Source organism: Zeus faber (assembly GCF_960531495.2).
Source record: "Zeus faber genome assembly, chromosome: 10".
Taxonomy (NCBI): domain Eukaryota; kingdom Metazoa; phylum Chordata; class Actinopteri; order Zeiformes; family Zeidae; genus Zeus; species Zeus faber.
This window is the reverse complement of record NC_137199.1, coordinates 11,182,919-11,255,007: the sequence shown is the minus strand read 5'-3', so window position 1 is coordinate 11,255,007 and position 72,089 is coordinate 11,182,919. Positions and strand designations below refer to the sequence as shown.

Here is a 72,089-nt window from a genome sequence, read left to right as displayed (position 1 = left end):
GTGTGATATGGTCACCAAAGTCGGTAAGTGGTCCTTTGGGCTGTGACAAATCTACAACAAAAAAAGTTCAACATAACGAACTTAAGAATCTATATTACAGTTTATACCCTTCTAGAGTGTCTGTGTTTAAAGAATAAAATAAAGAAAACTTGATTATTGCCTTGATCAAGCTACACCACATAAACACTGGGCTATCAGGATGATAATTATGGAGATGGCTCCTACACTTCGGGCTCTCTACTACAGCCCAATGTTTTTGCTGAAACAAATATATTTCTATAAAATATGGAACCACCTTTCCCCTGTATCTGAGACCTCATCCTGTCGGCACTATCCAAAGCTCATGACCATAGGTGAAGTTTGGAACGAAAATTGACCGGTAAATTGAAAGCCTCGACTCAGCTCTCTCCTCACCACGACAGTCCGGCGCAGTGCCTGCGTTGCTTTCGATGCTGCACCCATCCATCCGTCAACACTTTCTCTTTCTCACTCATAAGTACAACGAGTGAGGGTAAGATGGAGACAACCTAAATTTCACTTGAGTCAGCTGTTCTCTCCCCACCCAGATGGGACAAGTTACAGTTTTTTGGAGATCACAGTCTCATGAGGCGATGAAGACAACATCTGCAAAAAGAGATGCCACCCTCACACCACCAAACTGGATACACTCTGGCCCTCAGTTACGCCTCTGATATCCTGTCCATAAAAATCCTCAACAGTTAGGAGACAAGGCACACCCTTGCCGTAACTCAACACCCAGGGCCAATGGATTCGACTTAATGCAGAAGAAACGAATACAACTTTCACTTTGGTTGTATATGAGGACCGAATGGACCCATACTGCCGCAGTGCCTTCCATAGAACCCCCAAGGCACACGATCATAAGCTTTTTCCAAGTTCACAAAACACATGTAGACTATGGCAAATTCCCATGACCCCTCAAAAATGAGAGAGCAAATCTGGCAAATCTGGTCAATCTGGTACACTTATGAGCCTCCTTGCGTTTGGCAGTGTTGTTTGTTATGGACAGTCCATGGCCAGCCCAGAAATCAAATAACAAAGCACCGATCAAGTTCAGATCAGGCAGGCTGTTATGGACCGTCCATGGCCTAGCACAGAAATTCAATAGCAAAGCACCGCTCAAGTTCAGATCAAAATCAATGTCAGGGTGTTGAAGTCCCCCAGTAGAACTATAGACTTCACTGTTTCCAAGAAGGCAGCGTACCCTGATCTGCTGTTGAGTGCGTATGCACAGACGACAGTCAGAGTACTCCTCCCTACGACCCAAATTCACATTGAGGTAACCTCCCATACAAGCTCCAGCTCCTTCACCACCAGAGGGCTCATGTTCTATGTGCCGTACGCCAGTTTCCTTTGCCAGGATTAAGCATGACTTGGCCCACTCTGGCGCTGCCTGCCGCACACAGGGCACTGCACCAAATCATATGATTTGCCTCACAGGTGGTGGGACCAGAAGGCAGCTGTACAGTATATATAGTATGGCAAAAATTTGTTTGGCATACAGATCCGATGTTCAGTGTTTCTACAGAAATTGCTTTGAATAATTTGTTCACTCAAAGTCAAAATGTGTCAGGCCACGACTGCATTTTCTACCCCGAGCATAACAATTGTTTGGGCTCAATATTTAGCTTCAAAATGTTTAAATGATGGCCCTTTTTTGTATTTTATCTCCCTGTTGGCGTTTCCATTTCTCTGCAGGACCTCTGACCGAGCGCCAGAAGACACACTTTTACTACCCCCTGAGATTTCCCCGTGTCAGACTTCCTCCTGATGTAAAGTTTCCTTTGTGCCTCGAGAAGAAGTACGGAATTTCCGACAACCTACTGGCTGAACTGGTAGATGTATGTATGTTTGCAGTTGTACAGCTCTGTCTGCACAGCCTTTCAATAGGAAGTTAGTTTACAAAGACTGGGCTATGGATTTAAAGCAACAAATCTGAAAGGTGCAGTCAGTGGCATGGTTTGTATGGAGTCCACAAAGCTAATCAGGTAAACTGACAATGTAACAAAGAATTTACCAAGTGCGTCGAGTTTAAATCTAAGTGATGTACTGAAACAACCCAGAGATAGAACAGGACTACACTGCCAAACTGTTTACTAGGTCCAGTACTCACACTGTACATCTAAACATCTAGGTGAACTCAAGCCTCTCCAAGCAATTGGGTATAATTCTCAGCAGACTCTACCGCTTACAAGATTCAAGCTTCAACAAGGCTTCAATCAAAATTCCTGTACCACGGTCATCCTGTGGTCAAACAGGTTCAATAATGCAGAGGAAATGTTCTTCTTGTTCCAGTCCTGTCTCAAGATGGATCCTGATGACAGGTGGAGCTGCTCTGAGATACTCACGCTCCCCTACTTCACCAAAGACGGTTTCTCTGAGAGGTGAAACACCTTTGGATGGCAGAAATAGATAGAGACAGAAATGAGCGAGAGAGAGCATTGCGTATCTCTATTGAGTATCGTGTGCCGCTCCTGTATAGATTCACTGCAGAGATCCAAGAGATGGTGAAGAAGGACGGAATTCACAGGTCCAGGACGTTTCAACCTCCGGCCTTGGACCCTCAGCAGGCTTCTACATCAGTGAAGCTACAGGAGGATCAAAACAAAATCTCAGTAAGACAAGCCATGGCCAGATCTAAGTACTTGTTTCTCACTGAATCTGCACTTTCAGTAACGTGAAATGGAGCATTCTATTCCACAGGTTTTCGAGTGAAAAAGGAGCCATACTGTACTTAACTGACAATGGATTGGATCGAGCTTCTTTTTATAGTTTACTGTTTGAAAATACAATGGCAATGCTCACAAAATGAAAAGAAAACACATAGAGAACGGCAGTTAAATGCCTGGTTAGATAGTGACATATTTGTGCTAAGTTCCCTGCCAATATCTGTTTCCCCCAGAAACAGAAAGTCCGATCAAGCCAGACAGATGCAGCCAGTCAGAAGATTCTGCAGACCACCCACGCAGAAGCGCAGGCAGTCATGCCACTTAATGGAGACAACAACAATAAAAAGCGGAGAAAACTGTGAGAGACCTTAATGTGGCAGGAAGTAATGGATATATGGTGAGGGAAATAAATGAGCCCGAGAGCGCATCAGATCCTTGCTTATCTGCTGTTCCTATACACAGCAGCTCCACTGCGGTGGACCAAGACATGGTGAGGAAGGACGAAATCCACACGCCCAGGTTGCCTCAACCTCCGGCCTTTGATCCTCAGCAGGCTTCTACAACAGCAAAGATACAGGAGGCTAAAAACAAGAGCCCAGTAAGACAAGCCCTGACGAGATCCAAGTGCTTGTTTCAAGTGTTCACTAACTTTGCTGAGTGTTTAATATGATCATGCCTGTTCTTTTGGAGTGGGATCCTCGCAGTGTCTTCAGTCAATCATCAGCCAAAGCTGCTTTGAAATGCAAACCAAGTTTGTCTTCACAATATTTAACCCTTAGTGCTGCACAGATACAACCCCGGTAAGCTTGACTGGTCTCTAAAGCAATTTTTTTTTTTTTTAGATCGCCACACTCAAGCGGTGCTTTAAATACACCGTGAGGAAATCTGACACTTAGAAAAAATATATTTTCTGCTTTATCTATATTATCATTGGCGTTAAAGAGTCATTTTGATATCGGACTTGATAGCAGTTTGTGTGGTCACAAAACGGCTGCTTTCGAGGGTGTGACATCCAAAGCTGTTACTGCACGCGTACATCCTCGCTGAATGTGTGCGAATCCAATAAAATGAAGAATGAAAAATGGAGTTTTGTTTTCCACCGTTTTCAAGGAAAGAGGAACAAGACTTGACTGGCCTTGGATGAGGGAGTTTCATTTTATATTTCACCGTTTGAAAATCTGGCAGGATTCAAAATTTTGAAACAGAAATCCTCACAAAATGAAAATAATCCATTCTTTATGTGTTGTCAACGGTAAGGTCCCTGTTTCGGTTTGATCTTATCTTTTTGACAGAAACCAAAAGAACGCTCAATACAGACGGATGCAGCCAGTCAGAAGGTTCTGCAGACAGGCCACACAGAAACACAGGATGCGATACCACTGATGGGTGACACCAATAAAAAACGGAGAAAACTGTGAGACACCTTTGTTGGGGCAGAAACAGATACATGGAGAGATAAAGATACATGAGTCAGAGAGAGGGAGAGCACCAAATCCTCGCTTTCTCCGCTGTTCTTGTACAGCTCCACTGCTGAGGACCAAGAGACGGTGAAGAAGGATGAAACCCACACGCCCAGGTTGTCTCAACCTCCGGCCTCGGACCCTCAGAAGGCTCCTACAGCAGCCAAGCCACCGGAGGACCCTGAAAACAAGAGCTCAGTAATACAAGCCATGACTAGATCTAAATACACTTGCAAGGGTGATAAACAGTACATGTGGTTTTGGAGCGGTGTCCTTACAGGGTCTTTGTAAATCAGCCGTCAAGGTTTTCTGAGAAATGTCAGACCAAGCGTGTCTTCATAATACTTAGGCCCTGCTACTGCACGGATACAACCTTGATGTGCTTATCATGCCAATTCCTTTCCTTATTATTATTTTTTAATCAGAAACAGAAAGAGCGCTCAAAGCAGACAGACGCAGCCAGTCAGAAGGTTCCACAGACCAGCCACACAGAAGCACAGGCCGTGATGCCGCCGACTGGAGACGACAACGACAATAAAGTGTGAGACATCTTTGTTGTCGCAGAAACAAGGTATATTGTAGATAGAGATAGAAAGGAGCCAGGGGAGCATGACATCTTTGCTGTTCCCGCACAGCTTCGCTACGGAGGACCAAGAGGCGGCGAAGGACGAGATCCACACGTCCAGGTTGTCCCGGCCTCCGGCCTCAGATCCTCAGCAGGCTTCCACAACAGCAAACCTACAAGAGGCTCAAACCGAGAGCCCAGTAAGACAAGCCATGACCAGATCTAAGTGCTTGTTTCAATTGTTCACGGTAACTTGGATGAGTGTTTAATATGATCATATGTTCTTGTGGAGTGGGATCCTTTGGGGTCGTTTGTCAATCAGCAGTCAAAGCTTCTAAGAAATGCAAGACCAAGATTGTCTTCACAATATTTAACCCTTGCTGCTGCATAGATACAACCCTGGGGTGCTTGTCTGGTCCAAGTCTTTTTTTTTTTTACAAGTATTCCCATACTCAAGCAGTGCTTTCAGTGAAATAATAAAAATGAACGTTGTAGTCCACAGTTTTTGACACCAGATCAGATGGAACCTCTTTTCATAGTTTACTATTTAAAGAATATGGAAACTTTTGAGGAAATTGAAATTGAAATTGTAATGTTAAAGGGCAATGCTCACAAAACAAAAAGAATGACAATACATATAGAATAGCGATTGCGATATTGTAATATCACTCTGACCTTCTTTTTAGCAGAGACAGAAAGTCCGCACAAACCAGACGGATGCGGCCAATCAGAAGGTTCCACAGAGCAGCCACACAGCGGGACAGGCTGTGATGCCCCTGACTGGAGACGACAACGATAAAAAAACACCCTCGGTGGCCAGTGTCCGTAAGTACTCTTGATGTTTGGTAATTGTTCTTGTTTTGAGAGAAATGAAAAGTACTAGGGGTGTGACGGTACCCAACCCAACTCACGGTTTGGGGTCAAGCTTCAGTATGTTTTTGGTATGCCAGGAAAAAATACATGCAAAGTGCAATGCACTGCGGTACGAAGACGTGTATTGTTACACCCTAGGTACCGACAAATATATATGAAGGCGTATGAATATGTATACGTATAAATGTGATATTTATTTCCTGTCCAGGAAATTCAGAGGTGCCCATCAAGGCGGAAAAGAAATTAAATGCAATCCAAGAAGTGTTTGCGAGGAGTCGAAACATAAGGCGCTTCTTCGGCTGGTGTGTTAGCCCAGTGGAGTAGACGCAGGCTCCACACCTCACACACCCGACCACACCCCACACCCACCCGGCCTGCGTTCCGGATCAGTGAGGAGGACCTCTGCCGCCTCTTATGGAGACAAAAGACCAGGAGAGCTCCCAGGCCCAGATGGAGTCTCACCCTCCTCCCTGGAGGTCTGTGCTTCCCGTCCTCGCACAGACCTCCATCAGGTGTCTGGAGCTCTGTGAAGGTCCCTCCTCCTTCCAAAGCTCAGCTATCATACCCGCTGGCAACCCAGGGAAACTAGGTGATTCAAAATAGAGCGCCCGATGGGATGAACCAATTTTTGTTTTCATCGAGATTGAGAGAGAAAGGGGGAGGGGGTTGAGTGTCGCTCACAAACTTTTGACGCCGATGTGTGTTTTGTTTCAGCTGCCGCTGCAGACGGCCTTTGCTCTCGAAAACATGTTGAGGCGTGACGCCCTGGCTGCGAGACCTGGACGTTTCTGTTTGAGATTCATGAAGGTTTCTCATCCCAACAAGCATTCCTCCATACGTTCCTACTCCCGTTGCTGCTATTCTGGTTCCACATTTCACATTTTTTGCACAACAGTTGTGTTAATAATATTAATAATATTTATAACAAATATAGCTGCAAGCAGCAATACACCGGGTCCGGTTTAGTGGTGTGAGGAATGTTGCAGGTTTCCGAGGTTCCGTCGCACTGAGGAAAACCGCGATCCGCCGAGTCCACGCTGAAGTCGGGCGGAGGGACGCTGTTTTTGTTTACGTAGATTTAATGTTTTGGAAATAAATTGTGTATAAATAAAGACATGTTTACTTTAAATTAAGTATCTTTTTTCTGTCGGTTATTTTTTACGTTTTAAACATGTTTTCATGCATGTCGGCTTCATTGGCTCATGTGTCCGACCAATCACCGTGGACCAACGTCCCTGATGTCCCTCAACAACGGTGTTACAATGAAGACAATTACGGTCGTTCCTGGATCATGCAGTGCGGACAAAAAAAGAGTGACAGTTCCAAAGGCTCCTAAGGTTCTTAGAACTTACTGAGGTGCGAAAACGACGTCTCTGACCGATTATACTTTTCAAGGTTTCGTGAAACGATGCACGAATTACAGTTTTCAGAGTTTCCCTTGAACGCAGCATCGGCTCAGGCTGTCTGTCTACGCCAGTGGCATCAACCTTTCCCAACTCAGAAGCCACAAAAACAAGAATATTTTCGCGAGAGCCAAATTTTCGGAAACGTCCGTTCCATCCATCAAACCATCATGCCTTTTAAAATAAGGCTACAAATAATATCTTACTAGGAATGGAAAGCAGAAAAGCAGCATAAATGCAATAATTGCAATTTATTATTATTACCGTTACCATATTATAACCATGATTTTATTACCAGCTTTTTGCTAAGATTGTTTTCCCACTGTCACAAGGATTTTCTCGCACACTGCAAACAGCGCTAGAAATGGTAGAGCTCATATGGATTACGATAAACAGCAAACCGGAATTTACGTAAAGAAAGCGCTGAGCCGGTAGATGTCATGTTCTCTGGAATATCGCAATTAAGTTAAATGTCTGAAATAAAAACCACTGATTGATATAAAAGTTGTTTTTCTTTTTATCGATTACATGGAGGCTGTTGTGGTGCTTGTAGCCTGGAGGCCGATAGAGGATTTGGACACTGTGGTCTCACGTGACACGGTTAGTCCGGTCCGGTGATAAGTTGCGGTCCAGGTTATCACTTATATACGGTAATAATATAATTATATATGAATAATTATTAATAAAATTGCCAATGGAAACCAGTTGATCAGCCATTGATCACCCAGTTAACAGATCCTTGAACCCTACTGGGAAACAGATTCTATGCATTCGCTCTCTCGAAGACGTCATATGTGATGTGTCTCATGTAGGAAATTCAGTTTTGAATACTGCAGACGATGTCTCAGACAAAATTTATTGAAATACTATTGGAATTTTATTACAGTTTAAATAACACTAAAAAAGAGTCACAACTAGTCATGAAAGAGCTGCATTTGGCTCGTCAGCCGGGAATTGAGAATCACTGGTCTACACGTAACAAACACTATGCAGTCCACAGGGAACAAGGTGCTGGATGTGAATGACTTCCGAGAGACGAAGCTTGGACTTTGGATGATGATGTCGCAAAGCAGCCCGCTCCTCAAACTAATCAAGCCGCGCCAACGTTCTTATACTTGCTAAAGTTGCAACATTTTTTCACAAATTTCTGCCCCAAATGTACATCCAGTTTTCAGAGTTTCAAACTTGCACTACAAGACAGCTGAGACGTCCCGGTTCCAACGAGACCTCAACCATGTCTGTGGGTACTGTGGTTGCTGTGTCACAGATACTTTTAGCGTGAAAAATGCCAAGAAGATTATTAATAAAGATCCCAGCAATAACAATAGCGCCGCTGCGGGCTGGACCCCGAATGATAATAACATCTCATTTATAATGCGCCTTTCATTGGGACCAATTTCAAGGTGCTACAGGGGAAAAAAGCACAAGAAATAAAAACAATAAAATGAAAACAAGAATAAAAAAAAAAAACAATATACAAAAAAAGCAGAGTAGACAGCTACAAGGAGAAAGTTTACTCCAGGAAGGCTTTAGAAGAGGGTCTTTAGGCCAGTTTAAAAATGGCCCAGAGAGCCCTTAAGTGCTGTTTGTCTGATACTGTAACAGGCAGCTGTAACGTTTCCCTTTTTTTCTGCGTTTGACGGCAGATGGGAAACTACCCTCCACCTCCAAACACGTCAGGACTGAGCTTTGTAAATCCTGTGCTCTGATGTCCCTGCCGCCACCAACAGGAGGCAATTTAACTCCCAATATTCAAGATTCAAGAGGTTTATTCGTCACATACATATACATACTTTCATACTAACTGATTCCTAAAACGTAATACAGTAATCGAATACTTATAGAATAAAGTAAAAATTTATAGAATAAAATAAAATAAAATAAAATAAAATAAAATAAAATAAAATTAAATTAAATTAAATACAATACAATACAATTAAATTAAATTAAATTAAATTAAATTAAATTAAATTAAATTAAATTAAATTAAATTAAATTGATAAAGGGAATATGCACGGCTAAAATTGTGTTAGACGAGTCATTTTAAGGTTGTCTGTGTTTAGTTTGCCATACATATTTAATGTTCAGTGGTTCTACATAACTAGTGTGGTGTGTAATAATGGTGGGTTAGATTTAATTTATTGATTTCCTTAATTCCATCATCATCGATCACTTACAAGTCACAATAATAAACCTTTGACCCTGCCTTCGCAAAAAGAAGTTTATAGACAATAGACTTTATGACCGCGTCACCACCAACCTGCTCAATACCAATGGGCACATTCATACTTGTTTGCACACACACACACACACACACACACACACACACACATGAACAAAGCAAAAGCTACATGGCTTTCTTTCATAAGGAGACAATACAACCTGAAAGCTAAACTGGTTCCAGTCTTATTTATTTCCACCCTGGAAATAAGACTGGAACCAGCTTTAGTGTGGCTACAGGGTTTTTTGGAAGGGTAAACAAAGCTGCAACATAAATGTGTGCGTACGTTTGATTGTGTGGTGCTATGCTGGTATACGGCAACAGCTAAATGAAACAGACCCACAATCCATCTATACACTTCAGAATGACTGTTATGAAAAGGGCCCATTACCAAGATCTAGGCTTAACTTTCAGAAGAATAAAGGTTTTTGCTGTAAAAAAAAACATTGACATTTCTACTTAAGTAAAAGTATATTAGTTATATATATATTAAAAGTAAAAGTACTTAATGCACTCATATAACAGAGAGTACTACACAAACTGATTGGGTGAGTTGATTGCTTTTGAGTGAATGAACTGATAATGAAATACAAGGACTTCCAGTTTGACAAACGGCAGGGTGGGGTCTAACCCAAGGTGGGCTGACAATAAGGAAAGAAGCAACAATTGAGCCTGCGCTATCCAAATGCACATAAGAGGAATGTTACCCAACATATCAAATGAAAGGCCAAAGGGTTTCACCAGCAGCTCATCGAAGACGCAGTGGTCGAGAAGCGTGAATACGGCATACAGACGTGTGTTGTGCCTGAACACCTCCAGCACCTTGACCACGTTACCATGGTTACACTGCTGCTCAAAACACACAAACACACACACACACACACACATACACACACACACACACACACACATACACACACACACACACACACACACACACACACATACACTACAGTTCAAACTATGTCCTGATTTGTTGTTTATTTTGTCTTTAGTCAAAGACTCCTGATAACTCCTCTCAGACTCTTATATTCACAGGGGAAACCTGACAGCAGGGACTCTGTTCAGGTCAGATAGCGTTGCGTGCCGTGCTACTTGTGCAGTGGAGAGGCGCCATATACTGTACAGTAGCGACTGGCCCCTCGCCCTCAGCACCCGGGCCCCTGACGAGCCTCCGGCCCACCTCCGCTCGCCAGCGCCACGTGACCACAAATGTTCAATACCACGGTCTTCACCAGCGTGCTCCCTGAAGAGGATCCGACTCAGGGGTACTTCTCGTTACACAACGCAACGTCACAGATATTCCTGAAGATCCACTGAGGAAAAGGCAAATACCACACAAAGCTACTGAGGTCAGGACGGTGATTGTTGAGAGGGCCACAGACCGGAAAGCTCCTGACTGCACAGAACAAAACATCTCGACAACATGTGCGCTGGTTGCTGGAGCTAGAGATGTTGACTCAACGATGTTTGTGCAACCTGGCAAGGTTAGGGGCCCAGCTGAAAAACAGAGAGATAAGTGAAGAGACATTGGAATGGCGTGAGTGTGTGTGTGTGTGTGTGTGTGTGTGTGCGTGTGCGTGTATGCGAGTGTGTATGTGGTCTAGAGAGGAAAAGACAGATGTTATTGTTTCTGGTTATTTCGTTTCTATTGGTTTGTGGTTTAGGTTTGAATCGACAGAGGTGGCAGATATGATGCACGAGAGGGGATAAGAATGTCATTTCTATTTCTTTTTCTTCACGTATGATCTATTAATGTGCCCAGTAGGCACCGGTGGTCGACTGGAGCAGATTAGTAATTGTCTAAAACACTCACCTATGAAATCTGTGATGTGAGTCTAGCAGGTTAAGTGATTACGACTTATTGCCACACTGCACGTGAACAGTAGCGGAGGTGCGTGTGGCCTCTTAACACCGGCCAAAGGACTTTGCCCTTTTCTTCCTCCCCTCATCAAAATCCATGAGGAGGCCATTAAAGTGGCATTCTAGCATCCAATGAAAATATAAACCATGAAATATTAAAGGTCACCAAATGCAGTGTGTCCATGTGGGGGTGAAATTGAGTTTTACAACTGTGGCTTACATGACAGTGGTTCTCTCTGGGCTTTCTTACATTATTTAAAATGATACGTGTGTTCTGTACGCGCTTGCCTTTAATCGGTGCTGTGGGAGAAAAGGCTTCCTTGGTTCCACAAAAGGAATCCAACCAAACTCACATGGTTATCACATGAATATAAAGTTGTATTTTGTACAATGCAGTACTTTGTCACAAATTGGCAATGCTCTGCGTCCCTCAAAGGGTCAGGGTTCGGTTCTGGTGAACTTCACTAATGTCACGCTGTATGCAGTCTGCGGTGCTCGCCGATTTCTCTTTTCTTTTTCTTTTGTTTGTCCCTGGGTTTCATCACTGGAACGTAACAGCGTGCGTTCGAAAAGAAGGTCAGATTTACCGATGTCATAATGGGCAGAAAGAAGATGTGAAACCCCTTTGTTTCTGCTGAAACTGACCACTTTCCATAAAATGAAACGTCAGACCCATGTGTCTCAACTTCCTGTTAACTTTGAGGACCTGCGTCTCTATTTGAGGACTTCGGCGGTGGGACAGATTAGCAAGCGATGAGCTCAGAACTACCAATGGAAATCGTCTAAAAATATCTGATTATGTATATTGATGTTGTGTGGCAGCGTGAATCCCCTCACCCCACAGCGGAAAATAATGTCGCCCGCGCCCGAGCTTAAAACATGGAGGTGTTAACCACAGATGCGAGTCATTGCCATGACCACTCAGTAAGCCGCACACTCATTTATGAACTTATCAGAGTTAAGTCCCGGGGATTCCAATTCGAAATAAATGTATTAATATCCGATAGAGTTACGTGGGATTTTTTTTTTTTTTTTGTGGTGGTGGTGGTGGTGTGGTGCGGTGGTGGACAACACAGCAAAAACGCCTAGGAAACATATTCATACCTTCACCCTTGGCCTTCAATACAGCTGCAATCGCCTCCAGTTCTTTGATGCGTCAAGGAAAGTCGACTTTGTGTCCTTTCCGTAAAGGGAACCGAAATGATGTTAGGGTGGGCAGTTGACTGCATTCCTGGTCTTCTTCCATGGGTTTAGCAGTGTGTAATGGGGGGCGTTATCATCCCCGATTATGCGAACATCAAGAGGGAAGAAGGACGTTTTTAACCCCTGGAGTGCGCCTGGTCTTGTAAATTCTCACTGCCCGCTGACTCCCATCAGATGTCGGCCCAAATCAATAAAGATCCCCCACGCGGTGAACGGTTGGCCACCGTCGTGAATCGAAGACGACCCGTCCCGATACTAGTGATGAGTCAACATTTTCTCTTTTCCCGTTGCTCAAGGGTTCAAGTTTTGTGCTCTTTCTGCGTATCTGTGCCTTGGTTTGGGTTAGGATTCCAGCGGTGGTTATTTTTTGAGGATGTACCGTTGTGGCATTCCTCCACTATCCTGTAAAGTCCTCGTCCGAACTCTCTTAGTTGGTCAATTAGGTTACAATAAGCAATACTTTAAACCACTAAGTACGACTGTTTTATGTCTTTCTTTTATCTTCTTTTCAAACTTGTAATGTTGTTTTTATATATATATATAACTATAATATATATAGTAAACTATAATATATATATATATATATATATATATATATATATATATATATATATATATATATTTATTTATTTATTTATTTATTTATTTATTTATTTATTTATTTATTTATTTATTTATATAAATGTCATGCCTAATTGGAATTCATAAAAAATAAAATAAAGGATATGAAAAAAATAAAGAAAATCTAACATGTGAAGGGAGAGGAAAGGGTTAAAAAAAGAGTTGTATGGAGTTAAACTGTTGTAATACGAAATGGAGAAGTCATATTTCTGCGAGACTGAGTGGGCTTCGAGTGGGGGCATTAGTGTGGTCTCACACTTTCGGTTTCCGTCCTGCACAAAATTTCCCTTGAACTCCGGAAGGCTGGGGTACGGGTCTCAGAGATGGCTATAAAAAGAGACCTCTCTGTGTTCTGTCTCTTCACACATCTTTGCTCCGTCTTCTTTGGTGGAAGAGCAAAAAGAAAGCGACAATGTGCAGCATCACCAAAGTGCTCGTTCTCCTGGCGGTGTTGGCGTGCGTCTCCACTGCCCAGCGTGAGTCTGACACTCTGTTATGTACCTATCCTGAGCTGTTGATGCACATGTTTATTGTGTATTGCCAATTTTTTGTTTTTATTCTTTATTGTTAATTTGCTTTAGGTATATCCATCTCTCTCTCTCTCTATCTATCTATCTAACAATCTATCTATCTATCTATCTCTCTACCTACCTACCTAACACGTGTAATGAATCCTCTCTCCCCCCTCCAGGTCATCGAAGCGGTCGCCAGTGTATGTGTGGCGCCAATGTCAGAAGGACCATCCAGAGACCCATGTCGGACGTGCAAAACATCCAATTTTACAGACCAAGCCCTTTCTGTAATAAATTGGAGATTGTGTAAGACTTTTTGTTTAAATTTGATCCTAATCAATGTTATATATATATATATATATATATATATATATATATATATATATATATGAAAAGAAAACAGTTACCATTGTAATACACTTTTATCCTAATTTTTTTTAAATGTGTGCAAGACATTCACTGGTGGTACACAATACAATGCAGTAGTCTATATATAACATATACAGACTATATAGATATTACATTACATACATATTTATCTACTGTATATAAATAAGACGTACACACTGGAGTACATGAAGTAATGGTAATATGTTAACGAGACTATTTTCCCAACAGTGTCACCAGGAAAGACAGCCAGTGGTACTGTCTGGACGCCAAATTGGAAAAAATCAACTCAGTCCTGCGTCGACTGATGTGAGTCCCCCATCATCCGGCAGAACAACATGACAACAGTTCTCATATATAATATAAAATATCATATATATATACATATATATATATATATATAACGTCTCATCACAAGTAATCAATATTACGTGTTCTCATTTCATGTTGTGTGTTTACGTTGTGATGTGATGTGTGATCATTAACAGATAGTCTGTGAAGTGTTATATCAAGTTGCTATTTTAGTATAAATATATATTTGTTTTTCATATTTGTTCGTCAGTACACCATTTTGTAACACGTTGTTCTAGTTATTTCACCGAGCCCTAACCCTTTGTTTCGCAAAATGTGCTTTTGCATTGTCGCACATAGTTTATATTTTTGTATCCTTGAACATTGAAGAATAAAAGTGTTATTTTTTTAACTTTATTGTGGCTTATTTTACTGTTAGTGTTTGCTGCCATGTAATGTAAACAGACATGTTATGATCAGTGAAGGTAGACCATACCCCAGGCTCAGGTCGGGGGAGGGGGGTCGGTATTGCGGGGTCGGGTCTTGGCCCCGTGGTCGGCGGGTTGGCACGCCGCTGGGGTCGCCCGCACCGTGGGCGTGGTGATGGGGCTTGCGTCTCCTTCTGCGTCTCTGGGGACCTGAGCCGGGCCAGGTGTGCTCGTTGTGGGCTCCCTATGTGGTCTCCTTCGGTGGGGGGCGGACTCCCGTCGTCGCACCTAGCTGCCCAGGTAACTGTTCTCTGTAGCTCTCAGTGCGCGGGCCAGGTTGTGGGCGGGCACCATCCGAACTCAAACTCAGTACATACACCACACAATAGGCCTAGGGGTTCAAGTTCAAGTTCAAGTTCAAGAGATTATTTGTTACATACATATACATATGGTCATACATATATGCAGTGAAATGTCATGACACCCGGTGATTATGCACAATAATTGCGGTACTGGTGTGGCGCGAGCTATCTGGGTGGGGATGTGGCAGGCGGCTGCGATCTTGCCCATCACGCTCCTGCCCTGACACGCTTCTCGTCTGTTCTGCAATTTTAATACCGCTCGTCTTACCTCAGAACACATACTCTCGCACATAAATCTGACTCCGATCAACACTCCACCAGACCAGGGTATGCGGGACAGGAGGGGTGCAAGTTATTCTAGTGAGAAGGGCGTCAACGGCACTCTTGGCATGGCCGGAGGGATGACCAATTGGCAGTCAGGACATGCGGCGCACCACTTGCATATATATTCCCAAATGCCGGGCCAATAGTAGCAGGCCACTATCCGCTGTGGTGTTTCATCGTGTCCGAGGTGACCGGCCATCTGGTTATGGTGAGCCGCCTGGAAGAGCATTCCCTGGCGGCTCTTCAGGATCAACAAATGGGTTATTTCCTCTCCTGACTAAGTGTCACGGCTCACTCAGTATAACATCTCCATTCACCAAAAAATATGGCTGAGTGAGCGTGGCATCTGGGTGCATCAATATGCTACCGATTTTAACTACCCCCTCACAGGCTCCGGTGGAAAACCTTCCACAGGGAAGGTCAAGGGGACCAGGGAAGATCCCCCTTGGGATTCCCCCATTCTGACCCGTTGCGCCCGCTGAAGACCCATCGTCACGGCGTGCCATGCAACACTCACATCTCCCTACAGACGGTGAAGGCACTCCCCCAGCCTCTCTCATCAGGGGTCCGCTCCATCCTCCCGGGGTCTTACGCTGGTGAGGACGCGCTCCAACTGGCAGCGGAGGAAGTCCCGCCCGTCTTCCAGGTCTGCGAGGCGCTTCCACAGCGGATCTGCTCCGGGGCCCCTTACGTTCGGCCCTTGCCCCTCCAGAGTCTCTGTTCATGCGCTGCTTATGGGAGTATCTGCCCACAGTTGTGGGTTTAGGGAGGGAGACAGAGTCTTCCTGGAACGGCATTGTCGACATGGCGAGAGTTTTTATGATAATGATGAACAGAAAGGCTATTGTATGAATAATAAACAATAACGATCGGTTTGGGCACAGGAGGTATGACGCGCCACTCTGGCCCCCAGTCGGCTGACGAGGCCGTGCGCCAATTCCTCTGTGCAAAACAGTACAATTCAGTACTACATCGTTGACAGTTTTTTCACATGTTTTGAGCAACGACCTTCGAACATGCATAATTTGTTGAGAAACGAATCACCGAATTCACTTGACAGAGACTCTTGGACTTTCCTTTTGTTTTTACAAATTCAATTCAAAAGCCAATATAAAAGTAACAACAAGTTGTAGATAGAAAACAAAGACCAAAATGACACATAGTATCTTGAATAAGGCAGAGCAAAACTAACACCAACCAAATAATAATGATTAAGAAAGGCATTGAAAAAAAAATCACAAACATTTTAAATAATAAAAATAATAATAATAATAATAATAATAATAATAATAATAGTAATAACAAAACATACACACATACACACACATACATACATACATACATACATACATACATGCATACATCATTATATATAATAATAACGATAATGGAAAATAAAAAAGCCATCCAAAACCGCCAAAAGATAAACTTGAAAGCATGAATAAACCAAAGCTCCGGGGGGAATGCCCTACACACAGACACACACACACACACACGTAAAGTTGTTTAGAATACGAAAGTTATGTGCCTGCTGGCATGCAAGCACAATATCATTTGCGGAAAATGGTTAATACTCAAACACAAAAACGTTTTTTATTTGTTGAGGTGTATTTATTTTCTCCACACAAGATAAGGGGTAATTACATTGCATATCTTTTTTAAATCGATCAAAATGGCATAAATAATGTCAAGAGTAGAAAATCAGCGGCGGCTAGGTTGCGTGTTCCATTTACAATCACAATAAACGCCACAACGGGAAAAAAAAAGATATTCCCTTCAATTGAGTTTTGCTTCCACTTAAAATGATGCTCACATTCATTAAAACAATAAAAAATAAAAAAATAAAAAGTAGGTTTTCTCGATGTAATATTTTTTCTTAATTTAACCGTTTTAAGTTGTAGAAAACGACAACATTTGGTTTTACAAGCCGAACCAATGACTAATCTGTATGACCCCCCCCCAGCGGAGGATTGCGATAACCAACACTTTTCAATAGTAACTGAATTTGAAGAGCAACAGACAACTCGTTTGCTTTTTCTTATCATCGTAAAGTTCATGGGTGATTGCGCAGTGGTAACGAATCGGCGCTTAGATTGGTTCCCTACAAGCCTCCATATTCACTATGCGTTCGGGGGCGCCGCCCGGGTACGCGTCCCCGGGGGAAACGGTCGACCTACGGGCCACCGAGGAAGCGCGACAGCTCTTACTGGCTTTGGGTGGAGGAAACGGGGAACGGGGCGTGCGGTGGAGCAGAGGTCGGCGCCGCAAGCCAAGCGTTTGTTTTGTTTTTGTTTTTAACGAGAGGAGAGGGAGCGTGGGGAAGAACAGAAGACGCAGGAATCCCCGGAGAAACGCGGCAGGGTGGACGGCTCCCCGTTCACCCGTTTACCCGTCTCCCCGTTCACCCGTTCACCCGTCTCCCCGCTTCCTACGCAGAACTTGGCACGGAGGTAAACGTAAATCGATCCGGTTGACTTTGCGACAGCGGCGCAAACAACAATGCCGCTCGGAAACGCGGAAAGTTGTCTCTGGCCCCGTGAACATGGAATAAATTAAAAAGGAAAGGAAAAACTTTTATCTTCGGAGGCTTTTTCAACTTGTGTCAAAATGTCAAGAACTTCCACTTTCGGACCGCCTCCTCCGTCGAGGGCGCAGGGGGGGGGGGGGTGCGCTCCGAACGGCTCGACCCGTTTGTGAGATTCGGTTCTCGGCGAGTCGTTTGGTGAAGGGATTCGTTCCGAGTTTCCACCCCGTCGTGCCGCTGATTCAGTGGGTGTTGCGCACGGACGGGCGGGCGGAAGAGTCGGGCCGGCCCCGAGTCGTGAAGAAAGAATCATTCACTTCTGTTGAAATAAAAATTTTAGAATTAGTTGGACGAGTGCAAACCGGATCGTCGCACATATTTCTGATTCAAATCCTTTCAACAATATTTATGACGTGGATCACAAAATCACAAAAATCTACTCCTGCCAGAATGATTTACGTGCAACGCATAAATTAGTCACGTTCCATGCGAATGGTGCCAAATGCCTTTATTTTAGTCTCCACTTTGTTGTTTCCCGTGTGTGCGTCACAGATTTACTCGCCCCGCACTCCTGAGTCTTGTGAGACGGTTCGCTCGCGACGAACGGGTCGTTGACGTTTCTCGCGCGTCACCGTGTTTACTCGCGCCAAAGCCCCGCGGACGAGGCGGCCGGTTCCAAAGACCTGCTGTGTTTCCAACTGCGCCGAGCCGCGACCGTGGAACGACAAATAGTCAGCGTTCACCGGGAAGTGAGGTGAGTCTGACACAGCACGCGCCGTGCGGATGGATGAACTAACACCCGATTTAAAATCACTTATTGCCCATTCAAGATGGAAATCATTTCATGCATAGACCCAGCCATTATTGTGGTGGAACGTTTCTATCTGTCTGTTTCTATTTGTGGAGGGTAGACTTGTTTTTATTATCTGTCAACAGTGCGTGAGCCTGCAGTCGGTGTCCCAAGTGCATGCTGTGTATTTTGCATTTATTCATTTTGCAAGTCACTACAGTAGATGACGATATGTTCAACGTGCTCCCTGACGCGAACCGTTTGACAGCTGTCTGCGAATGTTGTACTTCATTGAGACTTATCTCAGTGGAAATACGTAATAAAGCACCCCCCCCCCCCCCCCCCCCCCAAAAAAAATATATATCATCTGTTAAATTCCTGACAGCATGAAAACACACAGAGGTTCCTTTCCTTAGTATCTTTTCAAGCGGGAGCCTCTTAATGATATTTCTAACCTTTAATATTTTGGCTCTATGAGCGTGACTGGCTGGTAAGGTGATCTCCCTCCTGGTAACAGGAGTGCGGTTTCTATTTGGAGTGGAACGGCGTTGGAAGCAGCCCACACCACTGGCCCATGCTTGTTTGACTGGATCCATGCTGAGTGGGAGACCTATGAGCCAAGCTGCAGCTTAATGTTGTGAAATGTCACGTGATACTGTGCAGGTCTGGAGTCCAAAAGCGGGAGAGAGCTCTGCATACACGACACCGCTCGGGCGTCCGTTCCACACCGAGACGAGGCCGTCTGACCTGCCTGCAACATGTCCTCCACACGGGGAGACATTCCAGGTAACGTCAGCACCCCTGATCTGTTTTGGTCTTCCCTGAGGATGAAGAGGCTGATGTAATGAAATGATAATGACCAGACAGAAAGGACACGGCTATAACGTGTTTGGGTCAGAGGGGGAGGAATTGAAAAGGGATACGATGATGATGATGGTGATGTTGGTGTAAAGTAGGAAGTGTATGAATAACTGGCAGATTATATAATAGTGGATATACACACATCAGCCACAACATTAAAACCTACCACTGATAACCACTAATATTGTGTCGCTCCCATCGTGCTGCCAAAACAGCTCTGACCCGTGGAGGCATGGACTCCACAAGACCTCTGAAGGTGTCCTGTGGTATCTGGCACCAGGACGTTAGCAGCAGATCCTTTAAGTCCTGGAAGTTGTGAGGTGGGGCCTCCATGGATCAGGCTTGCTGTTCCAGCACATCCAACAGATGCTCCATCGGGTTGGACCCTAACCCCGCCCACATGACGTAGAGGAAAACATGATTCAGACCAGACACCTTCTTCCATTGCTCCATGGTCCAGTTCTGATGCTCACGTGTCCATTGTAGGTGCTTTTGGTGGTGGACAGGGGTCAGCATGGACACTCTGAGTGGTCTGCAGCTACACAGCTCCATACGCAGCAAGCTGTGATGCACTGTGTGTTCTGACACCTTTCTATCATAGCAGCATTAACTTTTTTAGCGGTTTGTGCTACAGAAGCTCTTCTGTGTGAGCCTTGGGCGTTCATGACCCTGTTCACCGGTTGTCCCTCCTTGGACCCTTTCTTAAGTACTAACCACTGCATACCGGGAACACCCCACAAGACCTGCTGTTTTGGAGATGCTCTGACCCAGTCGTCTAGCCATCACAATTTGTTTTTTGGCAAAGTGGCTCAGATCCTTACGCTTGCCCGTTTTTCCTGCTTCCAACACATCAACTTCAAGAACTGACTGTTCACTTGCTGCCTAATATATCCCATCCCTTGACAGGGGCCATTGGAACGAGATGAGCAATATTACTCACTTCCCCTGTCAGTGGTTTTAATGTTGTGGCTGATCAGTGTATACTGTTATTGAAAGTAGAAAGAAGGAACACCAAATAAACTCCAAATGGAATGGAATAAACACCAAAGGAACTCCATATAAAAATAGCACCAGTGTATATTTCCTCTTTGTCACTTCTGCACTTTTTAATGAGAAAGCATTCGACAATATTGCTCACTACTACTTACTAGTGGTGTCATGATTCTCCAAATCCACAATTCAATTTGACTTTCGATTTAAAGTTCACGTTCGGATTTTCGATTTCAACACGTGTATTTTATTTTATTTAGCGCTGAGGGCTATGCCATTGTTAGACTATCGAGTCTTGATTTGTCAATTAGTAACTTTTATTTGAATAATAACAATTATAAAATAAAGCTGCAGGCAGCAATACACAGGGTCCAGTTTAGTAGATTTAGGTACGTATTTACGGGTTCTGTGAAATGCAGCACAAGTTAGAAAATGTACAAACACCTTGGACTTATGTCTGCCTGGCTGGACCCCTTATAATAATAAAAATATCAGAATATTAAAACAACACACCTAGTTAAGAGCTTCATCAAAACTAGACTTGAGAATAATAACTAACTTACTACACTACTTTTAAGTAACGCACCAAAATAAGCGCATAAAAATGGATGCTGTTTTTGCCAAAGGGGAACGCTGGTAGTAAAATGCAAATTACTACCTGTGACTTGTGTTGTACTTGTACTAAAATGTGATCGGTTCAGTAGTCAACTCTCACCTTATGCGTCTGCGTGTCCGCCATATTGGAGCCGTCGAGATCGGCTGGTGGGCAGGCGCAGTGGGCGGTTCGGCGGACCCCCCCCTGTGGAGCAGACCGCAGCTCGCCCAACTCCGAACCAAATTTCATGAAAGTCGGTTCAGAGCCGGGCGAGCCGCAGCCGACTCTGTGTGAGGGTCCGCACCGCCCAGCGCGCACTGCATTTGTATTCCGGCAGATCTTGACCGCCCCAATATGGCAACCATATTGGACAATGTCACCCGCCAAAATATGGGGAGAATGACAAACCCGCCTGTGATTTCGAAGTTTGAAATGAAAAAATCATTTCGATTGATTTTGGATTTTTCAAATCAGAATCCTGACACCCTACTCCTGACGGTAGATAAGGTTCGAGGAACGCACGAAAGCACCTGTATCACCCTGTATCGTGTACAATGAACAAAACCGGTGAACTCAAACAACTGTCCCACCGCTTAGCGCTGGAGTCCGGCTTGCCAACGGGGCTTTTCACCGGCCTGTCCTCCCCCATCGGAATTTCCCGTCGCGCCTTCAGCTATGACCAGAGCCTGGACGCCCCGCTGCACTCGCCGCCGCCGGACCTGAGCGTCAACATCTTATGGAAGGACCCCGTTATCCCCCATCACAGGTTCACGACCATTACCGAGGTACACACACGTTTAGCTCTAGCTCGACTGGTTCTGAAGACGCCCTTAGGCGCCATCGTCTCTTGTCTCTCGTGCACCTCGCCATGTCATCCCATCCACTTTTTTTCGCTCTGTTACGTGACTGGTTTATAAATAAATCCTGAGTGTGCGAACTTGTGTGAGCAGGAGGATGGGAGCGACGGTGCCCGGGTAGCTTTTGAGACAGCTGCTGTGCCCAAGTCCCCTGTGGTGAAAACCAGAGCCACCACCTTGATGAGCTCGCTCATGATCCGTAAGCAAAATATAGCAAACACACCTCGACCGCAAATGAGCTGCACCGGCTGGCAAATGTGAAAAGTGGTGAATTGTGGTTAAAAGTGGTTATTGCATAAATATTTTGATTATGACATGCCACCAGTTTGCTATAACGTGCAGCCGGCCGGTCGTCATCGCAAACGAACCCCCCGACTGGGTGATCAGATCCTGCATCAGACTGAAGAGGGTTAGTTTGCGATAATGACCGGCTGGCTACCCCTTATCCCGCTTATTACATGGCTACTTACTAAGTAAAAGAATTTTGATTTGAAATAATTTTCTTACTCGTACGCCCAGTTTACGAGCGTACGCAAAAAAAAATTACTCCACAACAATGTACTACTCACTACTGAACTACTCACCCTACAAAAAAGACTTGAAATGTGAAACTGGACATTTCCACGAGTCTTCCACCATTATTCAGAAATGACTGGCCGCTGATTGTCGCTATTGACCAATCATAATCGAGTATTCCACAGAGCCGCATAGTAATATGACATGTTATTACGTGGCATATTATTTTGGGGATGCTAAACTGTGTGCACCAGTACACTGTGTGCTGTCTATCAGGGGTCATGAATAGGGTACAGGACACTGAGGTGGGACTGCGCGGCTTTTTGTGGCCGCTAAACCTGCGCAAATAACACAACGAGAAAGCGTCTCATTCTCAAAGCACCCGCAAAGGGTGAAATGCACGGCTAACTGAACCGCCACACAAATAGCGTCTTGGTGCGTCGGTGCTATTGCCACGTATTTAAACTAGGTATTATTCATACATTTGGCGCAAAATTGGCTGCGTTCGGTGCAAATGAGCCTCGTCGTAAAAAACATCCAATTCACAAACACAACAACAATATGGAATGCCATTTGAGTCAATATTATTTAAATGAATTAATAAATATGATTATGAAATAAAAGTGCCATGAAATAAATAAATATGGCAATAAATATCTAAATATCTTTATAAATTTAAATATAGTTCAATACATACATAAATATTTTTTATTTTAAAAAGGACATTTTTCAAAAGACTATTTTTCTTTATTTTACAGGGCTTTTATTTCATCATTTCACATTTATTTATTTAAGGGGACATTTATTTCATAATGCCACTTTTATTTATTTCATGGCAGTTTTATTTCAGGATGCCATTTTTATTTATTTCATGGCACTATAATTCCACATTTTCAATCCTTAAATGCAAACGAATGGGGCGTGGTTAATGGGCCATGGTTCTGACAGAAGTGGGCCGACAACTCCCACTGCCGGGGAACAGACTTTGCACCCGGGACCCAGATGTGGGTATACTGTCCGAAAAGAAAGAAGGGGCTGGCCCTTGCACGTGCTGGAACATCTGTCAGACGTGGTGTACAGGGTGTGGTTGGTCAAGCGGAACCGGGTGTTGGCCCTCCACCGTGGCCCGCTCCCGCTTCCTACCGGCCGCTGGCTCCAAACAAGGTGGTATCGGGAGCTGAAGCCAACAGCAGCGCTGGTGTTCCCCGTGTCTGAATCTGTGAGATAACCTGCACCATTCATTTCAATTAGGGATTGGAAATGTGACATTATGAAATAAAAGTGCCATGAAATGAATAACAACGACCTTTCTAAAATAAAAAAAATGATTTATTTATTGAATTATATTTACTCATTTATATGTTTATATTTACATGCATTTATATATGTATTGCCTCATTTATTTATTTCAGGATATTTATCTATTTATTTATTTGTTTGTTTGTTTGTTTGTTTGTTTATCTATTTATTTATTTATTTATTTAATACTGACTGAAATGGTGTTCTATATACTAATAGCCACACGCAGTTAGAGTGAAATTATTATTACCGTCTGCTGAGAGCTTGTGGTAACTGCATGGAGACCAAAAAAAGGGGTCCTGTGCACGATCGTCTGCAGAGACCTGGTGCAATTGAAGCGCATTTATAAGGGTGGTCACGGCCAGACTTTCCAGTGATCTGTAAATAATATTTTGACATTATTATTATAATAGGTATAGCTGTCACAGCATCCAAAGGTAGCGATGCCTTGAACGGGCAGCAGTCCGTGGTCGTTTTTGAAATGCTCAAAAAGCAGCTTGTTGAAACTTTGAATAATTGATCGTACGAAACGGGCATTAGAAATGTTGACAAAAATGGTTCCATAATTCTGATTAAACTCAAGAGATATTAAAAAAAACACTTAAAAGTTATTGGGAATAGTGATAAAGTGTTTAAAACTGGCATTGAACCACAGATGGAATCGAACCTCATGGGACCATGGACAGTGGCCGGGAGCCGGGAGTGGGGCCCCTGCATCCAAAAGGCTGCGGCCCACTGAAAAAATTAACTTTGGGCTAGAGTAAAATATATCAAATTTACTGTTATAATTTCTACATTGTAATATCAAGATTCAGTGAGCACTAGAATTTCTTAAGTAAAACATTTAATATTTACACATTTTATTTATGTAATAAATGAACTGTGCAGGAAGAGAATGTTTTATTATAGATTTACTCATACTATTTAAATGTTTTATAGTCACTGCACATAAACCTAAAAATACTAAGTACATTTTAATCTAAAAGTATAGCTTGTTTGAATCCACGCATCCCGCAGATCCCAAATCAGACGCAAAACAAGGGCAAATTGCACTCAGCAGCAAAACTTTATGGCCGTGTTTGCGCCGTCATATCATTAGCGCAATATCTTTTGTGAATCGGACGTTGAGACGGTGCAGGTGATGCGGAATTCATGGTGCTATCAGCGGCCGCAGTCCATTCTTTGTGAATTCGCCCCTCAGCTTGGTTCGGGGCTCACTGTATTCCCCCTTCTCCCCCGGTCCCTCCTGCCACAGGGCAGAGTCAGGAGAGCCTGCAGAAGTTCGAGCACCAGACGGGTCTGACGGACACTGTATACTCTCCACACAAGGGTTTGTCTGCGGAGGGGACCCGCTACCACTGCCTGGCTGAGGGAACGCTGCCGGTGAGTACCACGGCACCCCTAAAGCGGCGGGCGCCGACGAGGTTAAATTCTACTGAAGGGCTACTGAGGTACAACTCGAACGTGTTTTTTGAGCTCTGAACTGAAATGACGTTGGACTGTATTCCAATGAAACCCATCAGTCCTCGTGCAAATGTGATCAGTTGGGCGTCACAGGTAATGAATGTCCCTCACCGCCATCTACTGGTTGTAATCAGCACAAAGCGTGCTGGGAGGGTGATGACAGATTCGTACTTTGAGTGGCTCTCTTGTCATGAAGGATAGAAAAAAAAAAGGTGTTTTTTTTCAGAGGGCAGGGGGCAAGAAAGTGGGTCCAATACCCACGGCGGTGGGTGTTTTCCAAAATTGTGCAGTGGGAGTGGAGTGAGGCTCGAACCAGAGGGTGATAATACTAACACACAAACAGGGTGAAGCCCTTTCGCCCTTTGCTCTCCAGCTACGTCAGCGCCAACATGTTCACCTTGTCGGTGGTGGTGAAATCAGAGAGACCCAGAGCTCAAAAATTTAGAATAATGCATTTCCCTCGAAAAAAACAAACAAACAAAAAAAAAACAACATAAAGCAATCAGAAAAAAAACAAAAACGTGTGCCAATGCCAATGCAGAGTCAAATGCAACTGCAGACGCAGATTGGGGAGAATAAACAATTGAAGGTCACTGAATGTTGGGATTTTGACGTACACTGCACATCTCATCAATGTGTGTTGTGTTTGTGATGTCAAACTGCCCCCCGCCCCCTATAACCCACCCCCTCAGAATCCAATGAGGCTGCGCTCACTCTCACCCAGTGCCCATTGAACTGGGCCACAGGGCCAACACCTTTGTTTTGTCGTGGCAAAAGTGAATGATATTCATTGAAATCAGTACAGTAAATAGAGCGTGATGGGTGGTTTAAGAGCTCCGTGCTGGGGAGTAATAAAGTTCAAGTACTTAATGATATTCGGTTTTGGAGACTTTGGACTTTCCCTCCGCTACATCCCAAAGCAAATATCAGAACTTTCTGTCACAGTGGGCTTACTTTAGTTTTTTTGTTTTTATCTTTTCTTTTTATATTTGTATATATGTGTAAATTGTAATGTAATCAGGGTATGCATGAGCACCCATCGGCAGGAAAATGTCACACCCAATACAACAATAAAATAAGTTGTGGAAATAGCACCGTAAACTATTTTTTTAATTTATAACCTGACATTTGTAGAGGCGGTGCTTTTAAAATTAGATGTTTTTTCAAGGGGAGCGGGTCCTTTGTTGTGTCTTATTTATGGATCAATGCTTTTCGGGGACAGCGTGGTAAACAAATTACGTAATTGTTGCGGCGTCGGTTCTAGATTGGAGCCGTGGCTTGCTACGCGTTGCTAGGCAACGCCCTTGGATGAGACGAGAGCCGTGGTTGGTCGAAACGGACCAATCCGGAAGCGTCTAACGTACGGGGGCCGCATCTCTGAGGCCCGCATTCGGTCTTGTTTGGAATCCGTGTTGTCGACAACTGTGCATTAAAATCAATAAAAACTGTCAGCGCGTCAAAAATGGGTAAAAGAATCATACGGACGGGACTGGGAAGTCAAATAACTCGCATTATTAAAAGGTAGGCCGTCGAATGCTCCGTGCTCAACCCTCACATTTGTGCTGCTTTTGTTTCGAGCCGTTTCCTCTCGGCGAGCTGGAAGTGCTAGCTGGCTAACCAGCGCTGTTTGTTTTTATGGCCTTTGGTCCGTTAGCTTCTTTATTAGCCCCTGAGCTAACGCCATCACTCGTGCTTTACACTATTGTCAACACAGCAGATGGTCAAACGTATTAGTTTCAATGACCCCCCCCCCCAACACTATAACGTCTGCATTGGTGTTAGCTGCGCTAGCGTTGTTTTGGAGGCCAGCGCAACGCCGCCGGTCGAGGTGATGCTGGAGTAGGCTTCTGTTTGCGGCCTAGTAAGTTTTCCTTTCGGTGTGGAACTTGGAGCTCGTTGTGGTCACGGAGGTGGTGGATCGGTGCAGCCCGAGTACAATGTTGTGGAGGTTCACGGCCCGTTCATCGTGTCCGGGGGAGATTAGTATGTATGTACATTTGTGTACACACACACACACAACAAAATTAAATTATTGTGTATGCTGTATATAGCTTTGTATTTTATTTTTTTTATTACTTTTACGCCTGTTTTTAATTTACTCTAATTTCCTTTTTTTTTACTATTTCTTTCCATTTGTTCTGTGCCCGGCACAGTCTCTGTAGTTTGCCCCAAAAAAAAAAAAAAAAGCATTTCACTGCATGTTGTATGTCGAGTGAAATATGCATGACGAATACATGTTTAGGATCTTTAAATCTTGAATAGAATTAGCAGTGGACCATACTGTTACCTCCGCTCCAACTGTGAAATGTTTTACTATTTTATTTTTCATATCCACTACTTATTTATAACCCAGTGTACATATAGTGCCCATACAGCATATCTCTATGCATACATGTACTATTTCCTGCCTTACATTTGTGATCATTGATAGAGGTTTATTCTTTATTTTTAGGTTGTCTGTTGGTATTTTGTTTTTCACTTGTACGTTTTCGTATCGGGCCGGCTGGTTTTATTTTTATGACTTTATTATGTTACTTTACTGTGCCTAGATTTGTTCTGACGTGGCTGCTGACACTGCAGTTTCCCTCCGTAGATGAATCAGGTTTTTTTTTTGCCAGGTACATTTACGGGGAATATCTTCTGGTGACATTTGGTTCACTCCAGTACAGATCTCTCTCTTGAGATCTGTACTGGATTCCCCCCCCCCCCCAAGGTATAAAGTAATGCACTGGGACTAAGCACTTTGATCGCTGCTCCAAGCACCATGCATGCCAGCCATGAAATGCCAGCTGAGATGTATGTATTTTAATGACAGAAATCAATAAGTACAATACCGTACATTTATTGGGTATTTAAACTACATCCCTCAGCTTGGACCAGATGCTATGACCTGTGATTCTGTAACCCCTCCCTCTCCTCTCACTCAACATCTGCTGATAGGCAGCACACTGAGCGCGGCGGTTCTTTATTATCCACAGAGGTGTAACACTGTATTGTTAGGTAAAATGGGAAGTGGGAGAGTTGTAATGAAGCACAAAAATGTGACCGTGATGTTAACATTATAAAACATGAGATGTACCGTTCGGTCGAATTGGGCCGGATTTAACCGGCCCATCACTGTCAGATAGATTTTTCCGATTCTGCGCCGGTCACATGCACGGCCAATACTGTGCTCATGTACAGTACTCTTCCTCATAAAAATGCTCTTATACTCAAACTCGATACCAACATATTGTAACGTAGTTGTGTAGTAGTTTGACGCTCAAAAGAGAGCGAAAGAAAGAACATCAGCCGTTAAGCTATACCTCAAGGTAAACAAAGAAGATTAGATAATGTATTTGTCGCCTGACAATATTCCATAATTGCGCTGACTGCATATATATCACTGTCATAGCAGCGGAGCTCCGCTCGTGATAAAGTTTTTGGCTGTTTTGTTTTTTTTCAAATTTTGAGACTCGTTTCGTGACAAGTGACTCAGTAAAACGAGTCATTCGATTTGATTCACTTGGTTTAACACGCGGTGAGTGAAGGAGGACTTCCAGTGAATGCATGTTATACTGAAATTTGGTGACAGTCCCATATTCTATTCTATTGAAACGCATGTTCTATTTTTGTTCCGTGGTGAATAATAAACAATACCAAACACAGTGTCAGAATCAGCAATCTCACTATTGTGGTAACTAAAAAAAATTGCCGGGTAGTCCGTATGTGCAGCTGTCCTATCATGTCAGCATGATTAGATCACGTGATGTATTCGTCATCAATGTACAGCGGATTGGAAATGGGAATCTGCAGGTCAGCTTTAAATAAAATAATTATAATCAGGAATCTGGCCAAGAAACTTGCAATCGTTGCACCTCTAGTTGGTCAATATGTTGGGTAACTTTACGAGATGATCTATTTCAATGGGTATATCAAATTATATTTATTTGTATACTGTTTGTAGTTAGCCGTAGTATCTCGGATACAACGTGATGAGCCTCTTTACGAGACGGCTATGATGTGAATAACTGATGGTCATTGAGCTGCAGTGACTCAAAAAGCCACGTAGACTCGTGGTTACACTGTTTTGGTACTCAAAATTTTCCCCAGTTGGCAGGTCTGCTTTCTAGTGACGTATGAGGAGCTGCAGTGGCCTTCAGGTGCCGGGGGGGCCAAGTCCGTTCCGTAGATTCTACACACTGCACCTTAAAGTAGTAACTTTGTATTGGTAGTCTTCGCTTAATGTGGGGAGGCGACCAAGAAACCTGCTTGGCTTAGTTATTTGTTTTGTTCAATGGCATACTTGCTGAACATGGTTGTTTAATCATCTATTTTTGCCACACAATGCCATAGAATAGACTTTGACCAAGGTCCATATGGTTTGTTTGGCACTAAGGGATGGAGGATCTGGCCCTTTTCTTTTTTTATGTACCTCTTGTCGGACAGCCCCCAACACACAAACATACATAAAGATGAATTATTTTTATTCTTACTTAAATGTTTTCTTTGGCTGCAGATTCCAAACACTGCTAGCCTTTGGATTGTTTGTTTTCATGCTTCCTTCCTTTTACTAACAAGACCACTATCAATCAGTCCAAATCATCTGGCTTTTGTTTGTCTTGCAAAGGAATCTCTTTCTATTCAAATCAGATGTCACTAGAACGGATACTCGGGTATCACTACTTTTGGTTTAAACAGCGCCATTGGTCTGTGGTCAACTCATATTTATCAATTCTAAATTACAGTCATTTCTGAAGCTAACTGTAGCTGCTTTCCAACTAATAGTCTGTCAACATGTCAGCAAATTTTCACTACTAGGTTGCACTTTTTTTTTTACCTAATGCCAGCACTGGTTAATATGGTTAGCCAAAGTTGCTTGAAGGTAATATGCATTTTATTTAATTAGGCCTCATATAACCACTCTAGTTTTTGTTCATATAAGGTTTTTTTGATGAATACTAAAATAATTTTTTATACACTTAATTGAGTGACAATCAATGGGATAGCCCTCGTATTTGTCTCAGCTACCAGATTTCTGCTGTTGTGGCATGCTTGGTATTATTGGTAATACATACGCTGTGGCTTGAATTTTGACCCTTGCATGCTCTGTTTTGTCTTTTGCTGTAGAAGTTGAGAATGCCAAGTGGGGACTTCAAGGAAGACAGGCTTACAACATCAGCTCAATCCACCCCTTGTGGCACCCCTTCAGTCACCCCCAGTGTCACCCCTTCAGTCACCCCCTGCGTCAGTCCCCACGCATCACCTTCAGTCAGTCGCAGGTGAGCATGTACTACTGCAAATAGCCGATGTTTCATTTCTGCAACTGCAGCGTGTTGAGACCGTCACATTGATTGAAGGTGCCGGTCTGTGTGTGTTTTCAGGTTCTTCATTCACTTAAATGACTCTTTGGAGTCACTTCATAGCAAATGATTGTAAATCGCTTTGGGCAGGACAAACATCTGCTAACTGATGTTATCTAACTGTATAATAGGGCTGTCAAACCATGGTTCAGTATTGCTATGCTCTTGTATTGCGGTAATGCTATTCGCATTGTAAAAATAAATTGTCTTTCAGCAGAATTTTAGTTTAATATAAGAATGTACGTACATACATCCACATTAGAGCTGAATGATTAATCTAATTCAAACCGACGTCGGAACATAATATGACAATTTTTAAATCAGTGCCATTTTAAAAATAAATAAGTAAATAAAAATATATATGTAACATCATCTAAAGCTGTGATGCTCAACCCACAGCCCGCGATCCACACGAGTCTCTTTTATGACTAGTTGCGTCGCTTAACACTGTTATTTAAAAGGGGGGGATTCTAAAGGAATATTTAAATTAATTTTGTCTGAGACACTGTCCGCAGCATTTGAAACTGAATTTCCCATAGACACATCAACCTGTGATGGCTTCGAGAGAGAAGACATCTATAGAATCTGTTTCCTGGTGCTGATCCATGATCTGTTTATTGAGTGATCAATGGCTGATTATCTGGTTTCCACTGGCAATCCAACCATGCCATGTGAGACCACCGTGTCCAAATCATCCATTGGCTGTCATGCGACAAGCTCCCTGCCATCAACAAATAGGGGAAAAAAACAACTCATTTCAATCCACGTTATTTTAATTTAAGCCATTTCGCTTATTTTAAGTGCGATATTCCAGGGAACACGGCATAAACCGCTGCAGGTACAGCAGACGTGTGCAGTAGAGCCGGCTCGTCACTTTGTCTACGTACCTTGCAGTTTGCTGTATACATTTGTACATAATTCTTGTATACTAATACATTATACATGTGGTTGCCATGGTAATAACATTGTTATAATATGGTAATTATAAATTGCAATTATTGCATACATCATGTTTTTCATTCCTTAATAAGATATTACGAGTAGCCTTATTTTAAAATGCATAATGGTTTGATGGAGGAAAGGGACATTTTAGAAATTGACTCTTGCAAAAATATTTAATGTGAATGTGGCTCCTGAGCTGGTCCACTGCTATAGAATGATTGTTTTTGTTTAGTGAATAATACAGAAGATAAGGAACTTAAAAAATACAGCATACTAAATTGTCTTGGGCAATTGTACAAAATTCCGATGGCTGGCGCTCATGCGTGGGGTTCACACGCGTATAGAACGTAATGTGGCAAATGCTGACTCCCCATTCCAGAAGTGCAGGATTTATTATTAACAAGTAAAGTATTTACACAAACATTAATATTACTAAATTTAAGTCCCAAAGTAGCGGGGAGATGTGCCTGAGCACCTGCCGCATGGACCCCACGGTGCCCTTCTTATCGTGTATTTTTTATTAATTTTTTAATGTTAATGGGTATCGAAGTAGCACATGCACCTGCCCCTCAAAGTCTCTGTACAAGACCGTAGCAGGGAAGTGAGACCTGATCACCAGTGGTTACTCGACTGCTCTGAGCAGAGAGGGCGAGAGCCTCCCCCGCCCCCTCCGCTCCAGTTTCAGAACACTGTAAACTACACTTACACCGTTTCAATGCTCAGATTTCTCCTACCACATTTATAAAAAATAAAAAAAATTGTCTCCCTCAATGTCAGTCGCGATCGATGGAGTTAATCTCCGATAAACTGAGTCGATAAACGACTAAATTGTAAGTCTGCTCAAGCCTAACACTAGATCACAATTGCAATATTGGTCCTAAAAAAAAAAAAAAAAAAATCGAAATTTGATTATTTTCCCAAGTTGTTCAGCCCTAGTCCACATACAGTACATCCTCTTTGTGCAAACAATTAAATGAGCTATGTCGTCATCTCTCTCCGGCGTCTCGGCACCACCCCTGCCCCCAACATGTGAATAAGTGGCATCACTGCATTTCACTGTCAACACCGAGGCCAAAGCAGGCATGAATGACCGCTTTAATTGCGAGGATTACCAGCTGCCCGCCAAGCGGCAATACATTGACTCGAGATGCACTAATTTATCGGCCGTACATCAGTATCGGCTGATACTCCCCTTGTTGACTGCCATCGGCAAATAAGATGACATCCACCGATGGCAGTGGCCGATGTTTATCTATTGTGTTGCATCGCAACATAGGCAGCCGCGTGGGGGGGGGGGTGAGATCTGGGCACAATTTGTGCACCTGTCTCCCCCTCCGCTGGTACTGAAGGTGCATACAGCACGGCGATGGGGCGCCCGTGCTCCAACAGCGTCAACCCAGGCGTGATCGGCGTGCCTAAACTAAAGTGTTTTACTGTTAGACGTTTAACCTCAGACGCTTATTTTGTTTTACTGTTTCCTTATGGAACGAAACAAGCACCGGGTGTAATGGACACTGGAACAGGATAATGGCACGGGGGACGCAAGGGGGAGGTACAATAACAAAACAAGCGTGGCAAGATGTTACTGTGGTGAAGAACGTTTGTCATGTGAAAGGTTGTTTCATACATTTGTATGATTGAATTTGTGCTCATTCACAGTCAGTGAGATGAAGAGCTGAAAGACTACAACAGTTCAGTTATTTTTTTTTTTTTAATCATGATTTGTTTTCCTGGCACAAAAGGGGAAATAAATTAAAAACAAAAAACAAACAAAAGCATCAACTACCATATTCTTATTTTAAAAATCCGTATCGGCCCAGAATTTCACAACCGGTGTATCCCTAACATTGACCCATTTTATCTGCAAAGAAATGCGGCCGATAACATCTCAACATTCAAGATTTTATCCGTTAGCTTGAGCCGAGGTACACGACCCCAGCTTACCCAACCATCACTGACGGAGTTGAAATGTCCGTTAGTTCAGCGGCTTTGCCCGGTGGTTGGGTGCATTTGCCGCTGGCCTGTGAGAACGCAGGCATGAATTAATTTTTTTGTTCGTCTTTCCCAGAAGGGATCTGCTCTGCAGTGGAGCAGCAGCAAGAAACGGAGTAAATTGAATCAAAACCCAATTTTTGTTTGCTTTGTTTGGAGAAAAGATCGGCGCTGCAGAGCTGTTCCGCAGCGGAATAGATATTCAAACCGATGTTTTTTCAGGAGGAAAATTAAAACGTTATTTATTTATTTTTTTGGCCAATGTTGACAGCCCTACCATATGACAGTATTATTTCCCCTACAGTTACAGTTCTCATTGTGGGGTTTAAGAGGTTCCTGGGGTCACCAGCAATGTCATACATATCATTAAACGTTTATCTTCTCCAAGAATGACAGTTTTTGTGACACAGACGCGAAATATATCAAAACGACCAGCTCGACCGCAAATTGCTATTACTTTATGGAAAGTTTTGGCTAATGGTTTATGAAGTAATATACATACACTTTTTAAAATGCTCTCATTAAATACGCTTTTTCTGCCGACGTCTATGCCGCACTCCTAAAACTGAGCACGAGGGAAACAGTCGTCATGGAAATGCATATGATGCTATTAGGGGAATTCCTCACATGGTCCTGCCCCGCAGGAGCTGCGAACAGGTGGGCACGTCTTGAGCCTTTGTGATGTCACAACTCTCCCGCTATAAAGATGAGCTAAAAACCCCCACATGAGTGTGTGCACATCTTCTTCAGCCTGCAGCATACCATCCATTAACGTCAAAAAAGAAAACATGCCGCTTTTACAATCTCACCAGGAATGATCTCGTTTAACATGTTGGCACCATTAGAGGTGTACAAAAAACTTTTGGTCATAGCTTCACTGCTATCTCTGTGGAATACGAGATTCTGATTGGTCAATAGCGGCAATCAGCAGTCTCACTTATTTCTAAATGTCTGTTAGTAATGGCAGTTGTCACAGGCAACCACTTCTCTGGCTGGATAACTCTGCCCACATGCTAATGCTAACACCAGCTAACTGCAATGTCTTGTGACGCTACATAGAAACTACAATAGGGGACTTGAAGAGATGACGCCGGATATGTCCATGTCCATGTTCACGTTAATAGCGTTAAATAGGTTTGTTATAAGTAGGTCCTAGTTGTTTTTATTGGGCGAATATGCGCTATGTTGATGTGGACTCTTTTTCATGGAGGAAGCGCTTAAACCCCTGAATCGATAAGAGTGCAGCAATGCAACATTACAGTTGGATGCGAGCTGCTGTCGAAGAAGGTAATGCATAACCTTCAGAGTCGTACAAGGATGTTCCTGATCACTCTGTCTGCGATTAGTGTGGATAACGACCAGCTGATTGCACATTATCCCTTGCATAGCACAGACAGGTATGGAAGTTTGGACTCAAGCATCATTAAAAATCAACTCAGATTTGGCTCTCGGAGACCAAATACTATCAAACGGTCTCGCCTGATGCGTATCAAAAAAAAGATTTACTGTAAATATTTTACTGCATATACAAAAAGCCTATCCCATATACATAACTCTATTCCCTTCTATTTTGTACCCCCACTTTGTAGTATGTTTGAGTCTTATTTTATTTATATTCTATTCACCTACTGCATTAAGTTTTAGGAATCAGTTAGTTAGTTAGGTAGGAATTAGGTTGCTATTATGTTCGGTTTAGTAACTATTGTGCATAATCGCCGGGTGTGTTGCAAAGACATTTCACTGCATATATGTATGAATATATGTATGTGACAAATAAACCTCCTGAATCTTGAGGTTGGGAATAGCTGCTCTAGTGTATTGGCTGCATCGTAACATGTTTCATATTGTGTTCTTCCCTCGCTGGGATGCAGGACCTGGTTCAACCTGAGTTCTACGTCCCATCTCGCCGCCCCCGAACTCAGCAGCCCCAACCCGAGCACAGACATGGGAGGAAACGAGGGACGAGGAGGAGACAGGTGGAGCTTCTTTGGAACACGGCCAGTCGTGCAGAAGTCCCCCACTGATCCAGGCTCTGACAGCAGCCCAGGTACCAGCTGCCAAACCCCCCTTGTTTGTTCACCGTCGACCTGCTGACAAAGGCTAATAACGAGTGAAACCACGTTCATTGGGTCCCTTCTCTCCCAACGCAGGCTTCACGCTGCAGTCCTACCTCGGCCTACAGAAGTCCACCACCATGGAAGGCATCAAGACCCAGGTCAAGGCGGAGGACCCTGCCAACTTCATGCCCCCAAAGATTGAGATCTCTGGCATCGAGGCCAAGCGGGCGGCGGCGGCGGCGCGTCCGCACAAACTGAAACCCCGGGACATGAATGTTCTGACACCTTCGGGCTTCTGATGCCGAGCCCTGACCGCGGAGCCCCTGCTCTGCCCCCAACCCCCCGTTCATTCCCACCCATCTGACGCCATCCCTCCTCCATCTCCTCTGCTTCACAGACACCTCGGAGGCAGGGGACATGGAGGCCCAGCTAGAGCGTTAACATCGTCATCATCATCATCATCCCCCCCGGACATATCATTACCCCCCCCCCCCCCCCCCCCCCCCCCCACACACACACACACACACACACACACACACACACACACACACACAGTCCCTCTTGCCATGCTGGCTCATTTTATTTAATTATTATTTTTTTGTGTGTGTGGCTCATGTCTTGTAATGGATGCTTTGGCACATGTTGCCTTGTTGTCCTTGTTCCATTGTCAATGGTGCCATGAGCTTGGAAGTGTCATGTATTCACTAAATCATCTCCCTCACACTGAGATCACCAGCCATTTCAAACAAAATTACCTTTTTTTTTACTTTTGTTGTATTTTTAGTGATGTAGTGCTTTTTTTTTTTTTGCTTCATTTTGTGAAAAGAAAGCGCTTTGTTATGACTGATATTGTGCCTAAGCTTGCAAAAGATTTGCTTTTGGCAATTTTTATGCTTTCATTTGACTTTTTTTTTTTTTTTTTTTTGTCCATATAATATTGATATTTGCCAGAGAATATTAATGTTTCATGATATTGACAGGAAATGGCTTTTGCCTACTTGAAGTGATTTTTCTTTCCAATCATTACCGTTCACATTAGGACAGTAATAGACATTAAACATTATTTTTCCTTTATAATATGTTGAGTGTCTTTCATTTCCATGCTGCGCCACTGTAATGTTTCCAGTTTATATATTGTAGAGACAGACAAATTCCATACTATTCACAAAATGTTGAATTCCCAAACTAAATTGCACAAGGGACTTTGTCTCCTAAATAAAATCTTGACAGTATCAAGCAAATATGGTTGCATGGTGAATTTGTTTTTGGAATCTTGCTTTAATTCAACCTCAACTACATATTAAAAGTTCCCAGAGTGTATTAACATCCACAATAATTACTTCCTATTTAAAGTACCCTCAAAGTCCGTATTTACACAACGCAATTTAGGCAACGTCACAGGGTATGAGTAAAATGTAAGGGTTTGTTTTATTATCATTTTTTTTATTCTTCTTCAATCTTAGAACCCTGACCGTTAGTGCAGGTGTACATTCATATACACATGCTCGTCCACTTCACTTGACTCGAGTGAGCTTCAGCCACCTCGGTCCATGAAATGGACGGCGATGCCAGTTGAGGAACTAGTGGTTGCAGTATTACAGATCTGGACACCAGTGACTTGATATCGTTCACGGGGCCGGCGACCTGCTTGTGCTGTAAATGCCACGGAGCTCGGATGGAGCGATCGGCTCGGTTCCGCTGACATGATTCTCACCGTCTCAACGCCAGAGGCTGCCCTTGTAAACATTGGATACGCATTGGGGGTTTTTCAGCCAGTGTTTTGCCGTGATTTAAGTTTCACCTTGCATCACATTCGGTTTTGGCGCTTTGGACGCTTGTGGTGTTTTTTGTTTTTTTTCCTGCCCAACAGAGGACAGCCAACTGAAAAATAAACATTTGGCCACAAGATGGCAGAGCAGGCTCAGTAAGTAGCAAGTCTGTCTGCCGTCAGCTTTTTCCCACATAACATTTGTTTATATCATGGATCAATCACATCATTTGTATGCTTCCCCAGTATTGTATTGTGAAAAGCCGTTTGACCGATTCTAGTCGATTATTATTTTGGTCCTGGCCCACTGTCATCAGGGTGGTCTCCAAGCCTGCCGTTGCCATAAGACCCCGCTGAACATTATTACCAGTCAAACCGTGTCTCAGATTTGTGTCTTAAGATGATATTGGCATCCGAGCTGTTAGACTGAAGAATTCTCTGCCTGGTTGAAAGGCCCAAATGCCCAAAGTCCCTCCCCCCCCCCCTTGGCCGAGACATGAGCAAGGAAAGCTTTACGGCCCAATAAAAGACGGGTTACTGTCAGCCGACCTACTTAGTGCTCAGTGCGTGCGTGTGTGTGTGTGCGTGCGTATCTGCATGTGTTTATTTGTGGTGAGAGAGGGTTTGCATTTTGGACATGGACATAGGCATCTGTGGGTTTGCTGGCATTGCATTTACGCAGGGTGTGACCCGCCCACGTGGCCAAGACAAACTAATGAAACAAAACTTTCCGAGCGTCTTCCACGTACCCGGCTGCCGGACCGGAATATTCAGTCGGCTCACCCCCCCCCCCCCCCAAAAAAAAAAATAAATCAGGCCAAACACTCGGGACACCTTCAAGCCTTTTAAGCGTTTGGCGGCCGTGTCTCGCGTAAACTTTCAACTTTGACGTATTATTTATGTGAGAAGGCCCGAGTGCACCCGTGGGAAAAGGGGGCGATCTACTCGACGACGGCCCCTAATTAAAGGCTGCGGGACCGTCCGAGGGGGGGGGGGTCTGGGTTCCAGGTGGTGCCAGAGAGGAACATCAAAACGAAGCGGCCCTACGGGGCCCCGAGGACGACGGCCCCCGCCTCAAGACCGAAAAGGAATGGACGGACGGAGGGTGGGGAAGGAGAGCGGGGAATGCGAGAATCCCCCCCCCCCCCAAAAAAAAGTAGGCCACGGTTAAACGGAGCCGGCGGTCGTCGCGGTTGTTGTGTGAGGAGCAGGGGGAGAGAAATGCCGCTCTCTGGCTCCGTGGTGACTTCTAACAATGGCCTCTCGCCTAAACCGCCAATGGATTTCCTGCGCCACATCCACACGCGGCCCCCGAGAAAAGGAGCAGAAGTTGGGGCCGGAGGTGTAACACGAAACCTGGAGCCGGTCGTGTGAAAGCAGCAGCAGCGAGGAGGGAGAGAGAGAGAGAGAGAGAGAGAGAGGGAGAGAGGGAGAAGGGCAGATGAGGAGAGGGTGGGAACAGGGAAATAAAAAAGGGGGGGGGGGGGGTTGGGGGGGACTAAGGGTGGAGTTCCATGGCAGCCATGATATAATACAGACACCTCAGTCTGCGTCCCCGCATGACGTGGTCCCAGACCCCCACCCCCACACCCCCGTCGCAAACACAAGAACGCTGAGCTCACTCCCAGATGTGGAGCAAGGCGGAGAGCACCACCCCGGACGACTCCCACGGCGAGGCCGCGAGGCCGACCGTCCGGCTTTCGCAACCTCCACCCGGTCGAGCGACCGAATCAGGCTTCATGCTCATGAATGCCGCTCCGTACTCCGACCGTCTCTCTGATGGCGTGCTGGACTTTGACGTGGTGTGCTTTTCGGGAATCATGGCCGGCATATCAGGAAATTGGCAGAAATTCAGAAATTGCAGAAATTCTTCACACGTGTGCGTGTGTGTGTTGGGTGTGTGTGGGTGTGTGTGTGTGTGTGTGTGTGAGTGGGAGAGAGAGAGACACCCTATATACAGTGCATACAAAAGAGAGAGAGAGATGGATCTTTACGTGTAATGAGGGTACGAGGGTGGGAAACAAAATGGTTATAACAATATAAATATATATAAGTATAATATAGATTCACGTATAAGCTCCAGTGAATACTGGAGAAAGTGGGTGTGGATTCAAGGATCTGAAAAAAATGATGAGCTATTACAGCGGAGGTTCATTTAAACGTCGTTGTAAATCAGGCGTCATGAAAGGGACCCGCCGCAACATGTCATTATGGTGTTTTAATTCCACGCTCTCACGACATTGCAGGCGACATCGGCCCCACGAAATCGCCAACCCCCGCTGTGTCACCCGAGGAACCGGTGACACAAGCTTTCGCGGCGAAGGGGTTTCTTGGGTTGAAGAAGTTCCGCGTGTGACTTCCTGCTGCGACCCGTATGACCGCATAGCCGCCCGCATCTGGCACTGATTCACGCTGAGCTGGCCCGGACGTGACCCCGCCCCTGCCGAGCGTCAGGTGCGGGGCCTTCCCTCCGGCCCCGCATTAGTCAGGCCTCCGACCTGGGTTTTAGGTTTCCGTGTTAGAACCGCTCCACGGCCACATCTAGGTCAGCGCGCAAACCAGAAAACCCGTCCGCGGGCGGAGTTACGTAACAACCCGGGCTCCCGAAAACATGGTTCTCTGCGGTTAACCCCCGAGTTTATGTCGCCTGTGTTTGCGGACGTTGTTTTTCTTTCGTCTACATCTGTGCACGTTCAGAGCACGAGTGGCCCGAGTAGCAAATACCCACGGTTTTCATGGATACGCAGATTAGGCCCTAATCCTCGACGAAATGACACTTTTAATCTGGACGAACTGAAATGGCCTTTCTCCGTCACGGTTTGAAATAGTCTCGGACTTGCCCTAGTCTTGGTTTAAAGAAATAAATAAATAAACAAGATTTCCAGGGGGAGGTTTGGAGTCAGTCCAGGTCGGAGTGAAGGCTTCAACTCGGAAGTGTTTGGATTTGATGGACGTGGACCTCCAGGTCGACCTTGACAACAGGGAAAATGGACGATCCGGACTAAGACCAAGACCAGACAGGGGGAGCTGACGAGTCCTTCACCACCTCCTAGTCCAGAACTAATTCATCTCAAATTGAACCCAGAAGGGCGTCCTCAAATTTAAGTGAGGATGAGCTTGGCCCTGATTCGGATGAAACCCCGTCCGCGAAACCGCGCGTTGAGCGCATTTGATGCGAGCGCTGAAGCCCTCTCTGCGTCCCGTCTGCAGGAACCCAAGTTTCTATTTTAGCGTGAATGCAGATTCCTCCTCTGTGGTCTTCACCAGGAATTCCGCTGCCGCCCCCCCACCGAGAGAGAGAGAGAGAGAGAGGGAGAGAGGGAGGGAGAGAGAGGCAGGCGGCAGGCCGGAGCCTCCCCGGGCCCTAACATGAAGCAGATGTTCGGATGGGAGATCCCCCCCCGCCCCGCTATCGTATGGGTGGGTGGGGGGGTGGGGGTTGGGTGGGGGCCTTAAGAGCCAGCAGCTCACTGGGGGTCCTCAACCTTCTGGAGCCACATCTGGAACTGGAACTGGAACCATGGGGTTAACGTGGCGGCTACTCGGAGTAGAGAGTTTGGGGATGAGTCCCGATAAATGGGAGTTTGACGAGACCTTTCTCCCCGTCCTCAGCTGTCCAGTCTATGGGATGGCAGGTCGACCGTGCGTCTTGGAGGCGGCGCTATTATCCATGGCTGGGAGCCAAAACAAACATCCCCCAATCGCATCTGTTTGTTTAAGTCACCACGAGCGCAGCATCGAGCTATCTCTCCGGGTTGAATTTTGACCGATATTTATTACAATTAAGACGGGAGGCAGAGGATCAGGGCTGCGATCGCTGTTTATGGTGACCGTAAACAAGGTGCAGAGTTCGATTCGGATGACCGGGTGACTCGGCCGCGGGTGCACCAGAAGCCCCGCCGACTGGGACGGGCGTCGGCGCCGGTGACGACGGGGGCGAGGGGAGAGCAGGGGCAGGGCAGGAACACGCTGCCCTGCCAAGCGTCCGGCTAAGCCTCCGGGCGTGGCCATCACCTCCTATCACTGTAGCCATCAAGGAAACCTTTGATCTCTGGGGCGCGGATATCATCGCTTAACAAGGCGTGGTGAACACATTATTAGCCCCCCCCCCCCCCGCCCTTTTTTTTTTTTTTGGGTTAATCCAGGGGAGGAATGCGGTTCTCTGGCGTTCGTTCACTCACACTCCAATGCACGAAGCGTAGTGTCTGTCTTTAAGTCTGTCTGTCTGTCCTTGGATCTACGTCACACTTGGTGGGTGTGTTGCTGGGGGCCCAAGGATGCGTAGCTTGGACACGCGGCACGTGTAATATTGACAAACAAATATGGCTGCTGCGGGCGCCGACACACCCCGGGGTCCAGCTCAGTCACGTTAGCTGCGTGTTCCACGTAAAAAAAACCCAAATCTCTTCGTTCTCGACACCGACTCCAAAATTCCCAATTTGTCGATTTGGAACGTTAGACCGGTTGAGCATATTTGAGCAGCGTTTTTTTCTTTGCAAAATAGAGCAGAGTGGTAATTACGGGTGTAACATGTCAGATGATTATTTTATTGAAAAGTTGGCCGGAACATCTGGACAAAAAAAACAAAACAAAACAACATTTCCCAGTATTTATGAAGATCACAGGACATCTTTGTCGTAGAAAAACAAGGCAATCTTCAGTAATTAAAAATAAAAATAAAAATTTACAACAAACAAAGTTGTCAAATAAAACAGTATATATAATCTGAAAAGATTACAGATCATCTTTAAAAATACTGTTTTGATGAATTATCAAAACGGGTCCAGTTCAGTCACGCTAGCTACGTATTGCACGTAAAAACACAAATCTCAAACGATGAATTATTGATTTATTACAGTACGAAAACAAGGCCATCTTCAGAAGGGTAAATGAATCAATAATTCATCATTTTTCAGGCTCATGCGTTCGATCACCGGGGACTCACGTGACTGAATGGCTCCTCTTGTGTTGTTAGGTTTGGATGTCCCCCAAGAGCGGCGCCTCGAATGACCTCCTTCCCGAGGGACGAAGCTGGGACTTACTGTATGTCATTGTGGATGATGACGTCACAAAGTGCCCTCAAACCAGTCTCCTCACGTCCACGTTCTTCTACTTCCGGGGAATTTGAAAGGGGTTTTTCGGGTCATTTCAACCACGTCAGTGCGTCCTGTGGTGAGATACTTTTGGCCTGAAAAACGGCGAGAGGATTAATGACACTAAAAATCCGAAATGGAACAGCGAGCCGCTCAGCTCTGTGCAGCCGCGGGGCGGGGCTATTCTGGCTCTGCGGCTGGGTCACTTAGGCCCGCGGTGCCGCCCGTTCCGAACAGGCATGTCTCGAAACAGGCGCGCGCTCGTGCAAAGCAATACAAATACAATCCCAATCAAAACAAATATGACAAATATCAGATGCAAAACTATGGTGACGTGGATAGATACCGAGTCTGCTGACGGTCAGACTGTGGACCATGGATCTGCGAACCTAGAAGATCCTCATCGCTTCCCCTGTTAACCGACTTGATTTGGACCAAGCACAGAAGGGGCATGTGACTCCCACACGCACGCACGCACGCACACACACACACACACACACACACACACACACACACACGTATGCACAAAACATTCCTCAGAATTGACCAGTCTCATTATCTTCTTCCCTCATGCTGGCCCCACGCTGTCCTCTTCGTTAATATAGCTCTCTCTTCATCTTTGACGCTATCTCCCCGGTCTCCGTCTCGGGCCAAGATTCCCTTGCTTGTTCTTTTCCGCCTTTTGTTAAATCCGCCATTTAATCCGCACGCATTTGATGTGAGCGGTAAAAGGCACGTCTGTCATCTCCCAGTGCATCCACAGCCCCCGTTGCCGCCGGCGGCGGGTCAAAAAGGGAAACCTGGCGGCGGGGTTTTTACCAGAGGTGAACCACCGGGTGTACGATGAGGTCCCAAACCCTGAGAAGTCCATCACTGTCCAGCCATCCTACCACCCAGGAAAAACAATAACGGGAATAACCGATGGAGGGGGGGACTGCTCAAGACGTGTCAAGGCGGCCACTTTGGAGCGTTTCCCCGACTCCGAGCTCACCTACCCAGGATATCTGGTTTATATCAGGAGTCTATGCACATGATAACTGAACTATATGCTATAATACTTTGTATTGTCCATCGCCAAATCTTTTTTCCATTTTTTCTGTCAATATTTCGATGAATGTTATTTATGTGTGTTATTGTTATTACTTTATTATTATTGCCTATTATCCATCTATTTATCTATCTCTCGTCTGTCTGTCCGTCCGTCTATCTATCTATCTATCTATCTATCTATCTATCTATCTATCTATCTATCTATCTATCTATCTATCTGTCTATCTGTCTATCTGTCTGTCTATCTGTCTATCTGTCTGTCTGTCTGTCTGTCTGTCTGTCTATCTATCTATCTATCTGTCTGTCTGTCTGTCTGTCTGTCTGTCTGTCTGTCTGTCTGTCTGTCTGTCTATCTATCTATCTATCTATCTATCTATCTATCTATCTATCTATCTATCTATCTATCTATCTATCTATCTATCCATCCATCCATCTATCTTAGTATTTTAATACCACATTATATCATATCACGTTTGTTTATTTTAAACCGGTATTGGCTTTACTTTAAACCAGAACCTTTACTATTTTGTTGTATATTGTAATCAGGATCTGCAGGATCACTCCACGCACATATCAAGGTACAATTTCATAGTATGGTGCATTGTAAGCTCTGTTATACCCAGTGCACCGGATGCAAGAGGTTCGTCTCGTCCTTTGAGTGCCTTGAGGAGGAATTACTTCCGTACGTTTCCAAAAGTGGAAAGGTCAGTGCGGCGCCCTCACGCTCACTCGAGACATTTAGTGTCCGGGTGTTTGCGCCAAAATGTCCCAGGACCCCTTCCCCTGCTGCTTTGTCGACGACAAAAGAAGGACAAGAACAAACAAGCCCCCCCCCCCCGAACCCCCAGCAGCGCCACGGGAGACCCCTGAAAAAAAGCCCTTTCTCTTCACCTGGGAAGCAGACAAGCGGCCCTTTGCTTTTTTTTCCTTTTTTTTTTTACCGCGCGGCAGACGCTGCAGCCGGATCGGGGCGGTGTCGGGAGGGTGGAGGAGGTGGGGCCGCCTCTCCCGGAAGCAGGTCTTTAAATCCACAGTGGGAGTGGACGCTCCTCGCAGTCTTCTCGGTATCCTGACGCGGGGACGTGCATCGGGGCTGGAAGCTTTACACGGCACGGGATCGCAGAGCAGCAGGGACCATGTGTGGTAAGAGTGCATTTCAGATCTCTGCCCGACCTCTGAACTTGGTTTTTTTTGTTTTTGGTTTTTTTTTTGTTGTTGGTGTTTTTCTTGTTGGTTTTTGTTTTGTTTTCTCGTTGACGCTTGGAGCTTTTCTGACGCGCACCGTCCGTTGCGTGGGCTCCTCCCGTCCACGACGGTGCGTGTCAGCGCCCTCGGCTGCGGTTTTTGATCGCGGGGAATGTTTCCAGTAATTGGGCGCGTTTGACTCAAAAACCGTCACCACCACAACAACAACAACAACAACAACATACAGATACATACAGAACAATACATAGAGATCAATACAGTTTGGTTATTGCCATGTCTTTTCTTTTGGGTTTTTTTTTTAAGTCTATTTTCCTTTTTTTGCAAAAGGTTTATTGTATATCGCCAAATCTTTCCCATGTTTTGTCATATTTGTACTTATCGTATACTGACATTTTTTTATTTTTTTATTTTTTTGAATCTTTAGTAAGTTTTACTGCATCTTGGCAATTTTTGTATTTTTGTTGTTATTACTTTATTATTATTGCCTATTGTTTTGATGTGAGTTGCTGTAAGTAACACCACAATATATCTATCTACCTTATCTGTCTGTCTGTCCGTCTGTCTGTCTGCCTGTCAGTCTGTCTGTCTGTCCGTCTATCCATCTGTCCGTCTGTCTGTCTGTCTGTCTGTCTGTCTCTCTGTCCATCAAAACATCCTCTTCAAGGGAAGACAAATCACACCGTCTTGCTTTCTGGCCCCCCTTCGGATCAGTGGTCCTCAACTTGTGGACCCCCCCCCCCAAACAATTAATTGTTTAACTTAGTCTGGTTTTTTTTCCATTTCCAAGACGTCAGCTCCGTCCAGAATGTTACAATAATGACTCTGGCTGGTTGACAGGTGTGGAGGTTTACACCGAATCATATAGAACGGTCAAAATCTCGGGGTCCGTGGACAAATTGAGGTTTTGGTTGATGTAGAAAAAAAAAAAAAAAAAAGAAACGTCGAGAACCACCGGCCCGGAGGGCTACGGCAGCACCGCCCCCTCCCTCCAGCGTACAGAAGAAGCCACCTGAACACAGCAGGCAATGTGCGCCTGTCAATGGGCACCTATGTTGCACAGCAACCCTGCTGTGCTGACCTGGAACATTCCTCCACAGCAGGCAGCAGGTTCTCTCTCTCTCTCTCTCTCTCTCTCTCTCTCTCTCTCTCTACCTCCCTCTCTCTCTACCCCCTTCCCTCTCTACCTCCCTCTCTCTCTTTCTTACACACTGATAACTTGCTTACTGCAATGGAAACGTAATGCCCCAAGTGCCGACCTGACCTCATCCTCTAACAACGGATCCATTCTCTTGTTATTTCTCTCTTAGGGAGGCTAACACGAATGGTCATTCTATTTGGGGTATTTGCTTCTTTCCGTTGCTCAGTTTGAGTTCGAAATAGACCGAAGTTTGACTCTTACGTGTTTATCTTAACGCCTCAAGGCAGCGGAAGGTCCCGCCGTTCATTCATAAGTCAACCGCTCTCTCACTTGCTCTCTCTCTCTCTCTCTCTCTCTCTCTCTCTCTCTCTCTCTCTCTCTCTCCCTCTCTCGCTCGCTCCCTCTCTCGCAGGGATCTTTGCCTACCTGAATTACCAAGTGCCCCGCACCAGAAGGCAGATATTTGAGACTCTGGTGAAAGGACTACAGAGGCTGGAGTACAGAGGGTATGATTCAGCAGGTATAAAACGCTCGGCTACACACGCACGCACGCACACGCACGCACCCACGAAAAAGCCCAGAACATTTTAATCCGGCACATTTCCTATATCAAACTTCTGCCATACTGGAAATACAGGACACCACTCCCATCAACCTGGACTATGACCGAATTTTGTGACCCAGCTTAGATCATTTGTGTTGATTGACCAAACAGCGGGAGGCAGGGGGGGGGCAGGTAGGCCTGCAGGAATAGGTTTGAGACTCGGCCGGAAGGCTGGAAAGGCAGGAAAGCTGTCTTTTACCGCTTTGTGCTCAACTAATTTGAGCAGAAATGTCCGAATGCTACGGATTACATGTTAAATTAATTATAAGATTCAATTATGATCATAAATATAGCGGCAGAGAGCAATACACGGGGTCCAGTTTAATTGCATTGTGTGCGTTTCATAGTTTCCCGGGTTTTCTGAAACACAACACGATTGTGACTGACCTTGATGACTGGATATTTGGACCACGGCTCTTTACTTTCTGAGATTTACGGCTATTTTAGTACAATGTACAATAAGAAAATTCAGTTGAATAGAGTACATTTATGTAACTTTAATATTCATTTGTAATTACAATTATTGTGGAATAATTTGTCTGTATCAAAAACACTTTCTGCCTTTTCTTTAAAGTTTGCTTAGTTTAGGTGTAGGAAATTGTTTATACAGGACGTTTATTCCAAAAAAATATTAAATTTTTTATTCTCAATTATAACTCGCTACCTTTCCGCATTGAAGTCCATCCGGAGTCTCAGTGACGGTAGATGGCGTTGTGTTTCGTACACATCAATTATGACGTATTCCTGTCGATTTACGATAACAGCCGAGTTCACGTAATTTATTTATAAAGTTTTTTATCTTACATTTTCGGTAAATTACGTTTCCACTAAATAGGAAAAACGTTGTGGTATTTCTGAGAGTAACGACTGTTGCACGGCTTCTATTTTTCCGACGCATTGCTGGATCTTGAACGCACCACTCAGTCCCACATTCCATTGGTTTTCAAGGACTACTTTTATTGTATTTTTCATTAATCCAGCAAAGTAATGTGGACCAAGGATTGAAAATATAAATTGAACAGGTCTACTGACATCTACCAGGTAAGAAGGAATATAAATACATTACATTACATTACATTTCGTCATTTAGCAGATGCTTTTATCCAAAGCGACTTACAATTATTCAAACACCGACGGACGCAGCCATCAGGAGCAATTAGGGGTTAAGTGTCTTGCTCAAGGACACTACAGCATGCTAGCAGGAGGAGCCTGGGATCGAACCAGCAACCATTAGATTACTAGACGACCAGCTCTACCTCCTGAGCTACCGTCCCCACACGTAAATCGATAGTTTGGTAACATCGAAACACTACAGAGTGCCCGAGTCTACGTTGCACACTGGACGTGATCCAACTCGACATTAGTATGATAGTATGATGATGTCATAAAGCGCCTTACTGTATATCTCATCTCATTCATTTGAGAACGACTCCTGTTGACGCGTCAGTTAAACAAGAGCGGCTGAATATTTCGGGTCAAAGTTGTTCGGTTTCTCACTAATATATTCTCTGTATGTGGATCGATTTGGATGCCATTTAAACCACAAAGATCCTTGTGAAATGCCGGTTTAAACGACACCGCAACCATGTTCGTAGGTTCTGGCGAAGTACGTCTTCCAGATAGTTTCAGCCGGGGTTGGACATGTTTCGGCGTGAAATGCATTTTTACGCATTTCTCCGTAATATCCATCTAAATTTGGTTTGGTTTTTCGCTAATATCTGCTGCGTATGTAGATCGATTTGGATGAAACTTCAACCACGAGATGTTTGTGACAGCACGGTTCAAACAAGGCGTGACCGCGTTTGCGTGTTATGGCGAAGTTGCTGTTCCAGATGGTTTCATTTTCAATAACAATAGGGCTGGACCCCTAATAATAACAAGTAATAAAAATAATAATAAAAATTAATAATAGTAATAATAATAATAATAATAGTCGAGGTTAAACGTCAAAATTTCGATTTAGTCATTTCAAAAGGCATTGTCACCACTATGACCAATATTCTTAACCTTGCAATATCTAATAATGTCGTCGGGAGGTCTCAAAGAGAGTGCAGGATGGCTGAGCGTAAATGGCAGAAGAACAATCTTCAATTTCTTTATGACATTTATAAGCAGCAATTGCTGCTACAATAGAACCGTGAAACTATCCAGATAGTCTTATTTTTCAAAGATAACAAATGTGAACAAGAACAATGCACCTACTCCTTTTTTCAACAATTGAATTCCTCATGAATTTTCATCTGACCCGAAATGCGATGAATTTGGTTCATTCTTCAGTGATAAAATTTCAAAAATTGGGCTAGTTATCATGGGGTCGTCCACCTACGATAGTCCTCAGTCCCCCCTCCTCCATACCTGGGACCTTTTGCACCACACTTTAAACTGTGGTTATAAAATCTCTGCTGAAAAAAAAAAATCAATCTTGACCCCGTTGTAATTAACAAATATAGCTGCAGGCAGCAATATGCGGGGTCCAGGGTAGTGGGCCCCTTCGTTAAAGCTCAATGGACCAGTGTGCTTTGGCTCTCTATTGTGTGTTGGGGCTGCAGAAGTCCATGACTGTGTAATTCTATGATCGGGTGGTGTTTGCGCCTGTGGCTGGGTTTCTACGCCGCAAATAACGACGGTTATCATTCTGAAGTGGGGCTGCACGATTATGGCTAAAATGATCATCGCGGCTGATTCAGTCAATATTGTGGTCACGATTATTTATCACGAATATTCATCCATTTTGGGGAACACAATTATTTTTAATGCACTTTCTAAATCAACAGAAAACTGCCTTCACAATTATAATGTATTTTGCAAACCTATAAATAAATAAACTCAAATGTACATGTCTATGAATCAAAATAGGACTCTGGTTGTGATTGTTGATCACAAACCCCTCCCACAGTACTGAACCGCCAATCTGGATGAAACTCAAACGACGCCATGTTGGAACTGCCCCGAATATGTATTTTATTTATGTTGTCTGTGGGTTCGTCAGATCTATGACATCGAAAAAGTTCTGATATCAGTTACATCTGCACGTGCCGCCATCTTGGTAAGGTCCCGATTATTGATCAATCACTAGACTGCAATGCTTTCATGTGACCTGGGCGTGCCGTCATTTGCGCATGCACGTTGCGGCGATGATAAAAAATTGTTTTTTTACAAAATGATTCCACAATAATATACTGATCTTGATCAAACTTGGACGACGGCATGTCGGAACCGCCCCAAATACACATTTTATTCATCTTGTCTGTGAGTGCGGCTGATCTATAGCATCCACCCCCCGCTAACGACAGTTTTTCATTAACAAAAACAATCGGGCTCCCGCCCCTTCAGGGCTGCACACCGAATTATAGGCCAAGCTCCAATCTCTGCGTCCTCATTACGATGATAGGAAAAAATTGTTTGCAAGCAACTTAATGACCATCTCACGGCTCACAAAATACAAGACATTTTTCAGTCTGGTTTTCAAGCCAATCACAGCACTGAAACAGCTCTGGTCAGGGTCTTAAATGATCTCAGAGTCAACACTGACACTGGTAGGATCTCCGTTCTTGTTCTTTTGGACCTATCTGCAGCTTTTGATACTATCGATCAATCCATATTACCTGACGACTCAGGGATTGGGTTGGTCTAAGCAGCCCTGTTCTAAACTGGTTCATATGCTACTTAACTGGTCGAAACTACTCTGTTTCCATTGTTGATTTTAACTCAAGGCAATTGAACGTACACCATGTCGTCAATACTTCAAGGCTCTGTGTCAGGGCGACTAAACAGTAGCAAGACCAAGAGGTATTGGTCCTGGGAAACAACGCTCGGAGACTGGAAATTTCTACACGTCTGGACTGTCGGGAACCTCGGTGTCATTACAGATTCAGATTTAAAACTCTCGATCACCTCGATCAGCAGATCAGCATTTTATCATTTATAACACGCGAATAACGTCTGCGGACTCCTGTCACAATCGGATGCAGGAAAAGTAGCCCACGCCTTCATAACAAGACGCCTTGATGACTGTAACGCTGTCTTCTCCACTCTTCGCGGAAAAAAAAGCCGCCGGCCGCCTTCGGCTCATCCACAATTCCGCTGCGGGAGTTCGACCAAGAACTAGGAAAAAGGATCCGATCACCCCCCGTCCTCAGATCAATTCGCCGACTTCCACTTAAAGTACAATGTTGACTTCAAGACTTAAGACTCTGAGACTTGACTCGGCTCCTCCTTGTTTACAATGCGCTCAATGGTTTTGCCACCAGGCATCAGGGAAGAGAATAGAGTGTGTTTTAGGAATAGACTCGGGATGACCTGAGGAGGGAAACCAGTTTGAACGCTTTCGAAAAACATTTCTGTTTTGTCTTGTATTTGAGTAGATCACCTGTTTTCAATGTGTGTACGTTTCCATTTGCAATATTGTTTATAAGGTCGTATTGATGCGAAAAGCACATTGAGTCGCTCCGTCCGTGAAACGTGCGCCGCAGATAAACGTTGATCGATTGAAATGTGATTTTTTTATGACGTGGCCGACGTCAGGATAGAGACCGACGCATCAAGTCTCGATATTTCGTATCAAAAGCTTTTCCCCCGGGGACAGAAAGACCCTCTTTGAAAAGTCCCACAGGCGACGTGCGTGAGAGGCGCACTCTCACACGTTCACACAGGGCACAGGGTGGTTTTTTTTTTTTTGGTTTTTTTTTAAACGCCCCTCGCCGAAAAACGAAGCCAAATCACTAAATAGCCCCTTTCATGGGCAACGAAACACTGTCCCACACACACGGACGCTACAAAATGTCAAATCTCCAAACCATGAATCGGCTCGTTCACCCGCCCTCCGACTCAACTCCCCGAGCCTCTTCCTCGTGTCCTCAGGAGTCCTTGACCCTTTTTTTTTTTTTTTTAGTTTTTGCGTGTTGGATCGGATGGTCAACGCGAGTTTCGCCCTCCCGCCGTAAAGTCGGCCTTTCCTGATGATTTCCTTCATTTCCCTCCCTCCGCTCGCCAGGTATCGCGGTGGACGGCCCCGGCAAGACGCCCGGCAGCAGCAGCAATGAAATCTGTCTGATCAAGAAGAGGGGGAAGGTCAAGGCGTTGGACGAGGAGCTCTACAGTAAGTTCACAGGGCCGATCAGATGTTTGGTGTTCATAGGTTGGCGTCAAAACGAAACTAAAGGCGTTGTCTTCAATGTTGGGTTTTGGGCGACAGCTTTAAAGAGGAAGCAAGTGGCTTTTTCAAGTCAGCATTCCATTTGTTTGACTCTTTACAGCGGTGCTCATCTGTTATTGTTGTGGCACCAGAAGCGATTATAATTTATGCACGAAACATATTTTGAAGTCTCCACTTCCTTCGGTGTTTTGCCCTCATCCCTTCCTCATCGTACAGTAGATATTCAGATCTCTCGGCGCTTGTGTGTTTTTGTCCATCAGAGAAGGACTCTCTGTACCTGGACGAAGAAATGTGTTCGCACTTTGGCATCGCTCACACCCGCTGGGCAACGCACGGAGAGCCCAGCGCCGTCAACAGCCACCCCCACCGCTCCGACAAGAACAACGGTAGCTTTAATTTTTTTTTTAATCTAATAAAAAAAAACTGAATTCATTTATTTATTATTATTATTATTATTATTATTATTATTATTATTATTATTATTATTATTATTGTTATTGTTATTGTTATTATATTTTAATAATAATGTTATAATAATATATTAGTATATTTTTATATTTGTATATATAAAACATAAACATAAACATATATATATACAAACACATGCACAAAAAATAACCAAATAATACATTAAACAGCAGGAAAGCAAGCCTTGCCTAAGAGAAATTGAACTTGAGTCTAGGGTTTGGCAGATTTTCTTTATTTGGGCACCGTAAAAAATGTGAAAATGTGAAAGTCATTCTCAGTCCTTCTTCAATATTTTCCACTGATGCATTTTTTTCCCACAAATTCATTTTGGTTGTCATGAGTACCTCATTTCAAAGATCTTATCTTTGAAATGAATTCAAACCGTTTCATCTCGACTTAACTGTGTATTGCAAAGCGTGACTCCGATAAATATAATTATAAACATCTCTATTGTTGGCGGAGGACACGTCACAACGTGTCACGATCTGCGTGTTGTGTATATCCTGGAGAGCTGCGCGTAGTTCTCTTGGCACCGGACCGCCTCGCTACACCTCTGATTCCTTTTTGTGTTTGACCTTTGAAGTAAACATACACCCATCGTTGTGGAGCGCTCAGCAGAGTCACTCATTCACTTTTATCTTGACAGCTCAAATAATGGAACACAGCACGCGCACACACACACACACACACACACACGCTGTCCTGGGAGTTCTACTACGTCGTGACGTTACTCTACTCGACTTAAGGTCTCACTCGATTATGACGCCGCTCTGTGGAATACTCGATTCTGATTGGTCAATAGCGGCAGTCAGCGGTCGGCTATTTACTGGATAACAACCGATCTGTTAATAATGACCGTTGTCAGGCGAAACCACTTTCTCCACCCTGTTTTTCGTTGCGGCTTGTTGTGACGCTACATCGAAAGTAGAACAGAAGACTTGAAGACTTGAATGCGGATATGTCCGATTTCACATAAATAACAGTGAATAGATTGGTCAAATGTCGGGCAAAGTTTTTTTGTTTTTGGAGAGTGAATAGTTGGCTGGTTGTGGACTATTTGTCTTAGCAGATGCTCTTAAACTAGGCGTTGTAGTAATGAAATTATTTATAATCCAATATTCCGTCTTAATGTATTTTTTATTTTTTTATTTTGTGAGTCGCAGTTCCAGGAACGCCAGGAATTATAATCCCAAAATGGCTAGGACCCAACTGGGTGGCCTCCCCGGTTGAGTCATTTATGGCGAAGTGAGGCATAATTCCCGGGTAGTCCTGGCGTCCCTCGCGTCATCTGGACTACGTTCAGCATTGAAACGTTTAAAACAAGGCCCCAGATAACAGCGTCAGCATACTTTCCACACGCTGACAACAGGATGTGTTGCGTTCGACTCTTGAGGTTGTCTGCCAGCCGCCCCAGGCACGTCCAGTGGCCTTTTTTTAGACGATCCCCACCCTGTTTTCTGACCCTAAGCCCCTCATTATCTTATCTTTTTGCCTTTTTACTCTCGCTTTTTCCACAGAGTTTGTTGTCATCCACAACGGTATCATCACCAACTACAAAGAGTTGAGGAAGTACCTGGTGAGTACGGACCAAGCGCCTATCCCGATAGAGCGCCTTTTGTCTCTAAACATCGCGGAGCCAGGATGGATTGGCTGGTCCCGCCCTGAAGCGTCAAAACCCTGCGGTGTTTCCCAACACCCCAGTCTAATCACCCTTCACAGCCTTTGTCGGTGTGGGTCCTTAGTGTTTGTGTACGGTGTGTAGCGAGTGTCGCTGTTGAAGTACAGAAACACACTCCCACTATACAAATGCTGCGAGTCCCATTTGTGACATTTAAATTGCTGAGTTATTTCAAATAATTTTCAAATAATCTATGGCAACAGCATGTTTGCTTCTTTCAAACCAAATGCGTCATAATATTGGTTAGACTCATATACGTATAATATAGACTGACAATCAAGGCGTTTGCTACACGGCCAGAAAGCCATAAAGCCAACAATCAATTCATCCGTTGTTGGTAATTCCATCAAGTTCTAACAATTGAATAAGCATGTTAAGAAACTGATAAATGCTGTTCACAATTTCACCTCAATGCATCTCATTGTCATTGTGAAAGGAAAATGTATGCTTTAAACTGCTGTATACACACATTAAGAACTTGTAGTCTTGCTGAACATGTAACCCCAGTTCATAACTTTTAATGTTATTTTACCATAATTCCATGGTTATAATTAATTGCATATTATATATATATATACTGTATATAGGTTAATTTGATATTGCATCCAGTGGCTTGTTAAAGTGAACCTATTATGCTCCTTTTCAACAAGTTAATATGGGTCTCTGCGGTCCCCAAATCATGTTTTTGAAGGTTTTTTTTGCTGAAAAGATTACGCATTCGAGCCATTGTGACATGCCTTTAAACCCGAACTTTTCCAAAAGGAGCTGTTTCAGTGTGTGCAGCTTTACTTGTAAATGAGCCCCTAGTTCTGAGCCAATGGGGTTTGAGGACAAGTTCCAGGTTCTGTGAGCCAATGGGGTTTGAGCACGGCTTCCAGTTTCAGTTGTATTAACTCCGTAAACTTTTACTGGTTTCACCGTATCTGTCCACCAAAATCTGTTTCTGAACAAATTTAAGGCAAGAAATATGAATATTCACTCATCCTAGGTCTACAATACCTCATTTCAAAGTTAGTTCCGACTTTCTTTGCTGTTCCTCAAGCTTATGGGGGCAATTAGTAAACGTCAGAAAATAAAATTAATTTAAATTAAATTCAATAAAAAAATACATCAACAATAAAAACACAATTTTATTGGTTTTTGTTCGGAGAAACGTCTACTGCATTTTTTTTTTTAATTCCGCTTTTGTTATTTCTAAGTTCTAACATAAGACAACCCAACAGCTTGGGAGACCAATCTGAAAGGCATGTTGGCAAACTGACTGAGTTGTCTTCTTTCACAGTTTGTGTGTTAGTGGGCCTGTCACAGACCCAAATGTACTGTATGTGCACAAGCACTGAAAAGGTGAATAGGTCCCCTTATCACAGAAAGAACATTAAAGAGCATTTCAGTATTGACTGTGTCCATTAAACACCTATAAGGGCATTTAAACAGCAACGGCCGGTTGTAATCTCAGTGTAATTACTCATACTATCGACGACAGTAGGGCACACACCTACACTATGAAACCCACTTACAAGGATGCGGGCGGACGACGTCTATCTGTTTCTCTTTCCCCCAGAACTCCAAAGGCTACGAGTTCGAGTCGGAGACGGACACGGAGGTGATCCCCAAACTGATCAAATACGTCTACGACAACCGGGAGGACGACAGCGTCTCCTTCTCCACGCTGGTGGAGAGAGTCATCCAGCAGCTGGTGAGCAGCGCACACGCCGACAGTGGCGACGGTTCGGCAGCAGGAGTCCACCGGCGGTAGCGAGGGGGCCGCCGGCCGAGGTTAAAACCGGAGAAAAAAAAAAAAAAGGAAGGAAGGGCGATTCTTTTCTTTGTCGAGGGAGCCCAAAACTATGGCCTGTGCTCTCGTTGCTCAACATCTCATTGTTGCTAAGATGGAAATTCCCTGAGGAACTCGCAGTCACGGGGAAACCAAAGACATTTGAAAACAAAACAACAGTACGGTCGCCCCGACCCAATTGCTCACCCCGCTGACACTTTCGGGCGTTCCCGTCTGCGCGGCGATTCATGAGCGAAAACAATCGCCCTGGCAACAAACGCCGACCGCGTCACGAGTGGCGTCATCGTTTGTACGTTGATCCTTTTTTGGGGGGAGCGAGATATGGCGCAAGACCCTCTCGCTCTCGCTCCCCATAGCCCCTCCACCTCCTCCCCCCTCTGAGAAGAAAGCATTGCAGCCTTGCTGGGTTTTGGGCTAATAGGAACCAGAAAGTCAACCCCTCAAGTCCGTTGCAACCCCCCAAAGACACACGCACGCACACACACACGCACGCACGCACGCACACATAAGTGCGCGCGTACACACACACACACACACACACACACACACACACACACACACACACACACACACACAAACAAGTCTTTTTTCTGCTTCTAACCACTGCGGGCCGTGCTTTCGAAACAGAGCCCATCTTGTACAACAAGGGTCTTATTTCGTCCTCGTCCAAACACCACCTCCCCATGACCACCACCGCCACTAACCGTCCATGCATTCATCCACCACCCCCCAAAAACGAAAAAAATAAATACTATTAAGCCGTGCAGCGTTCAATGTTTGCTGTTTTAATGTGAATAAACTCCATAGATGGATAAAATAGAATAGCTGGATAGATAGATAGATAGATAGATAGATAGATAGATAGATAGATAGATAGATAGATAGATAGAATGGCTATATATATATATATATATATATATATATATATATATATATATATATATATATATATATATATATATATATATATATATATCCTTTACTTTTTGGGGGGGCTCCCAGCAGGGGCTGGCTAACCTAAACCTCTCTTCCTGCCTCAGGAGGGTGCCTTTGCTCTGGTGTTTAAAAGCAGACACTTCCCCAGAGAGGCTGTGGCCACCAGGTTAGTTGCACGTACGCACGCACGCACACACACACACACACACACACACGCACACACACACCCACACGCACGCACACACACGCACACACACGCACACACACACACACACACACACACACACACACACACACACACACACACACACGCACACGCACGCACACACACACACACACACACACGCACACACACGCACACACACACATGTTTCTGGTGCACTTCTAAACCAAAAAAAAGTTCATTTGGAGACCTCACAAGTATAGTAAAACAAACACACACATAGTTATACATGCACACACACACACACACACACACACACACACACACAGACAGCCTTTTCAATTCTTATCGTCGTCCACTGACACATGCACTGACCACATCCTTCTGTTGATGAATCAGCTGCTCGCATCCGCGAGTGTGATTTTTCGGCAGGCGGTTTGAGTCCGTACACTGCTGTTTATCCTGACCGGCTGCTGCTACTGTTCCATCTGCCTGTAAGCCATTATGACGCGGTCTCTGTTTACCGGAATACCGGAAGGTGTGCGTGCCTGCGTGTTGGTTGCATGTCTGGTTAGATATGTTTTAAAGCAGGGACTGATATGATCAAACTGCTCCTCGATGATTCATTAGGTCCATAGTCCTTGTAAATGACTGTAACAACCCCTTTATTTATTTTTTTTAACTGCAGTCAGGATCTGCATCAGCTCTCATCTGCAGAAAAAGAAAAGGTGCTTTATTATGTATTATAGGCTGTTATAGGACAAGTACTTCTGCTTGAAGTACACTGAAGTACATGAGTACCTCAAGGGTAAGCGACAAGTAAGTTAAGTTGAAAGACTTAAAAACACACAAAAAACACGGTCGCACCGCCTGACACTTTTGCACCTTTAGACCACAAAACTCCCAAAATGAATGAACTTAAAAACAGAACTGAAAGTGGTTTCAAATGGTTCTCCTGTGTACTTCTACTGTAAGTAGAAATATCAATGTGGCACTTTTTACACAAGTCATTTTGTGTCAGTGTCAATGTCAGTGAGTATTATCTTCCACTCCTCTCACTCTCTCTCACTCTCTCTCTCTCTCTCTCTCTCTCTGTCTCACTCTCACTCTCTCTACCCTCCTCCCCGTGCAGCTTCCCTGTGACTCATTAATGACGTGCCGCAGCGTTTCCTGCTGCAGCCGAAGGGGAAAATCCCTGCGCGGGCCTGCAGCCAAAGTTCTCGCACCCAGTCGCTCTCGTGTCACTTTGATGAGGCGCTCTGTTGTCCGTGGTTTTGGTGGAATTCGGTTGGAGCGGCGCGGGGAGGGAGGAGGAAGATTTGAGGCGAAATTGAGAGAGGCGAGAATGAGTTTGCGGCTTTTGGATATCGTCTGCTGCTCTTTTCTTCCGTCCATATTCTTCTTTTGACCTGATTGGGTCAGATTACTGAATGGGAACCGCACGGCGGCGTTTGTAAATAATGGTGCCGCCCCCGAATATCCGAACAAACGAGATCAGCGAGAAGTGTCTTAGCCGTCCAAGTTTTTCCTTGGTCGGTTGGTCGCAGGAAAAAAACAAAACAAAAAAAAACCTCCATTCAATTAGCCTTAATCTGTACGGCTGGTTGAAATAAATTGTGACGAAAATAAATGTTCAGTTTCCTTGCTGGTTGTTCCAACACATTCAGAACAATAATTACAGCTTTCGATGAGAGGCTTTGGCCGTTGGTTAACCGGCGGCTCGCGTGATGCGTGCTGTGCCGCACTTGTAGATTAAATGTTTATCTTAAAGGCTGGTTATTAGATTTTGTCATTTATCCGTTATGTAGCACAGTGTTTTATGTCACACAATATTTCTCAGCCCTTAAACCCAAACTGTATTCTGAGAACCCAAAAATATGTATTTAAATAAAGAAATTAATATCATGAACGTGCAACGATTAGTCGACCAACGGCTTGAGCTGACGACTATCAGTCAACGAGGAAAATCTTTAGTCGGGAGCAGCCAAAGTAAAGAAGTTACATAATGCAACGGACCAATACATGAGTAATCTAATCTATTATCTAAGAACACTTCAGCAATATTACATTTCACAGTTCAAGACATAAAATAAGACAATTACACCCAGGGCCGGCTTCGCAGACCGCCCCTGGGTGTAATCGAAATCAGGACTAAACTAATCCTACTTAAATTAATCCACAGTTTGCAGACGAAATCAAACGTCTCTTTCGGAGACGTTTGATTTAAGATGAATGAGTTCTGGAGCAGGACGTCCTAGACTAAGGTGGTGAAGGCCTAGTCAGCTCCTCCTGCCTGGTCTTGGTGCTGGTCTTAGTCCAGATCATCCGTTTTCTCTATTCTCAAGGGCGACCTGGAGGCTACGTCGTCCATTTATCCAAACACTTCCAAGTTAAAGTCTTCACTTCGACCTGGACTGACTCCAATCCTCCCCCTGGAAATCCTTTTTTTTTTTTTTTTTTTTTTAAACCAAGACTAGGGCAAGTCCGAGACTATTTGAAACTGTGACGGAGAAAGGTCTAGGATTAGGCCGAATCCGTGCGAAACTGTCCCGTCGAGTCTTTCAACAAAACTTTTAGGGTTGAGGTCATCCGAGGGGTTAGAGTTGCCCGGGTCCTGTCTGGGGAGTGTTCTTCCCACCGTGATGACCCCACAGCTCCATGCCGCGGATATATAGATATATATCTCGTGACCTCATGATCTCATCTTGTGACGCACCCCAGGGCCTATAGAACATAAAGCTCGTTCTGACATGCTCTTTTAATTCAATTAGAGAAGATATCATCTCAACAATTGCATTCCTGCACCTTTCATTCTGAGGGAGGCTGAGGAAAAATTAGGTGTCAACATTCAGCCCCATCAAAATAATGGCATTTCTGTCGCAAATAGCAACGTTTTTGTTTTTTTCATCATCCAAAACATAACCAGAATCAGATCTGCCATGATTTGTCTCAGATAACCTTGTCGTATTTTTTATTTTTTTTATTTTTTTTTCATAATCTGATTATGTAGCGGTGATTACATTGTTATGAGTTACTCCCCGATCCCTGAAGTCGACGCTGTGAGGATCTACCTCAACGCGTTCTATCCCCCCGACCCTCAGGAGCGGCGGTGACGTGGCTCCGGCGGGCGCCGCGCCGTGTCGTGTTCTCGGCCTTGTTTTCCTGGGGCGGGGGTGACGGAGGGAGGGGTGTGTCCTACGTGTGTGTGTGTGTGTGTGTGTGTGTGTGTTGTTTTTTTTCCCCCCCTCTCCTCCCTTCATGCCTTCCCTTCTCTTTGCCGACACCAGTCTTTTTTCTTTTCCCCCCTCAACTCCTCTGACGCCCTCTCCTCCTTTGTCCGTTCTCCTCTCCGCTCCCCTCCCTCAGGGTAAACACACTCTCGCGCGGCGACCGCATGGTTCTGTTTGCGAGCTCCCCCTCCGCGAGCCCCCACCCCCCTACACCCTTTAAAGCAACGGGCCGGCCGTTGCGTCACCGTGACCCAAAGGCCGGGCCCCGAGGAGGAAAGAGACCAGGAGACAAGGGAGAGGGAGGAATAGAAAGCCGGAGGTTTCTTCATTGTGTGTTCCGCCTTAATAATCCGGCTGTTTTCAAAGGCGTAATTGTACGGTAAACCATTGATGTATTTTCGGGTGGGCAGACCTGTTCCTCCTTAAGCCGCCCCCACTATACAGTACACCCGCGGGAGTGGTTACGAGGGGGCGTTCTTTAAAAAAATACAAATAAAAATGCATGTGCATCTCGTCTATGCATCATCTACTCTCATTGGTCAACAAGAATCGTGGTGCCGTTTTGAAATCGCCATCATCCCAGCTAACCGAGCTTGTCTTCTCCCTTTCCTCAATCTCTCCTCCTCCATCCCTTCTTTTTCCCTCCCTCCCTCCCTCTCGCAGGAGAGGAAGCCCGCTGCTCATTGGTGTGCGGAGTAAGTACGAGCTGTCGACAGAGCAGATCCCGATCCAGTACAACAGTGGTGAGCTCTGTTCCTGCATCTGTCTGTCTGTCTGTCTGTCTGTCTGTCTGTCTGTCTGTCTGCCTGCCTGCCTGTCTGTCTGTCTGTCTGTCTATAATATGAGTAGAAGGCATTACACATTAATTAAATGATGGATTTCTATGTCAGAGGAACCTCAGCATTCATCTCTTCCATTTTTTTTCCACTTGGCTAATATATGATATAATATAACATATGTACGTATGTGTATGTGTGTCTTCAAACTGCATGTCTGTCTGTCTGTCTGTCTGTCTGTCCGTCTGTCCCTTTGTGTTTCTGTGTCTATCCATAGCTCCATACTCCTCAGTCCTGGGTGACATCCCAGTTTCTGCAAAAAGGGCGGAGGCCAAAGGTGGGCCTCCCCTGTAGCGAAACCTGTGATTATGATGATTATGATTATTACTATGATTCTAATTATGATAATGCAATTATTATAAATATTATTATTATTATGATTATTGTTATTATTTGAGCCTCTGAACCAGGGTTATTTCCAGAATAAATGACATAATCTTAATACCTATAGTACTTCGGTCACGAGTTGTACTTCAAGGAACTAGAAATGATGCCAAGACCTAACTGGCACACAATAGTGTCCTGCCTGTGACTCAGAACACCTTGGAATAAAGCCATTGGGAGTTTATACAAATGGTTTTCCCCTATGATAGAGAAAAATACTTTACTAAATAATCAGCTCGGTCTGCTGAGTGATAAATCCATGTTTCTACATTGATATATATATATATCATATATATATAAGGACACATTTAATGACACTTGCGTCAGGGATTGATGTGGGAATCCACATCACCAACGTCATTCTATTGTCAAATTGTCTCGAAATGTGACGTCAAACACGAGACTCTCCAACAATAATGAAGAATTTAGACAAAATGAGAAAAAATCCATAAAAGGTTCGGAGGCCTCAAATCCTATAAATCATATCAATTCATAAATCTGCCCGCCCGAGCGAGGGGTGATCAGAGCGGGTGATTCGCTGCTTCAACGCTTTGGATTTAACCAACTAACAACCTCGCTCCTGTCAATCAATCAACTCTTTCCCTACGGAACACTTGACTAACCCAATGACCAAACGGTTCCTCCGAGGCTCCGGTCGGGGACGGTGTGCGCGAACTCCCGTTCCCAGAAATTTCTCAGAACAACTACTCCGAGGAATTCCGCGCATAGTTTGGGAGCGCGGTTAAGTCAAACGTTTGTGCGTTCATTCCGATCGTCTGGGCCGTCCTCCCACAGGCTCCGGCGCCGGTTTTCTGGGGGCGAGGCGGGGGAGCATCTCGAGAAAGTCGTTTCACCGGCGGAGTGGCGTCAAGTAGGGCCAAAAAAACAACCGCGTGCATTGTGCTTTCTCTCCTTCTCTGCCGGAGACGTCCGGGTGAAGGCAACGTGTACAACTTGCGTACGTCGCCGCCTGTCTCTTTGCACTCCTCAAACTGTTTACTCAGCGTTTATAGCTGTGGCCCGAGGGAAGCGATACCAGTCTAAAGTCCGGGACAGAAGACAGTAAAAGTCTGATTTGTGCGGCGTGGGCTAAAGAAAGGTAGTGGGGGTAGTGGGAGTAGTGGGAGTAGTGGGAGTATTGGGAGTAGTGGGAGTAGTGGGGGTAGTGGGAGTAGTGGGGGTTAGTGGCTGAATGGAATTCATAGACTTTTCTCTCCTTTGTTCTTTAATTAGAATTAGAGCAAAAGAACAGAATGAGCGTGCAAAGTGGGGACAGGAATGCGGCCTAACCAGATTCACTGGGACCGTGCACCCGTCATCATAACTGTCCGGCAACTGGCACTCGACCGCGGCTTCACCGCTTTGGCTCTCATCCTGGCGACGGCGAGGACGTTCTTCTCTCTGATCCTCAGAGAACGCGTTCGAAAAATTGGGAACCCTTTCTCCCTCTCCCTCACCGGGTCGGTCGAAAAAGCAAAGCTTTGTGGCAAACGATCCGTTCCTAATCCGCCCGAATCGGTAGCGCTCCGACTTTCGGGCTTGAAACCTTCCGCCCAAACGCGTCCGGGGTCTGTTGGACACGCGCATCTGGAAGGCGGTGGGGAGATTTCAAGCGGCGCTGGGCGCGTCTCGATTTGTTTTGAGCGAGGGCAGGGAGGGTGAAGGTCGCTGTCTCGCTCCTTGACTCTTGAACTCTGACCTGTGACCCCGTAGCTCTCTTCAAGGAAGACGTCCAGGAGAAGAACAGCCATAACCGCCCCGACTGCGCCGACGCGCTCAACTCTGTCGGAGATGGCAAGGCCGTGGAATACTTCTTTGCCTCTGACGCCAGGTGGGATGCCAGCTGTGTGCGTGCGCCCGGGTGTGCGTGCGTGCGTGCGGGCGGGCATGCGTGCGTGCTCATGAGTAGCCCCAGGTTATGTTTTAACGTATTTTAATGTATGTTTGGTGTTCTCCAATGAGGCAAATAGAACTGGTTCCATCTTTGCATCTGTGTCGTCGTCTAGTAATCTAAAGGTTGCTGGTTCGATCCCAGGCTCCTCCTGCTAGCATGCTGTAGTGTCCTTGAGCAAGACACTTAACCCCTAATTGCTCCTGATGGCTGCGTCCGTCGCCGTTTGAATAACTGTAAGTCGCTTTGGATAAAAGCGTCTGCTAAATGCAATGTAATGTAATCTTATTTCTCTCTCTTGCTCTCTCCACTCCCAGTGCCATCATTGAGCACACCAACAAAGTGCTCTACATGGAGGACGACGACGTCGCAGTGGTGTCCGGCGGGAAACTCTCCATACACCGGGTGAACCGGCAGGCGGGAGAAGACCCCGTGAGAGCCATCCAGACGCTGCAGATGGAGCTGCAGGAGATCATGAAAGGTCCGTAGGAAATACGGGCAAGAAAGCGGAACGTAATCGGGGTTAGAATGCATGGTGGTTCTTTGGACATTTCGCTCAAGTAAAACTATGTGCCGCATTTTTAATCGAAATACCTCTGGTGTCACAAAAAAAGGCACTTTATGGCCTTGTTTTGGTCACCATGAAAACTCACTGGTTGATGGTCCCGCTTTGGAGGGCCTCGTGGTGTCCTCTCAATGCTGCCCGTCTCTTAGCCCCTGAACCACTCAAAAGCTAAAGGTTTCTTTCCAGCCCTGACCAAATGTCAAGGACATTTCTACGTTTATGAAGCTCACAGATAGTCCTCTCGGTGTCTCCTCGTGCCCCTGGTCATTACTTCTTTCCAGTACTGTTACATGCAACGCCTGTTTTTGACACCTCCAAATGGCACAAATGGTGCAAATGCAAATCCCATTTGGGGAAATTGAGGCAATCAAAAAAATGTGCTGACTGAAACATACAAGCATCGATACTGATTCTGTCACTTATTCTGCATTTCAAAACGTTATCATTATTTGTGCCACAGAGATGTGACGCAAAGGCTTTGACTTGGTCGCCCTCTGCTGGCTGATTCTGTCATGACAGCAGAACGGTTCGCCAATGTCCACGTGTCCCTCGTAATGAATATTTTGTATTTGTCCCAATGATTACCATATTGAATCTGAAATCCGGCCTGCCCCTTGTTTCATTGCCGCAGGTAACTTCGATGCCTTCATGCAGAAGGAGATCTTCGAGCAGCCGGAGTCTGTGGTGAACACAATGAGGGGCCGGATCTGTTTTGACACCAGCAAAGGTGACCTGCCATCCCATGTCCTGGTTCCACCTTAACACGGCCAGGATATCAATGTCCCTGAATATACAAGACGATGTTAACCCAGGGATTACCGCTCAATGCAAACAGAAGAGTTACTGTCATTTACACTGTGCTTTGTTTACTAAAGCCATGACAAGCCGCAAATAACCGCGGTCGCTTTAGTTTAGCCATACTGTGCTGATGTGGGACGGGATCTCATCCGAAGCATCCGTTTACAGTGGTTCTCGGGGGGATCAAGGACCACCTGAAGGAGATCAACCGCTGCAGGCGCCTCATCATGATCGGCTGCGGAACCAGTTTCCACGCTGCCGTGGCTGTGAGTTGTTTTTTTTTTTTTTTGGATAAACCAAGGTGTACCGAGATGCTCTAACTTAATCCGGTGATTCTCAACTGGCGGGTCCGATCCAAAACAGGGTCGCCCGTCCATTTTTTTGGTGGATCCTGAGCCTAGACCAATTGAGAACTGCTGCCTCAGTCAATGCCGTTACTGGTATAATTGGTGGTAGGGGTGGTAATGGCCGATGATGTTGAAGGTGACGGTGGTAGACACGACCAGTAAGAGGGCTTCAATCCCAGTGGCAGAGAACAATGATGGTGGCGATGGTGCAGCTGGCTATAAGCTCCCCCTGCTCTCCCTTTCAGACCCGGCAGATCCTGGAGGAGCTCACGGAGCTTCCCGTCATGGTGGAGCTGGCCAGCGACTTCCTGGATCGCAACACGCCCGTCTTCAGGGATGACGTCTGCTTCTTCATCAGCCAATCAGGTGATGATTACCAGCGAGGCGGTCCACTGTGCACCCATCGTGTTGGAGCCGACGGGCTCCACTCTTCAAGTGTAATGTCAAAGAAATGACGAGACCTCCCTCTGACCCCAGGTGAAACCGCCGACAGCTTGATGGCTTTGCGCTATTGCAAGCAGCAAGGGGCTCTTACCGTGGGAATCACCAACACCGTGGGCAGCTCCATCTGCAGAGAGACGGACTGCGGAGTCCACATCAACGCAGGGCCTGAGATAGGCGTGGCTAGCACAAAGGTATTTTGTGCGCCCTCGAATGCGAAGCGTACACACACACAAGATATCTTTCTGCAGTGCCGTGGGCACATTGCTTCAGTCACTGATCTTCAATTTCCTTTGTGTACATGTGTTTGTGTGACCCAGGCCTACACCAGTCAGTTTGTGGCCCTCATCATGTTTGGCCTCATGATAAGTGAAGACAGGATCTCCCTTCAGAAAAGGCGGCTAGAGATCATCGAGGGCCTTAGGATGCTGCCCGGTGAGTCCAACTATTTTATAGCGATAAAATATCCAAATTGCACATATATATCCATGTGTGCATGGTCTGTGTGGCCATTATCTAAAGTGCCTTTGTGAAATGTACCTCCTCCGCACATGTTTCCCCAGAGTTGATAAAGAAGGTTTTGGCTCTGGATAAGAGGATCAAAGTCATTGCAGATGAGTTGTACCAGCAAAAGTCTCTGCTGGTCATGGGCAGAGGGTTCAACTATGCAACCTGCCTGGAGGGGGCGCTGGTGAGTCCCAGGCTCCATGCTGCCACCTGGCCGTCCAATTCAGCACTGACCTTGCATGATCAGGAACACGTTGTATTACAATGCAGTACAGACTCACGTTTGGTTCTCTCGCAATCAAAATAGTTCAGATCAATAGCCTCATACAGTGCTGTTGTCTCAGAATGGTGTAAGGACTTGTGATCCTTGCTTGGAAAATATATGTGAGTCTTGGACTTCTAATTTAGAAAATTAAGGAGATCACCTACATGCACTCGGAGGGCATCCTGGCTGGGGAGCTGAAGCACGGCCCTCTGGCCCTCATCGACAAAGACATGCCGGTCATCATGATCATCATGAAGGACGCCTGCTACACCAAGTGCCAAAACGCTCTCCAGCAAGTCACAGCCCGTTCGGTAAGTCCGCAGACATCCCGCTTGTCCTTCGATACGTCCAACACATGGAGAGACACAGAGACGTCTCAGCATAGCACGCACGAAGAGATGAATAATTATTTTCTGCTTTTCTCCTCTTCCTGTTTTTTTTTTTCTGCCAGGGGCGGCCCATCATCCTGTGTTGCCAGGACGACCAGAACATCGCTCTGAATGCCTACAAGACGATCGAGCTCCCTCAGACCGTGGACTGTCTGCAGGGCATCCTCAGCGTCATCCCCCTGCAGCTCTTGTCGTTCCACCTGGCCGTGCGGCGAGGATACGACGTACGTAGTCCGCACAACTCATACTGGGGCTATATCTTTAAAACCCCCAAATCTGTGGAAAACCAAGTTCAAAGCTTTTAGGAATTGGAAAAGCGAAGTTTTGGGAATTGCACATTTTTCACAGCATGAATTTCAAGCAGATGAAAACATTCACTGCAACACTGAAATCACTTAAATTAAGATAAGATAGAACTTTAGTGAGCCCGCCGTAGGGCAAATTCAGGTTTAATTAAAACATTGAAAATATAATTTATAAAAAAAACAATTATAAGTAATTATTACAATTGCTTAATTCATTAATTTGCATTGATAAAAGCTCAATGTATTTTTCTTTTTATTGATAAAGACCTACAGCATATAACAATACCAGACCTGCCAACCTGCACTCATTTTATGTACCAACCACGTAATTCTTGGTCCAAATATGCAGGTGCGAAATGCCAGCTAAAACTACACAAAAAAAATAAATATATTGTTGTTTATTTACGGAAAACAATCAATCAATACAAAATAATACTGTACATTTATTGGGTATTTAAACTACATCCCTCGGATTGGACCAGATGCTATGACCTCTGGTTCTGTAACCCCTCTACTCCTTCTCCTCTCAATCAACATCCGCTGATACGCAGCGCACTGAGCGGTGCTTTATTATCCAGCGAGGCGTAATGCTGCATTGCTGAGGTGAAACGGGAAGTGGGGGAGTAATAATGAAGCAGAAAAACGTGACCGTATTGTTAACATACTGTATAAAACGTGAGATGCACCGATCGATCGGCCGGTGACCGGAATTGGTCGGTTTTCGCCGGCTGATACTGTGCCCATGTACTCGTACTCGTAAAAATGCTCCGATACTTAAACCCGATACCAACGTAATGTTGTGTAGTTGACGCTCAAAAAAAGAGTGCGACAGAAAGAAAATGTCGGCTGTTTGGAGGTACCTCAAGGTAAACGAAGAGCATTAGACAAATTGTTTATCGATTGCCTGACAGTAGTCCAAGATTGTGCAGTTGATCTATGGCTGTCACTACAGCGGAGGGTCTGCCCTGGCTCCTAATGCACGAGCTGGTGATGAAAGATTCAGCTCTTTTTTGAGGCTCGGTTCTTGACGAGTCACTCAGTTAAAGGACTCGTTCCATTTGATTCACTTGGTTTAATGCACGGTGAAGGGAAGGAGGACTTCCAGTGAACGAGAGAGAGAGGAGTCGGCCATTTATTTTATTTTGTATTTTTTTGCAGTGATTGCAATTTATTTTGTAACAAGTACCGTATGAATATAATAGAAAGGTATATTTGCACTTAAAATTGAAAGAGCCTTTAATTTAAAATTTGAACTGGACATTTCCATGTTAGTTATATGTTGGGTCCTACTAAAACTCGGTGAGTTACAGATTGAATTATACTGAAATTTGGTGACCGTCCCATATTCTGTTTTACTGGAACTCAGTGACTGTTCCATGTTGTTTTGTTCCACAGTGAATAATGAACAATAACAAACACACAGAGTCAAAATCAGCAATCTCACTATTGTGGTAACTGATTGCAGTGTAGTCTGTATGTGCAGCTGTTCTATCACATGAGTGTGATCAGATCATCGGATGTATTTGTCATCGACGTACAGCAGATCTACCCAATGAGACCAAATGATAAGAAAAATTGTATTTCTCTGATCGCGGATGTAAACTCAAAATGATCGGTAATGTACAAGTTATTTAATAGTCAATGTTTTGTTATGAACATGCAATTGAATGAAAATTGGAATCTGCAGGTCGGACTCTAAAAATAATCGGGAACCGGAAGTGGCCAAGAAAATTGCAATCGGTGCATCCGCAGCTGGTCAACATGTTCGGTAACATTTCAGGATGATTCATTTCGAGGTGTACATCCTAATGAGATTAATTTGTATACTGTATGTAGTTAGCCGTAGTATCTCGCATACGCTGTGATGAGCCTCGTTACCAGACGGCTACGCTGTGAATAACTGATGGGGTCATTGAGCTGCAGTGACTCAAACGCCACAGAGACTCCCTGTTACAACATTGTGTCTGCGATACATTTGAATTCACATTTTAGATTTTGCATTTACATTTCATTTTTTCAAATCTGTTTTAACTTTTTGATTCTTGGGTTTTCCAGGTGGACTGTCCCAGAAACCTGGCCAAATCTGTGACTGTGGAATAATTATCATCCAAATTGGAGAGCAGAGTGAGATGGCTCACGCAATTAAAGTGCAATTGTGTGAGTGTGAGTGTGAGTCTGTGTGTGTGTGTGTGTGTGTGTGTGTGTGTGTGTGTGTGTGTGTTTGAGAGTGAGAGAGAAATAATGAGTTAATAATTTTGTGTGTGTGTGTGTGTGTGTGTGTGTTTGAGAGTGAGAGAGAAATAATGAGTTAATAATTGTGTGTGTGTGTGTGTGTGTGTGAGAGAGAGAGAGAGAGTGAGAGAAAGAGAGAGAGAGAAAAAATGACAAAAAAGAGAGGTTAGTGGCACAATGTTTTTTTTTTTATTATTATTATTATTATTATTGAAGAAAACTGAAGTCCAGCCAACAAACGCCTGACAAAAAGCACTCGTAACCCTGGGTCTTCCCAGAGCCATCTCTGGAAGTCCACACGGGCCAATCCAAAGAAGAAGTGACCCAGTGCCTTGCCTCACGCAGCAGCGCTGATGCGTTGTCGCGTCGTATTGAAGTGTTTACAGTTGTGCAATATTGGGACCAGATTACACCATATGCATCATGAATGTACACAATCCCAAATGAGGTGAATTTCTCCATTCCCCACTGTTTGGACCTTTTAATGTCTACTCACACGGGGAGTCCTTACTTCTCTTTTGCATCATGGGAAATGTACTTTATATTTTGTATTTTATTACATGATTATAGGGGTTTTATATGCAATGATATATATTGTTTTAGAGAATTATATGAGTTATGGTTGTCTCACTTTGACTTTGTATCTTGTTTACACACACATGTATACACACACACATGTATACACACACACACACATAAACGTCAGAATCCAATCACTTATAACATACAGCACAGATGCCTGGTGCCATTTCTGACCAGTTCTTATTCTCTTGGGCATTCGTAAACTTTTGTTTGTTTTTTATGATTATTTTCTGTATTTATCTGATTACTATTTTATGGGGTCTCCAGAAAGTGGGTTTATCATAAATGTATCTATGGCTGTTTTCTCTTTTTGGAACTGGATGTTTTATAGCAAACAGGCACGACAAATCAATAAATATATGTTTACTGTGTGATGTTTTGGGATTTCTGATTATCTTTCCGTGTGGCACATATGTAATGTCGCTCAAGTAAGTGCTAGTATTTTGATCATTGCACCACACTGACTCAAGAAGTAATAATAATAATAATAATAGCCTTTATTTGTATAACACATTTAATACACAACATGTAACTCAGTCTTTCTTTTCAGATTAATAGAATGCAACCAAAAATTATAATAGTGTAGAAAAGCCTCAAATAAAAAACAAAATGTCAAGATTCAGCATTAATAATTATTCTCAATCAGTACTTCTGCGAAATTTCATATGTCACCAATTTTGAACCTTTCCTCCCAAAATCTCAACAATTCTGAACGCGCGTCGCTGTCATTTTCAGTTCGACCTCGAAAATATCGGTCTTCGACCGAATCTCGTCATTCGGATGTTGCGCTCGACATAACGAGGCAAAAAATAATAATAATAATAATAATCATCGTCATAACGAAACAGTGAAAACTTTGTCCCGACGAAAAAGTTTTTGAGTTTGAAAAAAAAATATATATATAAGAAAAAAGTTGGGAGCCCACAGCGTCAGACTTTGCGTGATGACGTCACGCTCCGCGCCTCCCCCTGTGGTGGCGTTCCGTCCGTCCGTCCGTCCGTCCGTCCGCCGCCGGAGTGGAGTTAGGAATTCGGGGCAGCGGGGTTTCACTGCGACAGCTCCGGGCGGTTCTTGATTCCGTCTTGTACGGGCGGGGGGGGGGTGGCGGGTGGAGGAGAAGGAGGAGGAGGAAAAAAAAAAACAAAACTAGAAGAAAGGAGACGGAGAGGAAAGAGAAAGCAAGAGAGCGAGCGAGCGCCGTTTCAGTGCAGTTTCGATGCGTGGGAGTGTTCCTGGGAGCCGCGAAGGGAGAAGCTAGGTCGGTCCGCCCGCCCGGGCTCCCGCCTCAGTTCGACCCCGACCACCGCGTCACGCACGGCGGCCAGCGGCGGAGAGGCAGAGCCGAGGCCCTGGTGAGTCCCGGAGCCCTCGCCGCGCCATGACTTCACGCTGCGCGGACCAGCGTGCGTGACGAGAGTGTGTGTGTGTGTGTGTGTGTGTGTGCGTGTGTGTGTGTGTGTGTGTGTGTGTGTGTGTGTGTGTGTGTGTGTGTGTGTGTGGAGACCCCGCGCGGTGTTCGTGGCGAGGCGTCTTCTCGTCGCTGCCGTTTGCGGGCGGGCGGGCGGGCGGGGGGGGGGCGCGTTGGACCGAGCGTCAGGCCCTGGGCGATATCGGCAGAAATCAATAATCGCGATTTTCCTTTCGACCGGTGACGCGATGTCGATTTTTTTTTTTTTCTTCTATGATATTTTTGGGGGTGGCTGTCTGTGCCGACACAAGACGTTTGCGCAGGGGAGGTGTCTGAGAAATAATAATAGTAACTTTGTTGGGCGAGTGCCTTTCAAGAAACGCAAGGACACATTTAAAAAAAAAAAAAGAAAGGTTATAAATGTTGTGGCTGTCATGACTAAGCAGGTCACTGCGTCGATCAGAGCAGCTGGAACAGTCAATGAATACTGTAATGCGTCCTTAAAGACAAGCGTTTAACAACATTGCTATAGCGATGAGACTCGGTATGATCTGGTGCCCTCTCGCATTAGTTTACCGTGGTTCAGTGTCGAAGTCATGTTGACTTTGGCACTGAATTAAGTATATTGTGATATTTCAACTCGGTACATTGCCATATATCAAATCATAATATCTATATTATATCGATAAGTCACTGCATCGATCAGAGCAGCTGGAACAGTCAATGAATACTGTAATGCGTCCTTAAAGACAAGCGTTAAACAACATTGCTATAGCGATGAGACTCGGTATGATCTGGTGCCCTCTCGCATTAGTTTACCGTGGTTCAGTGTCAAAGTCATGTTGACTTTGGCACTGAATTAAGTATATTGTGATATTTCAACTCGGTACATTGCCATATATCAAATCATAATATCTATATTATATCGATAAATCAGTCGTTGTCTTGCGCTGTAAATCTTCGAATGGCAAAATTGCTGTATTCCAGTATAGCAGCTCCTCACGTTTACCTTTTGAGCACAAGCTTCCAGGTGATGTTTTCCTCTTGACCATGGCAGAATGATGTGGCGTGTGAGGCACTAGAACCCTAACTCATTTTCAGCACATTTATACATCATATGGGAAGATAATATGGCTATATTTCCTTCATGCATCGCGTAGGTTTTGGATTCGCGGCCATGTCAAGCCCACATTCGTCCAGCGGCAGCCTACATGTGTTTTGACCATCGCTGGCGGCGATAAAGACATATTCATTTTCAACACAAAGCCTTAAGGAGTTTTACACAGTGTCGACGGGGTGCCCGCGATCGGTGCACCAAAACACTGTATTTTTATTCTACATGTAGGTTATTTTATTTTACGCCCCTCCAACCTAGAGTGGCAAGATGGCTAGAGCCCGCCCTGTAGAGGAGGTATGCAGCTGG

At 44.7% G+C, this 72,089-nt stretch overlaps 2 protein-coding genes and 1 long non-coding RNA gene across 5 annotated transcripts in view; all 3 read left to right on the top strand.

Annotated features, from left to right (window-relative positions):
- Positions 1–13,294: 13,294 nt before the first annotated feature.
- LOC307236289 lies at positions 13,295–14,126 on the top strand. The gene is made up of 3 exons (XR_013844371.1): positions 13,295–13,375; positions 13,591–13,717; positions 14,030–14,126. It is a non-coding gene; the product is annotated as an uncharacterized lncRNA (long non-coding RNA).
- Positions 14,127–18,364: 4,238 nt separating this feature from the next.
- gfpt2 (glutamine-fructose-6-phosphate transaminase 2) lies at positions 18,365–69,629 on the top strand. 3 transcript variants are annotated; one of them, XM_080008383.1, is made up of 25 exons: positions 18,365–18,481; positions 19,181–19,303; positions 21,561–21,748; positions 21,914–22,019; positions 24,891–25,018; positions 30,209–30,360; positions 35,247–35,422; positions 46,100–46,207; positions 51,285–51,389; positions 51,707–51,832; positions 53,432–53,490; positions 55,154–55,288; positions 56,428–56,489; positions 60,380–60,459; positions 62,650–62,767; positions 63,145–63,308; positions 64,024–64,119; positions 64,359–64,456; positions 64,783–64,903; positions 65,015–65,172; positions 65,299–65,413; positions 65,542–65,669; positions 65,894–66,061; positions 66,202–66,363; positions 68,500–69,629. In XM_080008383.1, exons 2-25 carry the CDS (start codon positions 19,276–19,278, stop codon positions 68,542–68,544), a joined length of 2,826 nt encoding a protein of 941 aa, XP_079864509.1. In that variant the 5' UTR covers positions 18,365–18,481; positions 19,181–19,275; the 3' UTR covers positions 68,545–69,629. The 3 variants fall into 3 exon arrangements, with proteins under 3 accessions (XP_079864509.1, XP_079864507.1, XP_079864508.1); XM_080008381.1 differs by lacking the exons at positions 18,365–18,481; positions 19,181–19,303; positions 21,561–21,748; ... (2 more) ...; positions 30,209–30,360; positions 35,247–35,422 and adding exons at positions 44,406–44,486; positions 60,770–60,829; XM_080008382.1 differs by lacking the exons at positions 18,365–18,481; positions 19,181–19,303; positions 21,561–21,748; ... (2 more) ...; positions 30,209–30,360; positions 35,247–35,422 and adding an exon at positions 44,406–44,486.
- Positions 69,630–70,344: 715 nt separating this feature from the next.
- mapk9 (mitogen-activated protein kinase 9) overlaps positions 70,345–72,089 on the top strand; it is an 18,125-nt gene continuing 16,380 nt past the window's right edge. Inside the window, exon 1 of the mRNA XM_080008656.1 lies at positions 70,345–70,610. The gene's annotated coding sequence lies outside the window, so the exon portion shown is untranslated. The remainder of the gene's footprint in view (positions 70,611–72,089) is intronic.

Bases quoted from the DNA above. Each gene is read 5' to 3' on its own strand.
- gfpt2 (XM_080008383.1), top strand. From the start codon at position 19,276: ATGTCCTCCACACGGGGAGACATTCCAG. The intron at 56,490-60,379 runs GTTAGTTGCACG...TCCCTCTCGCAG, and splicing joins AGAGAGGCTGTGGCCACCAG to GAGAGGAAGCCCGCTGCTCA. The intron at 65,173-65,298 runs GTATTTTGTGCG...TGTGTGACCCAG, and splicing joins TAGGCGTGGCTAGCACAAAG to GCCTACACCAGTCAGTTTGT.